Raw genomic sequence first — 72,089 nt, 5'->3', positions numbered from 1 at the left:
AAAGATACTTGCTGTCTTAGTCGGCGCGGAGCGCTTCAGCTTACCGCTGCGTGTCCGTTCTGGCATGTAATTAAGTAGTTTTTGACCCGGAAGTGAGGAGGCTAAAGGGTGGAGCTGCGTCCCTCTGCAACAATGGGCTATGAGGCCATGTCGGACCTGGGACCGGTACTGAAAAGTGCGCGTGCAGTAAGGAGCAAATCACCCAGTTAAAACTAATTTCGAAAGTTAAAAGTTTTAAAAAAAAATTAAAAAGTCACTCAATTTAGAAAGTTTTACACGTCACACAATTCCACTTATTAAAAGATACTTGGCTGTCTTAATCGGTGCAGCAATTTGCATATAAATAAAAAAATATTGACAACAAACATAGGAAAACCACAACATAAGCATAAAATGGGTATGTTATTTGCATGTTCACTATTATACACTATATTACCTTCAAAAGATATATTACCTTTAGAAATAACATAAGCTAAAAAGTATATAGGTTTATCTCAGTGCAAAAAAATAAGAAACATATTAAAATAATATTTAGCCACAAAAATCCATTAAAGTTAATTACAGTATCAAACACAGGATATTAAAAAATGTTTACATGTATAAAATAACCTAAAAAATAACTAAAACAAACAATAGAGAAACTACTTTACACTTTATTATATTAAAAGAATTTAAAAAAGCAAATACATTTTTTTTTATTGGAGAAGTGTTAGACTTGGAATGCGTCAGATATACGAATCCCATTAAAATATGAGCAAAAGCAAGACAAGTGTGAACTTTGGAGGGTTCAAATGTACTAGTCCCACTCAAACATAAGAAAAAGTAGGGAAAGTGTTAGACTTCATAGGGACTAAATGTTCCTAGTCCTACTCCAATCTAGGCAAAGGTAGGGAAATGCTGGAGGTTGCAGAAGTTATATATACTATCCCCAAACTAATATGAAACAGCAGTGGGGAACATGTTGGACTTTGAAGGGGTTCTATGTACTATTCTCACTACATTGTGGGAAAAATTAGGGAACGTGTTGGACTTTGGAGGAGTCAGATTTACTGTTCCCATTCCGATGTTAACAAAAGTAGGGAAAGTGTTGGACAGTAAAGGGTCATGTTTACTGTTCCTACTCCAAAAGTAGGGGAAGTGTTGCGAACTTTGGGACTTTAGAAGGGCAAGATTTACTATTCCCACTCCAATCCAAGCAAAAGTAAGAATAATGTTGGACTTTGTTGGGGTCAAAATTAGTCTTCACACTCTTAAATGAACAAATGTACATCTAAACCTAAATCATGTATATCATATTTAGAAGAAAACATGAATTCATAAAATATAAAACACATACAATAAAATGTAAAACAAATAAAAAATGATTCATTTAAAAAATAAAATAAAACAATACCTTCACTATTACCCTACAAAACAAAGACGACAAATAATTAACAATCATTAAAAAATAAGTATTATAAAAATGAAAAAGTATTATTTATTCAATTCTCAAATAAAACAATTAAAAATTAAACTAACAAGTATAAAATGAATTACTGCACTTTCATAATAAAAAAGATTAACCAATTATAAATTAATTCAATTTCAACAAATAATTAAAAAATGAATCAATTAATTAATTTACATGGTTAATTAGCAATCACTTAAACATTGAATTACATAGACAATTATGCATAAATGATCCACTAGGAACCCAAGAACTGCTACTATATGTTATACAATATTAAGAATTTCAATTTTTTTAAATTCCTTTAAAAAAAGTTACAAACTATACTAAAACAAATTGAACACAACTATTGTTTATAATACTGACTTATAATACTAAAATAACTAATATTTATAAAGCTATGTCAAAAACAATATTTTATTCAATTGTATTGAATAAAACAATATTATATACAACTATAATCTACAAAATATTTAAAAAAGCAATATTAAATAGCTAAAAAGTTAATGGGCCTGACTACGAGTGCGGCAGTTTTCTGACCGCCGCACTCGCAGTGGCGCAGCAGTGGCGGTCCACCACCCGCCGGATTATGACTTTCAAAGTCGTACCGGTGGTGGTCCACTGTCTATGCTAGGGAACTGTTATTCCCTGGCAGTGGCAGAGATGCACCACAATTTAACATGTGTAGCGTGACTGGCTCAGTCTTGTTTAGCGTATTACGAGTTCCTGCATTGCCAGCCATTTCATGGCGCGCATGCGCCATGAAAAACCTGGTGGTGTAGGAAAAAAGGGGGCCCTACAGGGCCCCCATTCCCTCCCGCACCATGGGGGGTATGGGTACAACATGTGCCCCCCTGTCTGTATTCCCCTTAAGTTCCAGCTCGGCATGGACATCACTGTTATTTCCATGCTGGAACATTTTTGCCATTCCCATTGTGGTGCATGGAAAACAAGCACCACCATGGGAAAGATGAAGGACCATCTGCCTTACCAGAGTTCAACTCATAATAAGGTAGATAGCCCTTGCGTGCTTTGGTCCAGCTGTGTTGGCAGAGAGTTGGCGTAACTGTGCCAAAGTCATACACACGCCAAATATTCTTAACTTTTATATTCTGCCCACAATATTTTTGATATCCCGATTTTGTGACATATTTGTGACCCACAATATGTTTCTTCAGAATACCCACAAGTCAACCCTAAAGTCTACCAGCAGGGCCTTCTTCAGATGGAGTCTTCCCAGGTCCAGGAATGCTGGGAGGAGGCATTTGAGGCGGAGTCAGGTTTATCTTGTTCACAAGACAGAGATTAGTTATATTCTACAATCCAATCCTATACATTTGCTCATATTTCTCACATCCTTTTACAGCACTTCCCTTTGCCTTACTCTAAAGTTTCCAAGTAGCCCATGCTTCAAGAGGAGGGACCTGGCTACAAGTAGGCAGGCTTGTATTCAACTTCTTTGCCATTCCCCACCTAACAGGGTCAAAAGGAGTTTTCTTCTCAATGTGAATAGTAGAATCCCTCTGTTATATCTCCAAGACAAAAGAGTCAGTGCTAAAACTTTGATATGTCAACTGAGCCTGTACACTACCACCAATGCTTAATTTGTATAATAATTAAGTGCCGAGGCACAAGGTATTGCTGACTGGAACACTGCAGCTGGCACGTCTCTTTTTAACTGCAGGTTTTAGTTCAAGTTTTTCCATTTTTTAAAGCTATTATTTTATAGTGTACTGCTCCACTAATGAACGTTGCGTAAAAATACAAGCACAACGCCACCATGTTGTGGTTTATCATAAATATGTGCCGGTGTTTACAAATAAGTGCCAGTGATGAGCCCAGGAAAACACTGGCACAAACTAATCACTGATAACCATATAAGTAATCCCTGCTACATTTTCAACAGTTAACACCTCTTGGCCTTTCCTGCGCCCAGAGGCGAGCTATTGCCCTCTCAGTCAAATTTATTAAATCTCCCAGCCAGGGATGTATACTGGAAATCTGCAGTTGTGTTAAGTGGTTGAACTGGTTTTAAGAGTGTTCTGCAAACCTAAATTACATTTTGACAAAGTTACTTTTCAAATTAAGATATTAAAAATTAGATGTTATCATAAACTGAGATTTTACAATATAAGCAGGCAATTACTTTGAAGCAATTTTCCAGTCCTCTGAAAAGCAGAGATGAAAAATAAAGATTTAGGGAAAAGTATAGCCAGACCCATCTGGTAGAAACACATATCCATAACAAGGAAGCAGAGGTAGATATTCTACAAATACACACAACAGGTCATAAAACCGCTAACTCAATGAATATTCACTAGTATATTTGATGTGGAAAAACATACTGCTGAAACAGGTGGCGGCTGAAAGATGGATCCGCTGGATGTGCAGGAGAACTGGGACAAAGACATCCAGTGCAAGTTAGAGAATGTGGAAAATGTATAAATACTGAGATGTAATATCTTATAGAGCAATGTCTGAGAGAACTAAGGGGCACATGCATCATTGCACCCGTTTGCGATTCCTAAATTGCGAAAATTAAGGAATCGCAATTTAGAAATCGCAAACGGCAATGCATGATTAATTCACAAATATTTTTGCGATTTCTTAATTTTCCTTAATTGCGATTCACATTTTGCGAATCGCAATTAAGAAAAACCTTCCAATTGATTCCTATGGGCCAAAAGGCCCATAGGAATCAATGGGAAGGCATTAACATTTTGCGATTTTCATTTTGCGAATTGCAATTTGTTAATGCATTTCAAGGGTGCTGAGGGTGCAAAAATGCGATTCCTTAAATGCAATCGCATTTTTAGAAATCAAAAAAAATTGCGATTTCTATAAAATTGTTTAATGCATCCCAAAAAGTGATTTTGAAATCGCCGAATTTTGCGATTCGCACCGTTTGCGACTCCAAAATCGCTTGATGCATGTGCCCCTAAATGATGAGACAAATGACAAATGTGGAAATTCTACACTGGAGTCTAAGAAGCCTCTTTAGATCCAATAAGTAGAGGATGGTGATGGAGGAGCTTTATTGTTTTAAGACAGAAGTCATTAATCTACTTGAAACTCAAATTGCCTACAAAGATTTTAGTAGGCAACTTGGATACAAGCTAGTAGTGTGTGTATAGTCCAACAGATATTAATTAGAGTTGTGGAAATCTTGGCTAGAAGAGAAGTAGTAGACACACTAAAAACAGAGGCTGATGCATGTGGACGGTAGGTGATTGCAAAGATTGTACACAATCATAGGCAGAACGTAGTATGTTTTGGAGTACTCAGCCATTCACCTTAAGAGGTGAAAGTAATCTATTTCTTTAGGAAAATGTAATTTTTGTTTTGTAACAATCAACATACACACTAGACCTGAAGATTAACATGCTTAAGAAGAATAGAATAGAATAGAACAGAATAGAAGTGGGGTCTGTTGCAGGGGATTCACTTCAAGTGAGTAGACAAGGGCAGAGCATGTGGTTTTATTTCCATGTGTGAATGCAGGAAAAGCAGAAGGCAGTGAGTGCATGGCTGAAAGATGCAGGCACTTCATGTGAGCCTGGGAAGGGACAAGGATATTACAATAACAACCATTCTACAGTCAGAGAAATTGGCATGCACTGTATCTAGGGTCAATGAGGGGAAGCACATGAATGTCAATTCACCTAAATGCCAGGGGTAGCGAAAGTGACATCAAATGCCCTTTGACCTTCATTTTCACTCACATATACATGTAAACACATACACACATATTCTCTCTCACAGAAACACACTCTCCCCATAAGCAAGCAGCAAACATACCTTTAAAAGCATTATTTTCTTACCTCAGCTGTCAGGTAGGGTCATAGTCCAGCTAATTGTACTCCATTCTTTATTACACTAATAGCGAATAATACAATATTTGCCATTAGTAAGATAAATAATTGACGAAAGACAAGGAAACTGGAGCACCAACAAACTTTCATAAAGATGAGCTCCTGGCATTGATTTTGTGAATCCTGTGGCCAGGAGATGCAAAGGCAGTGTTTGGGGTTTCAAGGGGTAAGCCTGGGGTTGCAGCTGCGACCCCTTAAATAACGTTCATGGGAAAGCACCGAGCCTCTGCAGTGTTTTAAATGAAAAAGAACTCAAAACTTACAACGGGCAGTACATTAATTAAAACCCACAAATAGTGGCTGCAGACTATAGTCCAATGGACTCTGAAGGACTTCTGCCTTCAACCACCAAAGGTGTAGATTAAAAGATTTAAGGTTCTGATTTAGAGTTTGGTGAATGGGTTACTCTGTCACAAATGAGAATAATATCCCTTTTGCTGTATTACAAGTGCTGTTGGATATAATGCACTTGTAATACAGCAGCAGACGGGGGCGATTGTGATGGAGAAACACCTCCGGCGAACTTCAAATAAGGCCTCAACTTATATGTTGTGGTGCGATAAAGGATTGTAGACATGGCTGTCTAGAGCAGAGATGAATCATTAACCTGTTTAGTGAAGTTGGGGGATAACAGCCTACAATAATCTTTCTTTGAATAGGCCACAAATGTATTCTGCTATTCATATGTGGACAGTAAAAAAGGTCACAGATACTTTCCATGCTTGCTATGTTAATTGCCAACAATAAACTGAGGTCCATATTTATTATTTTTTCACACTTCGCATCAAGCCACCTTGCTGTGCTGTGCTGCACTGCGCTGCGTGAAAGAGAAAAGACAGGAATGTCCCATATTTAACATTATACAAGGCTTTCCTATCCTTTCCTAGTGCTGGCATATTTTTGGCTGCCTAGCCCCAACACAGGTACCCTTGTCTCATAGTGCAAGGGTTCCTGCATTATAGACAGGATTGTTTTTGTGCAGGAAGTGACACCTTCCTGCACAAAAACTATCCTCAGAAGCATTTTCCTCTTTCTATGAGTGCTGCAGGATGCAGTAGAATGAGGAAAAAATGCATATCGTTTCGACACATTCCTGGAATGTGCCAAAATCCACTGGTGAATGCGTGGGAACACCCATGCTGCAACACTGGAATGCCTCCCTGGGGCAGAGTAACGCAAGGCAGCATTTGCTCTGCCTTGCGTTACTCCAAATTTATCAAGCTATTCATGGCCACGCAAGGTGGCCTTGCATGACTACATAACTCTCACTTAGGTTTTGCATCGCCCTTGTGCACCCTTACGCGGCACAAGGACGGCGAAAACCTTTATAAATCTGGGCCTTCCTTATAATAGTTGGGGAAGTTCCTATAGATTGTGACTGCATTGTAGTTATTATCAGTGGTGGCTCGCTGAGGGAGCGCTGCAGGGCGGTGAGGCGGGGAAGGGGCAGGGGGTGTAGTGGACTTTGACCCATGAAGGACAAGACTCAGAGTAAGGCTACTCTGATTTCTGTCCGTCGTATGTCCGAGTCCACTACCCCCCCCCCCCCCCACCCTTCCCCTTGTTCCGCCCCACCATACCGCCCGCAGCCCTCCCCCGGCGAGCCGCCACTGGGTATTATTAGTAGATCAACCTGGGTTGATTAGTGTCTTTGGCGCGTGGCCACGTTCATATTATGCCAGCTCTGAAGTTGCTCGAGTGGCACAGCCCCACTGACAGGCAAGTTAGCAAATGATTAATAAGGAGCAGGTCCTACCTTTATTGCATTTCTGGCCAGCACGCATGATTTCTTTTATGGGGCATGGATAGGGTAGGTCATAGATATTGCGCATTTACAGAGCTCGTTTGACATGCTCGAATGACGCAGATGGACGAGGAGGCTGCAGAATCATGCGGCTACATTTAGAGATGAAACGCGCTGACTTCACTTCCTGTCTGGAGGAAGCTAATTGAGGGCATTGAAAATGTAAAGGAAGTGACTGTAGAGGAAGCATGGCTTCCGAGCAGGAACTGTCCCGCCCCTCGTGTCATTCACACCCTGGCGGTAGTCATTATCCTCCAGCATTACATCATGCACCCCATGGCCACTGAGCTCTTCGGCGCCTTTCAATTTGATGCTCAATTTTTGTACCATTTATGTGCATTTCGTCTGCATTGTGCGTCTAAAAAGCACAAGCTGGAGATCTCTTGCTCTTCAATGCACTATAGAACTTGTTCTGCGTTCCACGCAATTATTTTTTGGGGGAGGGGTGTGGTAATTGCCCACCTGCTAAAAGATAACTGGGTGTTTGCTGCCTGAGCTCTTTATAACAAGTGCCGTATAATTATGATGTGTAAGAAATATTTGTCGCAATTATGATTTTTGTGATAAATATCTGCAGGTGAAATATGCTGGTGTTTATTGGGGAAACATGCATATTTACGAGCCCCTTTGCGTCGGTCTTGCACTACTCAATGTTGTGCAAGAGCGATGCACATTACAAATGAGATTTATGAAGCCACGCAAGGCCAGCTTGTGTGGCCCTGCGCGACTTCGTAAGTCTCGAGTAATGTAACGCAGCGCATATCACTGTATAGCATTACTCCGCACCCGGGAGGCGCTTCCATGGGTGGAGCGTGGATGTTCCCACACAACATCCATAGATTTTGACGCATTCCCAGATTTGCCAGAAGTGGGAGACCTGGGAATGTTCCAAAGAACTATGGGGCATATTACCAAGGGCAAGTATCGCCGCTTTTTCGGCAAATTGTGCCGAGAAAGCGGCGATACTGCTAGAGCCTTATTAACAAGGGCATTATAAAGCCTGGCCCAAGCCCACTTTGCATGTCGGCGATAAACATCGCTAATGACATGCAAAGTGGGCGTTCCAACATCCAACCACATGAAAAATGTGATTGGAGGTGGGAACACCCTATTACTAAGGCAGGCGTTGGGAGGAAAAGACCTGCGATAAACTCGTTAATCGCAAGTCTGCCAACGCCTGCTCCGACCAGGCGTTAGGCATTGATAACATGGGGGTGTGGATCATTAAGCTGAATCTACCCCCCCATATTAACAAGGCCCACATTTGCGCGTGAAAACAACGTTTGTTTTCATGCACTAATGTGCCATATCGCCGACTATCGCCGGATTTCAATTCGCCTACCTGATGCGCATTGATAATTGCGCGCTAAAACGGCGATGAAATCCGGCGATAGCCGGCGATTCGGGAATGTGCGTTTTGCGTTTTCCAACGCACTCCTTGGTAATATGCCCCTATGCCTCCCCAGGTGAGGCATAACGAGAAGAAATATTTTTATTTCTCCTTGTTTTTTCCGCTTTCTATGTGTGCTGCATTCTGCAGCACGCATGGAAAGAGAAATATGCCTCTCAGGATTGCTTTTGTAAAGGAAGGTGTCCCTTCCTGTGCAAAAACAATCCTGCATGCAATCGAGGCACCTTTGCATGGTGCAAGGGTGCCTCTGTTGGCACTAGGCTGCCAAACAGGGCACCAGCTCAGGCGAAAAGTCAGGGATGTGCCATATTGACTTAAATACAGCGCATTCCTGCCCTTTCCTGTTGCAGCTCAGCAAGGTGACTTGATGCACTGCATGAGTTGGCCATAGTATAGCCCCTGGTAGTTAGCGAACTTGACGAGTTTGATGCAGTAAGCACCAGAAACCAGGCTGTGTCCCCAAACTCATAATTGGGTGGTATTTATCACTCCAAGGGCCATATTATCAAGCAAGGGCGATACATTATCGCCACTTTTATCGGCAGGAAACTGCCGCTAAAGCGGCGATAATGGGCTTGATAATATGCCCTTGTGAATTCCCATAGAAGCCAAGGTTCTAATGTTAACCTGGGCTTCTATGGGAATTCACAAGGGCATATTATCAAGCCCATTATCCTGCTGATAAAAGCAGCGATAATGTATCGCCCTTGCTTGATAATATGGCCCCAGATTCTTTTCGACTCAGTGGATTTTTCTTTTATCATGTGTGATAAATATCACACCACTTACCAGGCCGCGCGTAATAAGAGCCTCATTTTCCACTTTTCAGACAGTGGAATGAACAATAAAGTTCTAATACTGCCTCTAGCCCAGGTCCGAGGTGCATGAAGCGGGACTTTACAACTTGTATCATGTTTTGCCTGGTGAAAGTTAGTGATGACTAACACCACACTGTGCTAATTTGTGCACAACTCAGAATCCAGAATTGGCTCAAACTCCAATTTGTGGCTACATCTGGATTCGGTTTGGAGTAGGAATGAGGGCACAGCACTATGGCAAGCACAGCACACCGACAAGCTTCAAATATGGCGATAATACATGCCTGTGATTGCTGGACGCCTTTGAGAGTTACAATTTGGCTGACACGGCTTTGTTTAATCGACCCTGTCATTGTATTATGAATGATTTCTGATATTTTCCCTGGAGTCTGTGAAGCTGAAAGTGAGGAAAACCTGCATACTCGCAGCCAGTGCACAGGAACTCTGTCTGGAGAGAAAGGTCTCAAGGGGGAATGAATGATCGCGAGAATAATTGTAAAATAGATGTGACACCTAAAATCTGAATCTAACTTAAAGTTGAATGTTGTGTTTATAGCTTGATGAAGGAACTATTCACATTAGGTTGCAGATGTAGGCTCCAACGCTAATCATCCCAGAAAATATTGTGAAAATACCAGGCCCGGTATTAACATTAATAGAAGTAATTTCCACAATATTTTAAACTTGTGTGGAGTTTAGGGAGCACTACTGGAGTAAATACTACTTTTCCCAGTCCTTACTCCCTACGCTCTAAAAACTACCCCGAACCCAGCCCACCCCGCCCTGAGCCATAAAAACGGACCCCTACTGCTGTAAACTACCCCGACCCAGCCCCCCGCCCTGAGGCCTAAAACTGCCCAGCCCTGAAAACTGTCCCATCCACCAGCCCGCTCTTGGTCCTACAAACTGACCCCACAACTTAAAATCTACCCCAACCCCAGCCTCTCCCTGCCCTAAGCCGGAAAAACTGTTCCCTATACATGTAAAGTAATCCAACCAAGCCCCCCCCATGAACCCATGCTCACTGCCCTATAAACACCCTGACCCCCTGAGGCCTAAAAACTAACTCCCAACCTGAAAAACTACCTCCATGCCCCAACTCCAGGCCCCAGCCCCAGCCCCACCTACCTCACTGTGTCCTCTCCCTGTCTTCCTGTGCCCGCCCATCCACTCTGCATCTAGACCGTGCGTTGCCTTAACCACGCATATGCATTGTTAATGCATATGCATGGAAGGCAAGCGTTGTTTGGTTGAGGGGAAACAGCACGCGTGGCTGAGCCCGCGTTGTTAAGGCTTTTACCCAGAAAATACACAAGCAATTATCCCAGTTTGGTGGTAAACTCTTGCTTCCACCTGATTTGAGAATACTGGACCAATGACATTTGGAAGTGTAATAACCAGAACCTTGGTGCAAACATGTAACTTTAACCTCAACAAGTCAACTGAGACAGGAAGGTTTTAAGTAGTTGCTTGTTTTCAGAAATGTAAGGAAGAGAGATGGGAAGTGGTTTTCTTCAACTTGGCAGCCAAGAATGAGTAAAATAAAATCTGCCACTCCACCAAGTCCATGAAAAAAAGCCTTGGCCAATCTCAGACGTGTGACTGAAGGATATTGGACTGTTTATTACTCCAAATGTGGACCACTACTAAAAATGGCCTCCTGGGTGGACTCCAAGGTGGCAGCATATGTTGAATTATTTTATTCAGGAGTAAGCATCAAGATACTGTTTAGGCGGTGTATTTGAGGACAGTTCAGGATACCTGTAGACAAACTAAAGGTAAAAAAATTAGAGATGCTCCCATTGACATAGCATCTTAGAGTCTGACCTAAAAATGTTGTCCCAAGAGGCAAACCACTACATCTGAAGTTTGTTTGGAAGGGGCATGAATGAACTAGTCATCCTCTACGAATAAGGAGGTTAGGAAAATGGATCACATGCGGGTCAACATTTAAAACTCTACTGTGTGAACAACTCTGAATATGGACGATACAAGTAGAAGATATCTATCTTTATTATGGTAAACCTTGCCCTTATCACTGACTAATATAGCTGTTGATAACTGTAAATCCTGTTGTACTGTATGACTGTTATTTGGAGATTCTGTCATTTATTTCAGTTTTTAAGTTTGATAAATCACGTCTATGATGTAGCATCAGTTGTTAACAAACCTCTTTAACTACTGTTGCTACGTCATAAAGGTGCAGCTTTGCTTGCTTGCTTTGAGTGAAATCAGAAAGAACAGCTGCAGGAGGGGGAAGGAAGGCAGGGAAGGTGTGGTCCAGGAGGGCAGGTATTTTTCTTTTACCTTTAGAAGAGGGATGCATTACTGAGGCCATGTCCTGTATGTTTTCCCATTTCTCCCCTGCTACTACCTAGCAGTTGAAAGCAGGGCCAGATGAGTTTGGGTGCCATACATGGCATACAATTATAGATGGGTAAAAAGTAAATTGTAGGCTTATTTTCCACCTCAGGGTTCTGAGTGACATCATAGACAACTCGAGCTTTGCTCTCATTGCCTATTTGATGTCACTCAGAACCCCTTGATGAAATAAACACCCTTTTAATTCTTTGTTGTCCATCTATAATAATATATGTTATGCATGACTCTCTTACAGAGCCATTAGTGTGAATGACTGGATTCTAAATTCAGTAGTGCGCTGATATGACGGAGCTACAGTGTGTAACAAAACTTGTTAACCAATTTTGCTACATCATAAAGGAAGGCTGCTTTGACTGGGCTCTCTGATAGCCCATCACATCAGCCCAGGAAACCAAGGAGCACAGCTTCTGGAGGGAAGGGAAAGGAAGACACAGCTGGTGGTGAGAGTGGGTGGCAAGAGGGCAGTTTTTTTACATTTTAAAGAAGGGGAAGTCATGTTATGTATGGTTCCCCAATTATGTGTCTGCCCCAGCCCAGCAGTAAAAAAATAGGAACAGATGATTTTGTGGGCCTGTAGTAATGGCATACGTCTTTAAGGAATAGTGTGAAAGAATAGTAACCATGTAAGTATAGGATGTTTTACATGCAAGGGATGTATTCCATTTCTACTGTTAGAGAATGTTATGATTCATTCTTCCACTTGTACTTTATTGAGCTGCATGCTATTTTCTATACTCTATTACTTTTATCATAATAATTATATTTTACCTAATGTTAATACGTGTCATCTATACACTTATTTACTACAAGTATTACTACAGGGCCATACATAACATACAATTATACATATTTAAAAAGTGAATTACGGGCATGTTTTCCATAGACAACTTGAGCTTCACTCTTGCTGCCTGTTTGCTGTCACTCAGAAGCCCTCAATGAAAAACATCCTGGTAACTCAAGAGTTACCCATCTATAACTCCACATATTGATTTCAAGGACTAAGGCCTATTTCAGTTAAACATTTTCATGGCAATCTCTCCAATTTGTGGGCATAACATCTCATTGCAAAAATGGTTTTACACATTGCCTGGAACTTGTTCGAGTTCTGAATCGGGTAACGTTGCTCAGGTTTAGTGACATATGAAGACTTTAAGAAAAAGTACCCTCAAAGTCAGTTTGACAATTGTCTCAGTTATGTGCCCCTTTTTCCTGAGCACATCACCCCACTCACCCCCTACACTGCATCATGAGATTCCACACCGTTGCTTGTGCATGCAATGAAAAAACCTAACGGGTGTCAGGGGGGACACCCATGTAAACCAAAAAAAAATCTTTGACCCAGGGGCATTGTGAACCCCTGCATTACCAGCTACAACTGGGATGATATTCTTTATGGGGTGCTTCAGCCTGCAACTTGTCAGACAAAAGCTCATAATTAAACGTATAAAGGTCAATATGAGAGCAAGCGGTAGCAAGGAAGAGCAAAAACTGGGTAAATAGAAAAGGGACATCAGGAAGGAATGTTGAATCGAAGGAATGGTGGAAGGAAGCATGGCTGGATGAGTGTGTGGATGAATGAGTGGGTGAATGGAAGAGTGAACAGATAGGAAGATGGACAGGTGAAATGAAGACAGAGTAAAGGGAAATCAGTGTGGATGGAGGGATGGATTGATAGATGGATGGATGGAGGGATGGACGGCTGAATCAAAGGATGATGAATCAAAGGATGATGAATGGATGGATGCCTGCATAGATGATGGATGTGTGAATTAATGTGTGGATGGAATTTATAATGATCTGAATAGTGAAAGACTGAATGATGTATGAATGGACGACAGCATGCAAAGGTGAATTAGTGAATATCAGCATGTGGATGGAAGTGTGAAAGGATGAATGGACAGATGCTTGGAGGGAGGAGACAAGGGAGCTCTTCTAGGCAGAGTTGGGCTCACTTGCTTCCCTTGCTTGGTGTATCAGAGCTTTGACTCAAAGTGGGGGTATTATAATCTTGTGGCCCCACCCTTGTTTTGGTCCACTGTTTTTCCATCATCTAACAGAATGGTCACCAGACAAAGGAGCTCTATCATACTACGTTAGTTCATTAAGTGTAATGCTTAGAAAACATCAATCAGGGGAATGAGGCAGGGTTGTCCCGTTTCCCCCCTGCTCTTCGCTTTGGTGATGGAGCCCTTGGCGGCCCTGGTACGCTCGAGTGGACAGGTGCAGGGTTGAGAGTGGCCCAATATGGGACCAGATAAAATCGCCCTTCATGCGGATGATGTCCTCATCTATTTGGCGGACCCTGCACGATCGGGCCCTCACTGCCTCCAGGTCCTCCATTCCTTCAAATGGGCTGCCGGCCTCCGGCTCAAGCCTGATAAGTCGTTCCTGATCCCCCTCCACGTGTCTAGAGAATGTTTCGATTGGCAGTCCAACATCTCCCTCCATCGCCAATCCTTCAAATATCTGGGGATATGGGTGACTTTACTCCCTGAACTTTGCTGGGCTCTTAATGTTACTCCCCTGGTGAAGAGGCCCAAGGCTGACCTCCAGAAGTGGCAAGCATTGCCCCTGAACCCCATGGGGAGAGTCGCTCTTTTCAAAATGATGATTCTCTCAAAGTTCCTTTACATGCTTCAAAACACCCCCCTCAACTTCCCGAGGGCCAGGTTTCGGGACCTTGATAGCATGACTCCTAGATTCCTCTGGGGAAAGGGGGGGCACGCCTTGCCTTGAATGTCTGCAGGATCCCTTCCTTCGATGGGGCTCTGGGGATGACCCATTTATATTTATATTATTTGGCCAGGCGTCTGCTATCTTTGCACAATTGGCTTAACGGAGGCTGGTCTGATCTGGCATATAAGCTGGAGCTTGGTGAGTTGGGTTTGACCAGAGTGCACTCGATGATGTATGGGGAACCGTTACATCCCGATTGCCTGAGGTGGCACGCTCGGTGCTGCTGGCCTGGCGTGCCGCACTGCGTCACACCAAGTGGACACACACATTGACCCAGTGCGCGCCCCTGTGGCAGGGCACTTGGCTCAAGGAGGTCACCAGACTGCAGGGTTTTCGGTCCTGGGATTTTATAGGGATTTCTCAGCTGGGCGATGTTTGGGTGGGTGATCATATGCACTCTTTCCAAGACCTTCAAATTAGACACTCCCTACACCCTTCACAGCTTTACAGATATCTACAGCTGTGCCATACTCTTCCAGTGCACCTTACAGCTGATCCACGGCTTCCTGATCATAGCCCTCCCGAGGCACAGATCATGCTTGGGGACCTATGGAAGGGGGGCATCTCTCGGATATTTTGGAAACTGATCAACAATATCCCAACATCTTTAAATCGGTTGCGGGCTCAATGGGAGGTCTGGGTGGGTACCCTGGAGGAAGAGGACTGGTGTGATGCCCTTATGGCCCCCAAGACAGTTACCACCTCTGCCAAGTTGCGCATGCCGTCAGGCCACGCCCCCCGCCGAAGGTATTTAAGAGGCGCTGATTACAAGCGCGAGTCAGAGGACGCCTATCTCCTGAGGCGGAAGCCGGGAGAATGCTCGTTATTACTTTTAAAATTGACTGTGATACTGTGTTTTTACTCACTTATTCTCCTCTCCCTGGGCACTCATTCCTTTGCCATCACGTACTGGGCATCCCCGCGCAGCGGATCTTAGCGCTGCCGCGGGTCACAGTCTTCTTGCCGCCATTACCCCAGAGACCTGAGGCCACGCCCACTGCTGTCAGGCCAGGCCCCCCCCACACCCCCCTCTCCTATAACTATCTGCATTTCCCGGACGCATAGCGGACGAGCGCAGCGGGCGCGCCTAAGATAAGCCTGTCTGTGCCAGGACGGGTCTAGGGACTAGGCAGAATGGCGAAAAGCTTAACTATTCTCCCATAGAACTTCGCTCCCTACAACACTCTCGCCTCCCTAGCCTGGACCCCGCCACACGATCCTGCCTTACGGCCAATAACATCTACCTCCCCCAGCCAGGCCAGGCCTTTCCTGACAAAACATCCCCTGGTTCTTACCATACCAGGAAAACTTTGCTATCTAATGACCTTACGCTCCGCTGCCTATTTTTGAACACGCGGTCTATGGTAAAACACCAACTGGATATTTTTCTACTTCTTAATTCTGACAGACCGGACATGTTACTCATCACCGAAACTTGGCTTACCCAAGACTCTCTACCGGATGTCCTAGCCACTCTCCCGGCAGACTATTACATACTATCAGTGAATAGAGTTTCGGGAAAGCAAGGGGGGGGCGTTGCCGCCATTATACACAAAGATCATAAGTTTACGACACTACCTTCCCTTGACCTACCGGGATACAGAAAACCTCTTAATTAAAACTGATACAGCCATGGGAATATGGTGTTGGCGTTAATCTATCGCCCCCCCAAGGTCATGCCCACCTTCCCGGTTTCCCTGAGCGAGCAAATGGCTGTCTTAGTTGTCAATTACGACAAGGTAATGCTGATTGGGGATTTAAACTATTGGTTCAACGACCCAGCGGCAGGCCATCGAACTCTCTGAGCTCCTCCTCCATTTGGATTTCTCTCTATCCCGACGGCAACCCCCTGTATTTGGTCTGATCACTTTTTAATCCCATTTTCCTGCACTCTACACGGCCATTCGAAGGCCTTTACCCCAGCAGGAGGGGTAGTAAGGAAATGGAGATCACTAAACAATCAAGATTTCCTGTCGTCCCTGTTAAAATCAATCATAGCGCCCACCCACGACATTAATCTCATGGAAAAAATTCTATCTGACTGGCTCCTGGAAGCCTGTAATGAGCATGTACCGCTCTCCAAATTCTCCCTTGCCCGCCGTATGGATGCTCATAGGTGGTTTACGGCAGATTTAAAGAAACAAAAATTGGAACTGCGTCAATATGAGAGGAAATGGAGACATGGGTACTCAGATGAGGACAGAGTGTCATACACGACAGCCCGCAGGAACTACAAGAACTCCATTTTAACTACTAAGGCAGCATTTTTCTCTGAGAAAATCTTGAACGCGCACAATAAATCAAGAGAAATTTTCAGGGTCGTGAACGACCTCTGCAACGATGTACGAACTTCCCCCCCCCCCAAGCTCCTACGCAAGAGCTCTGCAATCAGCTCAATAATTTCTTCATGGATAAGATAACCACCATAAAAGAAAGCATTCCGGAAAGGCTTAGTGGGGCAGCTATTGAGGACAGCTGTAGAAATCCATCTGAATTCGAGCTCTTCACTCCGATTGATCGGCCTCGGTTAGTGGAACTGATGAATCGTGTGAAGTCCGGTTCACCCAATGATTGCTGCCCCCCCTTACGTCCTAAGGGACGTTTTCTCAGCACTCCCACTAGGCATCCTCCCTCTCTTGAATGAGTCCCTAGCACAGGGAAGGGTCCCCATCTCGTTTAAAAATGCAATGTTGGTCCCGTTAATTAAAAAACTGGGTACCGATCCGGCTAATCTTTCTAATTACTGGCCCATATCCCTTCTACCTTTTGGAGCAAAGATCCTGGAAGCCCACGTAGCTAGCTGCATCTCCAATTTCATCGAAACGTCGGATTATCTGGAACCTAACCAAGCGGGCTTCCGCCAGGCACACTCAACCGAAGCCGTGATCCTCGCAGTTCTGGACACTATGAGGTCCAACGCTGACAGGGGTATACATCAGGCCTTGGTGCTTCTGGACCTGTCGGCAGCGTTCGACACGGTGGATCATACCATCTTATTACACCGTGTCGAACAGGCTGGTGAAATCATTCCTGAGCAATCGGACCCAGGCAGTTCTGTGGTGTCCCGCAAGGCTCATCTCTGTCCCCCTCCTGTTCAATCTATATCTTAAACCCCTTCTACATTCTTTAAAGAACAGGAGGGTTACGATCTACAACTATGCTGACGACCTGCAGCTAATTTTCCCACTGGACTCAATTGACTCCGCCGTGGAATTCCAGGCGACCATGCTGCACATTCAGCGGTGGATGGAGTTGAATCACCTAAAACTCAATCCAGGGAAGACCGAGTTGGTACTCCCGGGCAATAGCTCGATCAGCTGGGGTCCCCATTTCTGGCCGTCAACAATGGGATCCCCTCCCTCCCCCTCTCTCTCGGTGAAAAGCCTCGGGATAACCATAAACTCTGACCTCTCTCTGAAAGGCCAAGTGGGAGCGGTGATTTCTTCCAGCTTCCATCAACTGCGCAAAATCAGAAAAATTGCTCACCTACTCACTCACTCTGCGCTCATTCAAGTGGTACTCGCCCTGGTCCTGTCCCGATTGGACTTTTCTAATTCTATTTATTTGGGCACACCCCTGTTCTTGTCTAAACGCTTGCAAATAGTGCAAAACCAAGCGGCCAGATTGATCTTCAAGAACTGTGGTGGGCGTTCGGCGAAACCACTGCTGGCCACTCTCCACTGGTTACCCATAGCCCAACGGATAATATTTAAAGTAGGATGCTTGGTCTTTACGGCTCTTCACGCGAAAAGTCCCATGTTTATCAACAACCTTATCGTCAAGCATGAGCCTACTCGCAATCTCCGTTCTGCCCATCTCTCCCTTCTCACCCAACCCTCCTTCATACGGAAGCGTCAAGGCGGATGCCGTTTTGCTTTTCTTGTTCCAAAGGTGTGGAACTCTTTCCCCCTGTCGCTCAGGAAATGTACTAACCTCATGGAATTTCGGGGAGCCTTGAAGACCTGGCTATTCAAGCAAGCTTCGGGATAGGTCAACTGTTTTCAATCTTTCCTCACTGCCAGCGCCATGAAACCCCTGGGTGCCTGTGCGCTTAAAAAGTTCAGAATAACATAACATAACATGATACAGCTTTGCTATTTGCATGCTGCCTACGTGACCTCTGCACTCCTTGACCATGCAGGACTTCAAACGACCCCTGCCTGTAATAGATGCGGTCATGAACCTGCCGACTTTTTCCATATGGTATGGGCCTGTCCATGATTGGCGCAGTTCTGGGGGGACATTGAGGAGGAACTTACCGAAGTGTTGGTGTGGGATATCCCACATGATCCAAAACACACAATTTTAGGCATTACAGATGGTCTGGACGGTTCCAGGAATGAGAAATTGCTCTACACTACAGTAATGGTGGTGGCAAAAGGGGATATAGCGACTGCCTGGAAATGCCCTGACCCCCCAATGTTGAGCAGTGGAGGACTGGGGTCAACTGGTGCGCTATGCAGGAGAAGATCATGTATGAGGCACGTGGCTGCTCGAAGAAATACCAAAGGGTCTGGGGGAAGTGGTTGGAAGGGATGGTTTAGTCTCGCCTGCTATGGTTCACATGTGTATCAGCTTAATTTTGTCCACCTTTGTTGAATAGGTTACTCGGAACATTGCATACATTTTTATGTTATTGTGGTGTGATGATTGGCTTGTGCTTTCTGTGAGGGTCAGACTGATTTGCATATGGCCATGTCTGAACTGGGGTGGCGGAGTGAGCTAAAGAATGATGATGGATTAAACCCAGATCAGTTGATTGGGGTGAGTGCTTGCATTGTTCAACACTCCGTCCATCATCCCCTTTGGTATTGCTTTGTTTTCCCTAAGTTGGCAGGGTATGCCCAGACATGGGTCCCTTGCTCACTTTGCCACTGGATTCAAGCTAGCCTGGCTGATGATGGCTTATTAGCCAGAAACCGGTCCCAGGATGCTTGTTTCTGGTCCAGGGAAGACATGCCTTGGCAGTTCGGGCTGCACTGTTCCCATGAGGCACAGGGTCAGACTGATTTGCATATGGCCTATACTGAACTGGGTTGGTGGAGTGAGCTAAAGAATGATGATGGATTAAACCCAGATCAGTTGACTGGGGGTGAGTGCTTGCTTTGTTCAACACTCCGTCCATCACCCCCTTTGGTATTGCTTTCCATGAAATCAATAAAAATGTGTTTATCAAAAAAAAGAAAACATCAATATGGAACCTTGGCTCAATTGGAATCTGAGTATGAGTTAAACTGGTACAAAATGTCTCACATTCTGCATTTATTTCAATGGAGTCATGTATGCATTATTCTCTTTGCTAATTTCACGCAGCATTTATTATATTAAAATCTAACAAAAATTAATGGGGCAAATGTAGGTCCCTGGACATTTAATCACATTTGTATAGTGTTGTAGCGTAAGCATATTGGTCCTCATGAATTAATTTATTTAATTTAGTTTCCTCTAGTCACTGAATAACCTCAGCTACCATATGAAACCACCTAGGTCGTCCGATGAATCTTGTTCTGTGCTGAAAGGGACTGGAATATTTAGGGGATGAGCGATTATCATATTAGGACCTGGAACAGATAATCGCCAATATTCAAAACTATGAGCAATCTCCCAAGTAAAACCCACCCTTAATTAGTTGATGATCAAATCACCTTTGACTTTAGCCACAAACACATAAATGAAACAGAATTATCAGAATCTTTCATCATAATATATTTCTGTTTAAGAATCAAAGGTTAGCATACAATCCTAATCTCAAATTGGATCAGAATTAATAAGCATTTGCAAATTCAGTAAGAGCTATCCACCTCAGCAGAGGGAGAATATATTGCCTCTAGAATAATGAATTAGCAGGAAATGAGTTGAATCTTATATCAACCCTCTAGGAAAGTTCAGCAAATATTGAATGACCAGTTCCAGTTCATAGACAGAGTCATCTGGCTCTGTCTACACTGTGGCGTCAATGCCAGAGCTGTTCTGTTAAGAACTCTTTCAGCCGAAAAGATTCCACTACAATAGCATATCAGCTGGCAGCAAACGCAGTATTTCATTACAGTTCGTGTTGTTTCTGGAAGTCCCAATGTCAGTCTATGTACTGCAGGATGGATAAAGGGGAGATGCCCCTGAGTTGAAAATGTAGACAACTATACCCCATTGATTCTAGGTTTCCACCCATTGACATCACCAAATTTGTCGGAACCCTCTGTCCTATTGGTCACTCTTAATAGAATGAGATCATGTAGTAAGTAAAAAGTATACAAAACCGGAAGAATTAAGTAATCCATTGCATGCAATTTCCTTAGGACCACTGTAGTATTGTCATACGATCGGTTTTTGCATGTAGGAAGTAGGCAAGTCCATTCTCTCATCTTGTCAGTCCATTCTCAAGCATTCCTCCAGGAAGTAACACTTTTGTTGCAAGTCTAATCAACTAAGTTACAAACGTGAAAGGAGACAATTGAGTGTTAGAGCACAAGTGGAAACCTAAAAGTTCCCAGAGGCTTCAGATTATTCAATTCATAAATTCATACTAGAAAATGAAGCAAAGTCTTCTTGAAACTCACCATATACACAATGAATTTGTGCTAAAATATGAATCTCGTCTTTACATAGAACAGTGCATTAATTCTTTAATTAAGTATATTAATATCATTCTATTATAAAATGTAATTAATTCATATAAGTATAGGGTGCTCATAAAATTTTAACACTCACTATCTTTTCACACATAATTTTGTAAGTTTCTTTTGCACAATATACGTTGAAACATCATTCAGGATTTAAAAGTGCACTTGAAATAAACTTTTTACCTTGGGTAATGCCTGCTACTCTTGTCAATGTCAGTGCTCACGTTATACGTTCTAGCGCTATTATCTATTTTATAATACTAATACATAAAGCTATTTTATTCTTAATAGAAATGTCTATATTATAAGTTTATTTACCATGTTCATCTATGCATAAGAACATGTCACTAAGATGTAAATTTTCCACATCAACTTATTGATTGTTAGGCATTACCAGGAATCCATTTCTAACATTCTGCATGTTTTTACGATGCAGTATCTAAATCATTTGTGTGTTTCTTGAGGAATAATAACCTAATGCACACTTTGTCATTACCATGTAAAATAGTGTCACAATCCATATTCCATGCAAAAATGGTTGTAATAATGACTGATAACATCTATGCTCCATCAGTAGTGAGGAAGACATCGACTGGAAAGGTCAAAATCAATACACTTTCAATAGTCTGAAACACAACATTAAAAACAGTAGCATATTTCATAAAATTTCAACAAAGAAAGTGTGCCTGCACACAGGAATCCGGAGAACTGGCTGCACTAAAGCAAAATAATGAGGGAAATTCTCACAAGAGATCCATGGTCTATTCATCCACGTGTATTTCCTTAGATGTTGCCCACCTTGTGAGGCCTTAACTATTTGCGGGCCCCACTAATGTCCTCTGACGGTATTCCCTATTTAGAGAAATGCAGTGCTTAATTTGTAAAGGAGTACGTGCCATTGCACAAAATTTTTCTCAGAAGCCCACTGCTGGTGCTGCCAAATGTCAGGACTGCTGGATAACAAAGCTGTCTGGTCTTGATTACACCTCATACCTCTTTCATTCATCACCATTTACCTCATGCCTATTTCATTTACCTCCATACACTCCTTCTCTATTTACCTCAGTCTCGAGGAATCTATATCACCCGTTTCTCCATTTGTCACTGTTTTTCTACTTTCTTTTCCTCCTTCTTTCTTCTTTTCTGCCTTTCTTTCTCGCTTGCTCTGGGTCAATGTAGGGTGATGAAAAATAAGTCCCGGTACCCATAAAAGACTGATGATAGTACCCACCTGCAACAACTGCCTCATATTAGGCACTGGTGAAATATAACCATGTTTTCCTTGACCTGTCTTTCATTTGCTGATTTTATGGTTCTTATTTTTCCTTTCTGCTTAATATACTCTTGATTACGATTGAGCTATCATGCGCTGTCTGTTGGTGTGTTCCAAAGGATTTCCTTTGTCACCTCTAGCTTTCCAATTGATATCAGCAGGGTTGAATTGCATGATATGCTAATTGCCCCTGAAACGTCTATGAGGTGTTGTTAAAGGGGCAAACGTATTTATACCTTAAAATGTCTTAGCACTTTTCTTTTTTTAAGACTTAAGCTCAGTACTTGATACGTCAGTCATACTTTAGCTCTATATGTATAAATAAAAGGGGCAACCCAGTAAGCCTGGGAGCTGGGTAATCTATAAATAAAGCAAAACAGTGGTCCCCAAAGGGGGATGTGTGAGCCTCTACTTCCTCAGAGAGAGTAATTTTGATCCTCAAGAGATTAGTTCCAATTATCAATTGGACAGTTTTATTTTAATTTTTTAACAAGTGGGAAATAATCATTGCAGTTTTATATTTAAATTGATTTGTAAGTAAAAAGGTGATTCCAAACAGCAGAGCGTCGCAGTGCAAGTGAAAATAAGTGAATGGAAAGTACAAGAATCAGACATGCAGACCAGTGTGCTTTGAGTAACTCGAAATGATTAATTCTGCAGCCTAGCAATCGTTGTTGGTGAGTTTCATGCAACCCACTGCTACTTTATTCATAAAATATAGCAATCACAAGCTTTTGAATTGCTTTTCTGGATGGTCTGGAGTTTCCTCATGAGTTGGGCGATGATTCCTATGGTGTTGACCAGCTTCTTCATTGATAGCTGGCTGTCAAGGATGATGCTGAGGTTGGGTGCATGTTCGATGGGTTTGTGGGTAGGTCCCAGCTCAGGTGGCCACCATTAGTTGTTCCATAGGGTGACCTTGCCTTTCCCGAAGATGAGAACGCCTGTTTTGCCTGTGTTGAGTTTGAGACAGTTGTTGTTCACCCAGACAGCACCATCCTTCATGCATCTTTGGAACCTGTCTTTAATGGTTGTTGCGTCATTTGTCAATGAGAGGATGAGTTGGGTGTCGTCGGGATCAGAGATGATGTTGAGTCCGTGGCTCCTGATGATGATGGCCAGGGGTGTCATGTATACTTTGAAGGAAGTTCGGATGAGGGATGAGCCTTCAGCTACACCACGGGTGATGTTCTTAGGGAGTGAGTAGTAGGGAGGGAGGATGATCTTCTGGGTCCTTCCTGTGAGGTGGGAAGCAATCCACTTAAGGGCTCCTCCTTGGATTCTGATGTGGTGGAGTCTTCTGATCAGTGTGTGGTGAGATACAGTGTCAGCGGCTGCTGAGAGGTCAAGGAGGATGAGTGCTGCTGTTTCTCTGTGGTCTAACAGCATTTTGATGTCATACGTGGCTGCAATTAGAACTGTCTCTGTGCTGTGGTTTACTCTGAAGCTAGTCTGGGAGGGGTCCATAAGGTTGTGGTTCTTCAAATGTCTGGTTAGATGGATGTTGATAGCTTTCTCGATGACCTTAACTGGGAAGGGGAGCATGGAGAAGGGTCGGTAGTTCTTGGGCTCTCCTGTGTCCATGGATGGTTCCTTATGCAACAGCTTCACGATGGCATGTTTCCATTTTTGGGGAAGTGGACCATGGTGATGGAGGATTTGAGGACCTTGTTGAGTTCTTTGCTGATGTGTTAAAAGTGTGGTGGAGGCAGGGGTCTACTGGAGCTCCGGACTGGATGGATCTCGTGATGGACTCCATTTCCTTATCAGTGATGGTGTTCCACAAGGTGAGCCTGTGTGGGTGAGTGTTGGTCAGAGTGAGGAGGTTGATGTCGTCCTTGGCGGGATTGGGGTATGAAGACTTGGTAGATGGTGTTGATTTTGTTGTGGAAAAAGTCTGAGAGGGTGTTGCAAAGGGCTTGAGAGGGTGTGATGGTGTTTTTGGTTGCCGAGGGGTTGGTGAACTCCTTGACTATATTGAACACTTCTTTACTGGGGTTGGAGCTGTCATTGATGCAGATGGCTAGGGCGATCTTCTTGGTGTTTTTCACGAGGTGGCAGTAATGGTTGAGGGCGTCTTTAAATCTTTTCGGTCCTCAAGGGTCGTTACTGGTGTGCCATCTTCTTTCCTTCCATCTGCAGTCACGTTTCTGGGTTTTCAGGTCTGCTGTGAACCAGTTGAGGTGTTGTGTTCGTCTCTTAGGGCCCAATGGAACCAATCTTCTCATTTCAACTGAGAAGCAAGAAAGAATTTTCTTTAAGCTTTTCAAAAGGAAGTAATATGCCAGTGATTTTGTTGTTATGGAGACAAAAGGTAAGTTTAGGGCTGATAGTAACACCAACATGTGTTAGGTCCTAGTAGCAGCAGGTGGGGTGAGCCAACAGTTAGGAACTAACAAACAGATTTCTCAATCTAAAGATGGCTCCCTAGAACCAACACCTCAGTTTTATCTGTGTTCAACTTCAGAAGGTAGTTAGTCATCACATTTTCAGGGAACAAGATGCTCCCAAAGATTAAGGGAACACTCAGAGTTACCACCACTTTGCTGTATCAATAATTGAATATCACTGGTGTAGTAAAAAAAAGCCCAAAGATTGAATTAATGCAATGAAATGCGGTAAATAAATGTTGATGAACTGCACAAAATGCACAAAAATGTGTTATTAATTAATGTCCAGCAATAAGATAAAGTATTTTAATACACACACGAGCAAATACTAAACTTAAAATTACAAAGTACACAATAAAAATGAGACCACTCCAGCACCAACTGAAAAAGAGATCTGTGCCAGTGGGTGTTGGATGTGCCCCTCTCTGCAGGGTCACCCCGAAACCTTTTGCCTTCATCTCTCCAGTTTTCTGAACCTGTTTTGTTGGCTTTTAGGACTCTGGTCACTTTACCGCTTCTAACCAATTTGGCAGTGCTTGCGCTCACTCCTGTAAACATGGTATAACTGTCTTACACCCAGTTGGCATATTTAAGTTATTTGAATGTCCCTAGTAAATTAGCATAGCATATACCCAGTGCTAGTAAATTAAATTATATTAGTGGGCCATAAGCACTTATTATGCCACCCAGTAGGCCAGTCTCCGGACTGCCATCTCATCCTGTGTGTGCAGTTTCAAACTGTCATTTTGACCTGACAAACTAAATATTTTCTCTGGCTCAAACCTTCCTTTTTAATATGCATAGGACGCCCCTGGGTTAGACCCTAAGCCACCCATAGGGCATAGTGTGTTGTATTTAAAAAGTTGGACATACACTTTTAAGTTTTACATTTCCTGGTAGTAAAAAATGTTGTTTTTCACTTTTGCAAGGCTTAGCTCTCCTATAGAACAACATTGGGTTAGTTTATTCCATTTAATAAGTGATTACTTTTATTCGGGAGCAGGTAGAAATGTCATGTTTGGTGTCTGAGGAATTATAATTTTAAACCCTCCTTAATGCCAAAGTTGGATTTTAACTCACAATTCTGAATATCTACTTTTAGAAAGTTGGCCTTTTCTTCCCCTAACCATTTGGTGGCTGCAACCTGTTTTCTGGGTCACCTGACTAGGTGTTGTTGACAGTTGGCCTTTGTGTATTCTTCCCAGAAAGCCATACAATAGACGGTCTGGGTGTTGCAGCATGGCCCATCCTGACTTGATGGGAGGGGTGGAGTTGTCACCTGTAATGCTTCCGCTTCAAAGATACTGTTTCTGCTCACACACATGACTTCATACTAGCCTATTGTGCCTGCAGAAAGAATGGGACTAGGGCAAGGATGCAGGCAATTCCAGATACTTCAGCAAGGGGCGGACTCTAGAAGCTTCTTCCACTTCAATGTATGCACCGGGTATAAGAATGAGACCCTCAGACCCGCTTTTCAGTAAACACCTGTACCGCTGGATACTACAGAAAAAGGGCTGTACTGCTGCAAGAGGATTATCCTGCTACCTGAGGGCTGCAATGTTATCTTAGAAGTAAGACTGGAACTGCACCTTACATCCCAGACTGAAGTGATTCCAACGGTCAGTTGACTGACTTCCTGTTTGTTGCTACAGGGACATAACAAACAAGGTCCAGAGGCTTCTCTGAAACTGCCCCACTGACCTGCTGCACTAGGCCTGCAACTGGATTTGCCTGAGCCCTGCTGGCCACTGCTGGAGTAAGTTCCTTATCCCCAAGAGGTATCTCTTGGTGTGGCATCAGTTGAGCAAAAAAGTAGAAATCCTGTTGTTTTGGGCTCATGCAACCATGAATGGGCTAATTCCTGCCAAAATCTTGCCACCCTTGCCTACTTCCAATCAAAGCTGCGGTGAACCTGACTCTTCACACTACAGCGGCCCCCAGGGATGACTGGAAACGTTAGATCTGCACTTAGCGCTGCATCATTGACAGCCAGCAATGAATGACAATGAGGAGCTTCAGCAATGACCGTCCATGACACTGACAGGATCTTCGCACTATAGTGATGACTATTCATGACACACTCCCTTCTCCTTGTGGCCTCCTCTACCCTGAACTGAACACTTTGCACTGGACTTTAGAAGACAGCATTTTCAGATGGACTAACCTGGTGCCTGTATCGGGCCCACGCTCCATTGCTGTCAGCCTGAACTTGTGATTTTCACCCAGTCTCACCCAACCAGATAACTGTGAGTGGTGCTTTATGCTTTTAGGCACTCTACTTACCTTAAAACTCTGAAAATACATATCTCCAGTTCTGCTGATTACATTTTCTTGTTTTAGTGTCAAATACTATATTACATTTTATTCAGAGTTGGCCTGATCTTGTGACTTTCCCCCAGTCCGGTGTGACTAGATAACCACAGTTGTCTCTTTTTTAGCACTATTTCTATGTAAATCTTTAAAATTGCATATTTACAGTTATACTGATTGAATTTTTGTGTGTTTGATGTCAAGTTATGTTTTCAATTTTACTCTATGTTCCTAAAATGGTGCAGGATTTGTCTTGCGCTTTCACTTTATTACTGTTATAGCTCTGCACAAATACTTTACACATTGCCTCTAAGTTAGAGCTGACTGCTTTTGTGCCAAGCTACCAGAGGGTTAAGCACAGGTTAACTTAGAAATGTTTGTGGGTGAGTCACCCTGACAAGGTTTTTGTCTTTTATTTGAGTAGGGTGGCAGTGGCGCGATTAAAATCAGAACCTATGTCTGTGCAGTGCCATACAGTGATTTATGTAACACAAATATCCCATTACAAATAATTCAATTCCATTTTCTTTTTTTTAATGTTTCTTTAGTTGGCATTTTTTGCTTTTTCCAAACTCACTCTCATTTTACCTGAGTACCGGTGACCCTACCTACAAATATGGAGCTTGAGCTCAGCTTAGCAACCTGGAGAGCTACAGTGCAGCTGAGCTCAGATGATTCTGAGAGGATATTTCCAGCAAAAAGGAGCTCCAAAAAGGAGGAGCTTCAGAAGGCTCAGTTGCTAGATTCAGCATAGGGAGGATGAATTCATGGAAGAGCAAGAAGAGGATCTGGGCACAGGTCCTGGGCTGCAGCACTCTAAAGAGAAGGAAGAATTGCCCATAGTTGGGGAGCACCTCTGCCGGGGCAGGGAGCATTGTGTCTTCCAACGGTGTGTCGCTAGAGGGCTGAATGGGAGTTTAAGCTGCAGCTGTCTAAATTTAAACTTGAGACAGCCAAGAAGGAGGCTGCTGGCTAGAGGTCCCTTGAGGAGAGAAAATTGGGCCTGGAATAGTGGTGGGCCAATGAGTGCCAAGAAGGCAGCTGAGTATGCCATCAGGGCCCTTGGGGAAAAGAAGATGGCCATGGACGAAATAAGACTTGCCATAAGCTTAGTCTTAGAGAGCTAGATATCAAAGCGAAGCAGGTAGAGTCCAGCAACAATGGTGGCAGCAACACCCTAGTGTCCACTGGAGACAAGAGGGTCCACATTCCCAAGGATCTGGGGGCTAACTTTTTTATGGGAGATGACATAGAGAAGTGGTTCGAAGCCAATGAGATTGCCCTGGAGATGCATAAGGTTCCGAAAGAGGACTGAGGGGCCAGTCTGGCACCTACCTTGTTTAAAATAAACACCAGATTGTATTATACTGTACCAGAAGGCTTATTTGTAATGTTTTGTTTAGTAGAAACTGTGAGGCAGAATACTCACTAGTTATCATACATTTATGATCCTTCTTACTCTTGACAAATCTCTATAATAGATGACTTTAGGCAACTTACATTGGAGAAGTAACATATCTCTAACTAAGAACTTGTAGGACACAATACCTCTATTTCTGACATTCTTCTCACTTAAGGACCGGTCCTGCCATGGCAGTACACAACCGCTTTTAGATTGATATCCGCACATCGAGTTTATTGTGAAAACCTATCTTGACATCTGATCTGACCACATAGACATATTCATATTAGTAAAACACTGCTTTACGTTCGATACCAGCATATTGAGACAACTTTAACCTGATGTCTGATTTGATTATGTATACACATCATGTCTATATTTTCTTCATTACATGTTCAGTGTCCCTCACTCAGCAATACCCTCTTTTTATTGTTTTATTATATCAGAATATTGGTCTTGGTCATATCATATTAACCATACCAAAACCTACTTCAAGATGGCCATCCTGCTATAATGGTTCCAAAATATCCACTTCCTACTAAGTATAATCCACCTTGAAGATTGTTGTGAACTGGTTATCTTTCGACCTCCCAGTGCCAATTTCTATTTGACCAGGTTCAATAATCTAGAAGCCGGAAACGTATTTAATTTGCCCATCTCTACAGAGAAAACTCTATTACTTACCCTACCTTGCACATCAACATTTTGAGATTGGTTCTCTTTTATCGCACCACCTGTTCCAAGATGACCGGCCTACTTTCATAGCTACAATATGGCCACTTCCTGTGTAATATGGGTTTATATGACTTTTTTAAGCTTATTTGTCCCCATTCCAGAATACTTGCAAATTGTTTTAAAAAAAAGACAATATGCCTCTGAGTCTTTCTTTTAACATTTTTCAGCCCACAAACTAAATATTAAAATCTATGTAAAAAAAGACTTGCAGACATGTTATTGTTTTATCAAAACTTTATTAAACATTTCGATAACAATCACTATTATCAAACATTGCACTGTGTGAATTACTAAAACATACATTTGAATAAAAATATTGGTGATTTTTGCAGAAAGATGATACATGTGTTTTATATATATTATGCTCACCACTTAATTAAGGAAATAGACTCACTTTTTATATTTTGATGTTGTGATTTTTTGCAAAGTCAGTAAGTCGGTCTAAGTGCAGCCAGTACTTGCAATAAAACCCACACACACCACATGCCTTCAGCTATGTGCGGCTTGTTGCAATTAAACCCACGCACACCACATGCATTCAGCTATGTGCGGCTTGGGGTTGCTTGTCTGCAACATGTTGGAAGGAGCACCTGGCTGAAGGCCACACCCTGCAGAATGCCGAATGATGTGTGTAGCATGTGGTTGGCTGCTGGCGAGGAGTTGTCTGTAAGGCCGGGCAACAAGCCACGCCATGTGCCCAACCCAACACTGCGCACGGCTGAAGACCACCTGGAGGGAGGGGTTGAATAGCCACAGGCCAGGCCCTGTGGCCAACCCTACCTTTCCTACGGTGTTTGGCAATGAGTTATAATGTCAATCCCCTTCCTTTTGTATTTGTCATAGATTTCATAATGTAAAACACCATGGGCCAGATGTATCAAGGCTTTTGCGACTCGCAAAGGCTGAAAATCGCAGATTTTCGGCCTTTGCGACTCGCAAACGGCCGTTTTGCGATATTTCACATGTATGAAATAATCGCAATTTATTTAATCGCAATTATTTGCGATTCCTTCTTTTGCATAGCATTTAAGGAATCGCAAATTTTGCGATTCCTTAAATGATATGTATGACACATTTTTGGTGTGCGAATTTGTGTAAAAAAATCGCATTTTACCATCAACTTGTAGTTGGTGGTAAATTGCGATTTTTTACAAAAAAGCCCTAATTGGCATTTGTAAGGGTGGCATGTGACACTCATACATGCCCATAGGGCATGTATGTGTGCCACATGCACACACATGTAGATTTGAGGGGTGCAGCAGGGTGTCTTTGAGACACCCCTGCACCCTTGAAATAATTCTCAAATTGCGATTAGCAAATTGCGAATTCGCAATTTGAGAATTACTGCACAATCATTCCTATGGGCCTCCTGGCCCATAGAAATGATTGGGAAAATTATTCCTTAATTGCGATTAGCAATTTGCTAATCGCAATTAAGGAATTTTAAGGAATCGCTAAAAAATAGCAAAATTCTACATACATACCATTTTGCACTTCTCAAATAGCGATTCCTTAACAATCGCTATTAGAGAAGTGCAAAATGGTTTCTTGATACATCTGCCCCCATATGACCATATTTGACACATCTGGTTCAGGAGGTTCCAGGGAAGACAGATATTTCTATCCTCAACTGTGTTAAATGAGGCTTTAACCTCACGTTCCATGGAACCTCCTTACTTCAGGATTTCAAACTGGTGTTCAAGTGCCCCTTTTAAAACTTTTCTAAAGGCTACTGGGTAGAGCCGTGCAAGGGTGGCTCATATAGATGATGTGGGGTTAGAAATTCAGAACACACAACACACAACATTAACACCCAATAAATTAATCAAGTCAGCACTTTTTCATAAAAAAAAAGAAAACAATTTCATGCATACAAATAAATGCTATATTCAAAATTACAAATCATGATAAGATTTCTGGGGGAATTGTAAATTGATACACCTCCGGTAGGAACCTTGCAGATTGAAGAGAGTGAAAAAACAATTACTCTAAAGAAATATTACAGGAGACAGATACGTTTGTAAGCATAGTCTACTCCTGTTATCTTTAAAATACCAGTAAAAATCAGCTATGAACCACCTATATAGGAATTTTGGAAAATATTAGGCCTTTCAAAGTTGAAAAGCATAGGTCTCAGAGTTTTGTCAAGGTAATCCGCATGTAAAATGAGAGGCCTACTGCATTTGTCCTCCCATTTAATAATAACAAAGGGCCAGATGTATCAAGGCTTTTGCGACTCGCAAAGGCTGAAAATCGCAGATTTTCGGCCTTTGCGACTCGCAAACGGACGTTTTGCGATATTTCACATGTATGAAATAATCGCAATTTATTTAATCGCAATTATTTGCGATTCCTTCTTTTGCATAGCATTTAAGGAATCGCAAATTTTGTGATTCCTTAAATGATATGTATGACACATTTTTGGTGTGCGAATTTGTGTAAAAAAATCGCATTTTACCATCAACTTGTAGTTGGTGGTAAATTGCGATTTTTTACAAAAAAGCCCTAATTGGCATTTGTAAGGGTTGCATGTGACACTCATACATGCCCATAGGGCATGTATGTGTGCCACATGCACACACATGTAGATTTGAGGGGTGCAACAGGGTGTCTTTGAGACACCCCTGCACCCTTGAAATGATTCTCAAATTGCGATTAGCAAATTGCGAATTCGCAATTTGAGAATTACTGCACAATCATTCCTATGGGCCTCCTGGCCCATAGAAATGAATGGGAAAATTATTCCTTAATTGCGATTAGCAATTTGCTAATCGCAATTAAGGAATTTTAAGGAATCGCTAAAAAATAGCAAAATTCTACATACATACCATTTTGCACTTCTCAAATAGCGATTCCTTAACAATCGCTATTAGAGAAGTGCAAAATGGTTTCTTGATACATCTGCCCCAAAGTCTTTTGGCTTTAACTTTTGCATAAACATTACCATGTCATCTTTGCCTAGAGATCTATCAAACACTTTAAGCAGACCCAAAGTATAAATGGACATGAACATAATAACTCTCCTTCTAGATGCACAGATCATTTACTGTGGCTGGACCTAAAATGTTTAAACGCATGAAAACCCTGCCTATTGCATTTGTTCGAAAGCTGACAATGTAAAACCCCTGTGGTGTTTGCCAGGTAGTTCACAATGTAACACCCTTTCCTATTATATTTGTCAGAGAGTGCATAACATAAAATGCCATCCTATTGCATTTGCGAAGTTCACTCCTAACTATTGTATGTCTAAGAGCTTTTCACAATTTAGAGGCACTGTCTGTGTGTTTGGCCAGGATATCACAAAGCAAAATCCATTACTATTATATTTGTCAGATTGTTCACAATGTAAAACCATATTGTCTGTGGTAAGTTGTTAAATGTAAAATCCCTTCTTATATTATTTGTTGGAGAGTTCACAATGCGAAACGTGCTCCTGCTGTATTGGTTACAGGGTTACATCATGCAAAGCCCTTTCCAACCATATGTGACCTGGGGCTGGTGTTAACAAATTTCCTGTCAGTTATGAGAAATTGAATTACTTCTTAAGCAGATCAGCACAATTGTTTTTCTATCAAATGCTGATAGAGAAGAACATGTGGGCGCAGCCTCACTCTTGATACTATTCTGTACAGCTCTTTTTCTGGTGACTACATATGTCAGTGCAGCCAGCTGCACTGTGATGTCAGATCTAAAACACAATTAAATGAAAAAATAAATGTATATGTCAGAGGGGTGGGGGTTAACCCATACCCTGCTTGTTACAGTAATATGTTTAAATCCATGTTAGAACATACATGTCTATCGGGTTCAATAACAGTGTAATAACAAGCCTAACTGCTTTGACACATGTCTTTCTTAGCAAATTATTTATCCTACTGCTTTGTCATAACTTTTAATAATAATCAGATTATATCTATGGCATCTAACATAACTTTTCCCAATGAACCGATTGGGACTGCAGCCTTGATCTTTGGATTGGCACCACAACAAACTCAGACCTATCAAATTGACCATAGCCTGTGCAATACAGGCTCTCTTTTTCAGAAGAAGCCCACAACGTCTGCCCATCAAATCCAGTAGAGAGGAAAATCACCATGTGGGCGGAGCCTATACCCCCAATTTCAGTAGTTCGTTTTTTGTTAAGTACATAACATCTGGCAACAGCTCTGCTGTCAAGCCATACCTAAAATGTACATGCATCCAAGCAAAGTTTTCGGCTTCTTGTGAGATATTGTTAATCTGCAAACATTTAAAGAAACTGGAATAAAGGATGGAATAATTTACTTTTGTCTCTGTGAGTTATATAAGTTCTTCACCAGTGAGCAAATCTCTCACTTCCAGATGTCCATCCAAGAACCAGATGTTGCACTTATTAATACATTTAACAACTTAGAATACCACAATTGCAGAGCATACATGGCCTCTTGTGATATTCTACCAAAATTTAACATGTCCACAATTAAGGTTCATGGCATACCTTTTTAAAATGTTTCTGCTACTTAAATTTCAGTAGATAGTTCATACTTTCATTTTCAGGTATTATGTGGATACATGCACAACTTCTTACTCTCACAGCTGCTTGAAGAATTCTACCATGTTTTTTTTAATATATATACTTTTATTGGTTGTTAAAAGCCATACAGAAAACCAGTATCAAAATGACAGTACAATACATACAGAAGTCAATGTAAACATAGCCAGATTACATATCACAAACTTTAAAGAGTACAGTCATGTCAGTTATAAGAAGTGACAGATATTCGTAAGAGGGTCATCACCGTCTATTCACCTCAGAGCAAGAAATTGAGGAATATCATAATGGCTGGTTAATGTGCAGCAAAACTAAAAGCGATGTGCGTAAGTATAGCAGATCAAATATTGGGAGAAAGGGGAGAGAAACAGGAAATAGAAAGGGGGGGTAGGGTATTAGGACCAGTGGGACAGCGGATGCCACCGATAGAGCTAAAAAATAGTCGCAAATGAGGTGCTAGGGCAGGGTGATGCTGATTTCGAATCCAAAGCAATGTATTTGTCCAATTAGCACCAGATCACCTTAGATATTTGGGGTAGACCAGACGGGAAGATTGAGAGCTGTGTGCACTCCCGAGGAAAGACACCCATGCCCACAAAATGTGGTGTGAGAGATTATTAAATAATTTCCACTCTGAGAGGATAAGTTTCACTGCACTTGCCAGTAGAAGGTCATATAAGGCCATATCGTTGGCGTTTATGTTTAATGTATGTCTGGAGGCCCAGGGACCTGGAACTACCATGGGGAATCAAGGAAAATTGGTACCCTAAAAATTTCAGAGAGCTGCTTCTGAATTGGGTCCCAGTAAGGGACTATGAGTGAACATCGGAAGACCAGGGGTCACTGTCTCGTAGATTTAGCTTATGAAGTCTGGCAGGGGCCCAATGAAATAGGTTCATTGTATAGATTTTAGATTGCAGGAGCAATGGAGAAATTTTATTATGAAATGTGAGCTTGGTGATATTTTGGCAGGTCTCATCATCTCTGGTTAAAACGATTGACTCATTTTGAGTGTAGGATCGAAGTTTGTTTTTGCGACAGGTTGGATAGGAAGATGTAACGTTTTGAGGTGCTATGGCCTGCATGGAGCCATGTAGTTAACCAACGTGGAAGCGAGGAATGCTATGAGTGGCTAAATTTGGACAATTTTACTTGATCTTTAAGAAACTATAAAAATCTATTTTAGGACAGAGGTAGTCAGTATGGACGAGTGCAACAGGAACTTGACAAACCGATTATGCATGGCACAGCGGGAGTTGTGGGACATAGCGGAGGGTGCAGCAAGGGCCCACGCTTTATCAATCCAAAGGGGCTTCTATGAGGTAGGAGATAAGGCCACAAAGCTTATCACCTGTCTACATAAAAGAGATAGCGAGAGAGGCTGGGTGACGAAAATCCTAGACCATAAAAGGTGCGGTTAATAGCAGGGGTATTTGCAGACTTCTACGAGGAAGTATACAACTCCAAGTCTGGAAGATCTAATGCAGACTGTACAGAACTCCTCGCAACAATGAATCTAAACACCCTGACAAGGGAAGATAGGGAGACGATAGACAGCGATGTGATGACAAAGGGATTAGTGGGGGCTCAAGAAAAAGCTCAGAAGTTGACACCCTACCTCTTGAACATATTCCTAGAGGCCAGGGAGGTATCGAAGCTTACTGATGACCAAAGTACCACCACCATAGTGGTAATCCACCAAAAAGGTAAAATGCCAGCGGAGTGTGCATCATACCTCCCCATTTCCCTGCTCATCGTGGAACCCAAAATCGTGGTAAACAGACTAACAGGTGTGGTAACATTGGTGATACACCCCGACCAATGCTGCTTCAATGCCCTCCCCTAATTTCCTCCTTCTTCATGAATTCCCTCACTACCAATCGCCAACAATGCACCTCATCTCTTTATAGCCCCTTTCTTACTTACTTGCTTTCTGTGTGGACTTGTTAAGCGCTTGCAAATCATCCCCGAAGGGATCTCTCGGCGCTGTGGGGGAAAAATGGGGAGGACACGACCATCTAAAACAGCCATGTCTTTAAAAGTTTTTTAAACCTGGGTAACTCATTGCAAGCTCTGATGTTTGCTAGTAATTTATTCCAGTGTCTCAGGGCCAGATGACAGAAAGCTCTACCGCCCATTCTTGCCCTCTGTATCTTCTGCAAGCACAGAAGGTTGGCAATAGTGGATCTCAATTGTCGGGCCGGTTGATACCGCCTGAGTTTCTTGCTTAGGTAAACAGGTAATTTCCCCTGGAATGATTTAAAGACAACGAGCATCTTAAAAATGGCACGTTTCTTCACCGGGAGCCAGTGTAGCTGCTTCAACAAGGGGGCAGATTGACTCAGTTCCGGCTTGTTTAAGGCCAGACGGGCTGTGGTGTTCTGCACCACCTGTAGACGCATTAATAGGTCCTCCCTGGCCCCCACCAGCAGCGAGTTGCCATAGTCCAGCCGACTCACCACAAGTAACTGGACACGGGTTTTCCTTGCCGACAGAGGGATCCAGGGGAACATTTTTCTTAGCATCCTCATTGTGCCAAAGCACATGCCGGATATTATTTTGACCTGTTACTCTATGGATAGTTCATCATCTATCCTAACACTCAGATTACTGGCCCAGGAAGCTGGGTGTTATTTTTTTTATAGGGCTGCTCGTAGTTTACTTACACTCAGTTCTATGATCTGCATGGTACACCTTCTTTGTAGCAGGCACAATAATAATAATAATAGTCACATTTATAGAGCGCATGGTTACACGGCACCAGTGTCCCCCCGCGCTACGGGGCAACTGCTCAGATAGCCACAGCCTAACCTAACCAGTCCTAACTATCCCCGGGGAGAGAGATGCATTTACATTTTTTTCCTGAAGGTGCCCTTCCTGTCCTCTATCTAGAGACTCAAGGGGAGTCAGTTCCATTGCTGAGCAGCCAGAAAGCGGAATGAGCGCCCACCCATCCTGCTCTCTTTATCGCTGGAACAAACACCAAACCCGTCCCCCTTGATCTCAGTTGGCGCGTTGGAAGATAAGGAGTGAGTAGCTCAGACAAATAGGAAGGAGCCGTCCTCTGAATGATACGGTGGCAAACGCACAGAGCCTTAAACAAGACCCTTTCTCTTATCAGCAGCCAATGGAGGAGATCCAGCTCTGCCTTCGAAGAGGTCCTCCTCGGGCGCATGAGAACCTGACCTGCTGCTGCGTTCTGTACACCCTGTAGTCTATGCATACATTTCGTCGTTGCACCTAGATATAAAATATTGCCGCAATCCAGGCGCGATGTAACCAGGGCATGAACCATGGTCTTCCTGACTACAGTTGGCAAAATAGCAAGGGTTTTTTCGCAGACTCCTCAGGACTCTAAAACATGCGCCTGCCACCCGCCTGGTTTGATACTCAAAGGAGAGTTTTGTGTCTAACCATACCCCCAGGTTTGTGGCCTGAGCACAGGGTGTAGGGGTGGACCCCAAACTCTGGGGCCACCAGGCCGAAGACCACACCGACGGGGCTCTCCGTACCACAAGCACCTCTGTCTTATTACCATTCAATTTCAGGCAGTTGTTGGGTGACAGGAGTGCCCATGTGAGTGCACGGTGAGCGATGTGGCAGTGTGAGAGTAGGGTGAGAGGAGTGACAGCAGAGTGAGTGAGGTGACCATATAAATTTGGGTGCGGATGAAAGTGTAGAGTGGGACGAATGAATATATGTTTAGTGATGGGCTTGTTTGAGTGAGATTGCAGAGTGAGCAGTGAGGGGGACTGGTGAGTAAAGTGTCAAAAAGTGCAGGGTTAGTAGTGTGCTCATGTGACTGCAGAGTGAGGTACAGGGTGAACAGCGCAACTGCATTGTGAGTGCAGAGTGATCACCGTGAGTGCAGAGTGAGTGGTGTGCTCATGTGACCGCAGCGTAAGTGGAGGGAGAATGGTGTGAGTTCATGGCGAGTGGCAGGAGTGCAGTGTGGTCACTGTGAGCACAGGGTGAATGGTGTGAGTGCATAGTGATCAGTGTGAGTGCATTGTGATCGCTGTGATCCCTTTCAGCCCAATGGGCGTTGTGCACCTGATGTCGATGTATGACTGGACTTACAAGTCCTAAAAACCACACAGAATTCCGAATTCCATGTGCTTTAATGCAAACATTGACTATCTGCTCTGACCAGATGTTTAATAAATTCTATGGCCTCTCTTAGAGTGGAGGTTCTGTGAGGGAGAGTGGAAAGTAGGAATGGAGGTTCCCCCCAGCAGAAACAAATGGGAATGCCTTGTGTTTGTAAAAGGTTTAGTTACTACCTGGGAAATTCCTGTCCACTGTTTCAACACCCAGGAAAACCGGGTCTTGAACAGCAGCCGACTCAGAATAGGCTGAGAGGATTTCTATATGGTAATTTTGCTCTATCTGTATCATAATCAAGCCCTAAGACTCTCATTACTTTTTTTGTCTCCATTTGTGTCTCTCGTTATTGGAAATTTTAGGACAACAAGGGATAATTCTGCAGATAATGCAGCCAGAAAAAAGAATCTTCTCAAAAGGTCTATGGGACAGTAAATAAAAGAGTTTAATATCTGCTGTGAAGGTGTTCCCGTGTCAGTGTAGCCAAGCGAGACGGGTTTCCCCTGATACTGGCATTTAAGGATGTCACCTTCCTGGCTATGTGGTGTTAGTCCAGCATGTGGAGGATTCAATGAAGGGGTTCAGGAGAGTGGTTCTTCCTTCCTCCCTCCAGTATAAAAACAGTAACGGATTGAATTTCTACATTTTGTTTCTTCAAAATGCAGATGCAAAAAGGCTAGTGGTAACTATCTTTCAGGAAAATATTTTATTAGATGAATGTGTTCCACTTTATTATTGCAGTAACATTTAGAGTTATTTTTGTTGCACAGAAATATAAAGAGAAGCATATCTCACATGATCAGTTTTTGGAGACGTTTTGAGAATACATAAGAAAGCAGCCTGGTGGCCAACCCTCAGGCACGGCCCGTGCAGGGCGGTATACCGGGGCGGTGACGTCAGGCGGGGGAGGGGCAGAGTGGGGGGTTGTAAAATGCTGGATATGGACCATTACAGGTAAGTACCGGAAAAAAAAAAGAATTTTGTTTCCCGCGTTGCATCGCCAAATGTGATGCAGCACGGGCAACGAAACTCATTTTTTTTTTTTCGGTACTTATCTGTAATGGTCCATATCCCGCATTTTACAACCCCCCACCCTGATCCTCCCCCGCCTGATGTCACTGCCCCGGTATAACGCCCTGCACGGGCAGTGCCTGCCAACCCTTCCCCCTCCCACCCTCCATGCATCAGGAGCAGCCCATGCAGGTAAGAGCGGTGGGCGAGGGGTGTGGTGGGTGTTCTGGGAGTTGATAGACGACGAGGTAACGTTAAATAAATAAAAAAACACTTACCTCGCCGCATCACCGACTCATGATGCATTTTAAAAACGTATATGATTTTAATGCTTGTGATTCTTCATGCTGCCTTTAAAATGTAAAGCATTATAGAGTAAGAGACTTTGTTGTTTAATAAGGAATCCAACTGCCCAGGTTTTGCATCTGTAAAGAGGCGGATTCTTGCATAAAGGAATGCCCATTGTTTTTTCTTTTGGACTCCTTGTAGTCTAATGAAGTCTACTCTCTATAAGCTTCGGCTGAAATGGATTGCAGCTCTGAACTCCTGGGCCCACCTTTAAAATTCTTTTGCTGGTGTTGAGGTAAGAGTCTGTGCTCATGCTATGCATAAATGTATGTTTTGTGTTCAGGCTGAGCGAGGAAGACTGATGTTTGACTCATCCTTGCATCTGTGCATAGGAAGCAATGAGAAAAGTGCTCGTGGTCTTATAACTTAATTTGGACTGCAAAAATAAATGTTCTCCTCCTATTCTAAGTGCCAAATCACTAGTGTTTTAACTGTTATTGCAGTTTGGGGGAAAGCATGCATAAACCGCAGCTTTTGTTTGGCATAAAGTAGTAAACGCACTCATGTGTCTTTTCCTAACCATGTTTTGGTCCCAAACTCATACCAGAGGTAGTTTTACTCTCTGTGCTTGTTTATGCTTTTTGATATATTTCGCTGAGCCAGCCATAATTCATGCTTTGACCTAGCCTGCTAGTCCAAGTTAATAACTCTGCTTTCCAGCTGTGCGAAGTTACTCCTGAACAATACACAGACTATGAAAGATTAATCTTTTCCTGGCAGAGGAATTGGATGAGTAAAATCTCCACAACAAATGTAACTGCATCTCATTGTCAATCACTGGCAGAATGCTTCCACAGGGACAAATCAAACACCTAAAATGTGATGGGAGGAATGCATTCCAATCCATTGTTATTCTGCCCACCTTGCCACCTCAGTTTGCACCCAGCCATATGCATATCAGTCTTGACCCTGCTCTATAAGGAAGAGTCCAGCCCGAATCACTCGGATTGGTTGTGGCTGTGACTGCGTTAGAGAGGATATCCCAGATTCATGCCGGTACTCAGGGCAACCTGCAAGTGATTGAAGCCTTGTGTGCTTGAGGGGTGCTGGAAAGGACAGTGTGTGCATTGCCGATCCTAAAGTGATGCTTAAGGAACATCTTATGTCAGGAGTCTACCAAGGGCTAGACGTGAGAGCAGGTTCCGAATCTGGCAGCCAAGTGCTGCTAAAGAAAAGGAGTAGTGAAGAGAAACAGGAGTAGGACCCATAGACCAAACTGGGACTGGGTATGAAGTATATATAAAACACAATGTCCCAATAGGTAACAAATTGACAGGCAATTAAGTTGTGCATGCAAAAAGCATTACATATGAAGGAAACAAGGAGGCTCAATTAGTTAGTACATGGCTTGTAATTCACCATTTTCTGAGATATTTACACAAGGGAATACAGTTGAAAGCAGCACTGTACAAGAAAAATCATGTGCCAACCCAAGAAGCACTTGGTGACAAGGTGATATGTACAAGTGAAGGTGACGACGCAAGTGAAGGGGGTGAACAACGTGAACGGCGTAAGGTGACAAAGATATACACATTGATGGCTCAATGATTGATAAATTCAAGTTTTTTGTAGCACTTTAGATCACAGTTATGAGCCAAATGTTGTAGTGCGCCAAACAATTGCGCTGTAGTGTCGACGGCGTTTCAATCCACAATGATTTGGCATCCTCCTCAGGACAGGATTGGCGAATTGGTGAAGTGCTGGAGTTTAGATAGGCGCTGGTTCAAAGTTGTACCAAGTCGTCATGAAGCAATCAATTCCAAGGATAAAATGGAAGCATCGTGTGCGAGTCAGATACGGGATTGCGTCTGAGTCGGCGTATCTGGGTAGAAGGCGTCCGTGTCAATACATAGAGCAGCGTCTGAATAAGTCTGTACTTCTGCTGGAGTATGAATCACGAGCGAAGGTTCCGACCTGCGATGAGGGGAAACTACAGTTTCCCCTCATCGCAGGTCGGATGCTTCCATTTTATCCTTGAATTTATCAATCATTGAGCCATCACTGTATATATCTCTGTCACCTTGCGCCGTTCACGCTGTTCACCCCCTTTACTTGCGTCGTCACCTTCACTTGTACATATCACCTTGTCACCAAGTGCTTCTTGGGTTGGCACAGGATTTTTCTTGTACAGTGCTGCTTTCAACTGTATTCCCTTGTGTAAATATCTCAGAAAATTGGTGAATTACAAGCCATGTACTAACTAATTGAGCCTCCTTGTTTCCTTCATATATAATGCTTTTTGCATGCACAACTTAATTGCCTGTCAATTTGTTACCTATTGGGACATTGTGTTTTATATATGCTAAAGAAAAGGAAGCAGAAGCAATGATGGACTGAGAAAGAGCTGAAGAAAGCTTAAAGAACCCACCATCAAAGGTATGGAGAGCATGATGGCACAAGCAGCACTCCTGGTGGCTGGAGTGCACCACCAGAAGTAGAAAGAAAGACACCACCAAAAAGTTGACCCATTGGGGCTGGAGTTATTTGAAACATAAACAATTGCTCATGTGTGGCCCTGTGAAGCCCTGCAGTGCGTGTCCCAGGCCTCTGTCCCTAGTAATGTCATCCAATTACAGGCAAAATAAATAATTCACCCCTATGGAGAACATGTGTGTTGTTCCATGTGTATTACTTAACCTGAGGCAGGAAGTAGGAGCACCAATGGGCTATTTTTAACAATATCCCCATTAAAAGTGATGGCCACCAATGATCCAAGCCTGGCCCAAGGAACACATGATCCTGATAGCTGTTGGTAATGAGGAGCGCTAGGCTTTGCACACCTTCAGTGCCCTAGTGCGCTGCACACCTGCTCTCCCTGCGTGGTGAAGAGACAAGAATGGATGAAGCAGGGAAGTAGGTTGCAGCACTCTTCCATGCTCAGCATATTTTGTGGCGTGTTAGGTGGTGTAAGACCCTCAGAATTAGACATCCTGGGCAACACTGTGTCACCCCATGTCAGCCAATGCTTGACAGCCATGTGTGATCATCAAAAGTTCTGAAAAACAAATTTACAGGTGATGTCTGGATCAAAGGCGGAGCTGCAGGCCCAGAGAATTGGCCCTAGCAAGGACCTTGAACAATTTGCATGTTGTGCCTGTAATACCCCAGGAAGGGCAGAGGCATTACAAGTGTGGTGTTTACAGGTGGACCAGGACAGTAATCATCACTCTATAATGCCCCTACAGACATTTAAAAAGTTGGCACACTAATGCCCTAATTAGGATGTTGGTCGGAAAGCCTCCGTCGCAGGTCAAATGTTTTCCGACCTACATCCGTGGTTTGATTTCCGAACGCCCTATTACAATTACGGCAGTCGGAATTCAAAGCAGACGGTAATTCTGCCTGGCTTCTGATGGGCTCAAGGAGTCCGTCAGCCAGTCAGAGGCCACACATAATCCCTTTAGGACAGCGTTTATGCCGTTGGGTCCATGTCGAGCTTTTCGACAAGGAAAGCCTGTCGCAAAGCGACTTAAGGGGCCCCTAGCAGGTCCTGATCCCTCAGCGGCCTCCAGTTGGGTGCACCGTGAGTTGACTGCCATGCAGTGCAGGTTTTCACAGAAACTCTCATTTCTCTATGTGAGCTTGTGCTGTGCCCAGTCTCCGACCGCAGCACAATCTGCCATAGAGAAATGGGAGTTTGCCACCACATTATGTGCATCTCATATCATAATAGGGAGTGTGGAAACGTCAACCTATAGTCGGTCGATTCTCACACCGAGACAGTCCGCCCGACATTCTAATAGGCCCCTAAGTCTCCTTGGGTGGTTAATTAGTGACCCTGGGAGAGATTTAGGTTGATGACAAATGTTCCCAGTGCTGAGATTTAAATGTGTTCTGGGAGGGTGTGGACGCATTGATAGCCAGAATTTTCATTGGTTGGTAGGCAATATAGGTCAATAGTAAAAATATGGTACTTATTTGCAGGTTTCCTGTTTTGCTCTGTCTACTATGAAACAAAATTATAATGCATAGGTACTGCTTTTTAATAGTGAAAGTCAAGTCATATGCATACTTGTGGTTGCACTGCGCATTGTTTTCAATGTAAAGATCCCTGTTCTATTAAAATTAGTAGTTATTTTTTGTCTGCTATTTGATTAGTACTAACACTATTAATAGGTTTTGCCTTACACCATTAATATGGAATCTAATGGCCATATAATAAGAATATGGGATTCTGAAATCCAAAATTGTGATTGGCTGAACAAGATACAAATGACCTCGTAGAAAGAAATCCCTTTTGGCTAAGAAAGACTTCCAGTAGTCATGATGAAACATAGCCCATCTGAGAATCCACAAATATCCCCAGGTATATGAATGGCATTTGACATTTTCAACCGACTCCTGCCCCCCCGTGTGGGAATCTACATAACTTAAATTTAGGTATGGGGGAATGGAGACCAATGTGAACATGCACTTTCTTCTCTGCTTTTCTTCTCCATGGGGTAAACATTTGTGCCCTGGAGAAAGACAGCGTTCTACACGAGAAAGCAAATGTAGGGGTACTCTTTAGACTTTCCATACTGGTTTTGGAGTTACTCCACAACCCTTGATTGGAGTAACTTTCTGATCTTTATCCAGGGAGGGAATTGTTCAGATTTCAATTTCTGAATGTCCACAAACAACAACTTGTAACAGCTAGTTCCCACCCTGTGCATGATATTTACTACTGTACATCTCTGCACACATTCTAGAGAAATCGAGGGGCATATTATCAAGAACAGGCGATAAAATTATCGCCACTTTATCGGCAGGAAAATGCCGCTAAAGCGGCGATCATGGGCTTGATAATAGGCCCTTGTGAATTCCCATAGCAGCTCAGGTTCTGGTGTTAACCAATGTTTGTTCAGGATAGAAAATTACTTTATTATCATTAGTTTTTATTTGTTTTGTTATAAAGATTAAAAACATAAACATTGTTTCATAAACGGTTTGACATAAAAGTACATTAAAAAAATTAGCACAAGTCTGGAAAGGTAAAATCCTAATTAAGAATTTATACCGCTAAAATAATTATCTTTTTCAAACTCAATAAATGATGCAAAGTTTCTTTAAACTTCATACATTGAAAATTCAGCACTGATAAATATAATATTGCCATACACAGTGTGATCTGCAAATGCTCTATTTCTTTTTTATCGGCTCTGTTCGAGTGCACCCGTTAAAGAAACCATCTGTCCAGTAATCTGTGATTGCTGAGCTGTGGTCGGCAGCTTTGCGCCCACAACTCCTGCGGGCTCATTCTGACTCATGAACTGATCAATTTTGGGGAAAAAAAACATGGATTTGGCCAGCGGCGCAGCCGCTCTACAGAGACTGCATCTGCGGCGGAGGAGGGGCGAGCGAGCGAGCTCCGGCGCACGTAGCATGGCCTGGTCTTGGGTGGGAGGAGTGGGGGGCGAGCAGACCACAACCAGATTTTGTGTGTAAAAGGCCGGTTTATTGGAACACGTGCACATAACAATTAAACTTGTCAGCCAATGCCTTACAAAACTAAACCTCACTAAATAAAAAACACTTCTTAACCCCGTCCTCCCTTCCCCGCCCCTAACGTTTTCTCGAACCTGCCCCCACCCGAACATTACAACATTATAAAATTACAAACATTATAATTCAATGCATAAACATATAAACCTATAAATCTAAACCATCTGTTACACAAATTCCCCTGCGTGCCCCTTCACCACTTCCGGTCACCCAACTTCTGTAAGTACCCCAACAATCAACCTGCCTAAACAGTTCCTATCGATGATCCAACTTTAAACTAAACAACAAAAACACTGCCAACCCTGGCAAACTTCTAATAATCCCTGCACAGCACCTGCTTTAAGCGACAATACAAAAACCTACCCTGCGCACCAGAACCAACAATGCAACCAGATAGAAAAAGGGGAAAAAGAAAAGAAAAATCCTTACAAAGTAAAAACAACTAAAATTAAAGGGTGGGAGGGGTGGGGGGGGGGGGGTAAATTTCCCTGACTAAAGCTCGCAGCCACCAGGTCACCAAAACCAAAATGGTGGCTGGGAGCAGTAGCCCAACGCATTTAAACATTGGGCTACAATTGGGCTACAAAAAAAAAGCCCAATTACGGATTGCCGGCCGTTATCTGCAAATCCCCACCCCTCCCAAACCCCCCGGGTAGGGTGACCTCTCTGCGTTCATCCACCTCCCAAGCCCCCCTTGGGAGGGAGGTGTGGGGGGAAAGCAGACCACAACCAGCTTTTGTCTGTAAAAGGCCACTTTATTGGACACAACAATTAAACTCCACGGCCAATGCCTTACAAAACAAAACCTCACTAAATAAAAAACACTTCCTAACCCCGTCCCCCCTGCCCCCCCCTAATATTTTCTCGAACCCGCCCTCACCCAAACATTACAACATTACACTCCCTTGCCTGCCCCTTAACCACTTCCGGTCACCCAACTTCTGTAAGTACCCCAACAATCAACCTGCCTAAACATTCCCTGTCGATGAACTAACTTTAAACTAAACAACAAAAACCCTGTCAACCCTGGCAAACTTCAAATAATCCCCACAACCCAGAAACCACTGACCCTTTCTGCCCCACAAACCAAAAAAACAAAAAACAACTCATTTATGCCTCTCTTGAACGCTCCTGTACGTGAGACACCTGGATAGAACTTCTCTAAGGTCCAACAAATAAAGGTCCATCCCCAACCTGGATGGGTGGACCCCATTGATCCTAAAAAACTCCACTGACTCAAACCGAATGTCCCTATGAGACACCCAAAGCCTAAACTCCTGCAGAATCTCGAAATCTCCATGTTTACTTTCCTATTTGCCCTATCAATTGCCCTGGGATTCCGAGCACCCCTCCAAATTCTGCGCGGCACTAGCTCCGTCCACAAAACATGGCAACCCGACGACTGTTCCTGCAAAAGAGCCAAGTCCCTCTTCATTGCCCGTAACAAAACCACACCTTTTACCCCACAAAGGTCATTCTCCCACGAATGAATTAACAAAACATTCGGGCATTGGCCCGCAAACAGCCACTTATTCAAAGCAGGAACCAACTCCTTCCACAACATCCCTCCCCTCCCTTTCCAAACAATTTTAAACAAGCGTTCATTAAAACCCAACATTTTTCCAAAATAACAACGGTCAGCCTTGACTTGAGCCCATTTGACGAAAGAGTGCCCAACTATCCATATGGTCAATTCCAGGGAGCGAGGACCAGCTACTGAACCTGCAACAAGAAAAATCATATGAGATTCATGTAAAAAGAGGATGACGCAAGCGCTTCTTCCGCAGTACTCCTCACATAGCGTTGGAAACAGTTTGATGACCAGCGCCCTAGCCGCATAATATCTCCCCCAGCCAGCGTCGATTGCAGGCTTCCGTTGCTACCCAGATCCTAAAAAATCTGCGTCCCAAACTGAGCCCCAACCAGACCAATATGCCTCAATGCCTTACGAGGAATATGCCCATTAGATTGCCAATAACAAAAAGAATGGGCTTTCAGTAGCACTATTCTTTGTACTTTGCAGAGTATTTTTGGAATCTCCGTGTGTGTGCGAAGAGCGATATCAGAATAAACGAACCCCCTCACGCTGACTACACTATTATAGGTATGGATTGATTGCCTTTTTGTCTGAAAAACAGGCTGGCTTTGTTGTTCCTTGATGAAACAGTGAAATATCCCTTACTCCCTACATTAGGTCTACAGTTGCATTAAAAGACCCAGGAATTCACTAGCTTTGCTACAATAATTGGACCCGCGGGACCGCGTCGCCCACAGCTTAAGGTAACACGCTTAGTGACATCCAATTCTTAAAAGGGGAATAAGTCATTTCTACCTAGATCTAGTTACTGAATGATCTTCTTTTGCATTCTCTATTTAGATTACCCACAATGAAAGAGCCCTGATGAGAATCTGTAATTTCACTCCAGATTCGAAACGCGTCGGCAGGCATTAAAAGAAAGCGAACAAGAATTTATTGTTTATCACTTTGACTTTTTCTCCAAAGTTGATATTGACCTTTCTTAGAGTAACTTGGTTGCCTTTTTTGTTATTATTTCATTTTGTGGTAATTATAGTTGAGAATTATTTCGCAAAGAGCTATTATTTGTGACAAAAATCGTTGCTTTTGAAAAAGAAGATTGTACATAAACTGTCTATATCTGTATATATGTTTGTTGTATAATAGTTGTATATATGTATAAATGTTGTATATAAGTATCTTTCTCACTCATGAAAATATACAAAAAACTTGATAAAATTCTAAAGGGTTTAAATAAAATACCCCCACAAGCAGAAGATAATTTCTTTGTTTGTGTGTTCTTAAAATTTGAGACAAAAATTCAAGTGGGGGTCAGCAAATTCTTTATTGTTCTCAATGCCTTACGCAGCACCATGCGCAATTGATAGTCTGTAACCTGGCCCCCTTCAGCGTGTCGAAAAACCCTTTCACCACCTTCCCCCCCAGACAGAGTCCTCAACCGCCTGGCCCAATGTAATGGGCATGTCAACACAGGAGAAGCTGCTTCCAGCCATACTCCCTTCCCTAAACTTCTCTGGTCTGTTTTTGCGCTGGCCAGCGAAATATGTATCCCCTTCTCCGAGAAGAAAACCTCCTGCCAACTGACTCCTGTTTCTGCTCAGAGACGCTAAAAGCTCCAAAAAACATCCAAAGCATTAGGGTAGAAAACAAACATACTTCAAAACCATCCCTACAAACAACAGACAACGCTTCCAACAAACGCGCTAAAGTCTGCCATGATAACGGTCTACATGCAAAACGTTCCCCACTCCGCTCCCTAGCCCAACCTTCCAACATCCTCCTCCCACAGAAGTTTCCCCATGAAAGAAATACCCACCAATTTACCTGCAATGGTGACCCTCATGAGACCCTTCACAATGAGGTCCAGCATGAACTGTATCACATCCTCCGACCGCCTCCATCCCTCATCCCGTCGACAGGCACCTGATGCTATGAATTCTCTCCAGGCCAGCACTAGTCGAAGCCGACAAGGAACCTACCACCAACTGTACAACCCTACGTGTTATACAGGTGCCCATCCTGCATTTTGGCCGATTCTTCATTTTGAATCACCCCGTTTATTAGAGCCGAGCAGGTGCCCACCCCGCTGTTTATTTCGAATCACGAGGGAGCCTACCCCTCTTACTGACGAAATGAAAGAAATCACCGCCACGGCCCCGGAAGTCAGGCAAGCCTTGCCAGGGACGGGGGCTGGGCCGGGAGAGGAAGTCCCGCCCACTGGCTATGAGAGGACAGCGCAGGGCTCCCCTGAGGAGAGGGTAGCCCTGCAAGTGCTGCCCCACGCCGAGAGAAGCCGCGGGTCCCAGGAGGGGGCCCGGGTGAAGAGGAGGCGGCCGGAGCAGGCCGCAACCCAGAAATGTGACCTGCGGGACCCCCGTAGTGAAAAGGGAGTCCTGCGGGCAGCCCCAGCTCCAGGCCACCAGAGGAGGACCGGAGATGCTTCCCACCGTTTTGAGGGGTGATGACCGACAAAGCCTGTCTGCGTGGGGCTCCCGTGAGAGGAGGGAAGCCTCACAGACCTGCGCCATGACCAGGTGGAGAAGTGCTGCAGTCCGATAAAGAGGAGGAGTCCCCCGTGAGCAGCCCGGTAAGTCACAGAAAGGCTGGGAGACTCCATAGGCGTTTCTGTATGTGCCAACTGCGGCACAGGGGGGCAGATGGTGTTTGTTGGTGGTCCCAGTGCGAGGCACCCAAGTCTTGAGCGGCCCTTGTCTAGCAGCGGGCCGTTCCAATGTTTTGGGCATCGTTATTCAGAGCCAGATGGCTCCAACAGTGGGGCACATTTTGTTTAAGGGCCCCAGTGGGGGTCCCCACAGCCAGTGGTGCCCTTGCTGCCATGTGAGGGGGCATAGTTAGTTCCTGAGCCTGCGGACTCCAACGAAGGGCCATACCTGGTTGCCTGGGCCCAGAGGGGCCAATGATTATTATTTGAGAGCCAGTGCCAGGTGCAGCGTTTAGGCCCTGTTCTTGTTCTCAGCTGCCCAGCAAGTAGTGGGCAGCTGCAACATTTAGGTTTGCGCAGATGGCGCACCCGTGACTGGCGCAGCGTCGGCAGCGCGCCCTGACATTCTGGACACAGGGCATTTGAGCCATGTCTTCTTGGATGGCCAGTTGGCCAGTGGGGCTGGTATATGGATAGGGCGCAAGTCCCTAATGTGATTGTGGTGCTAGGAAATGTACTTTGTGTAGTATGTTTTGCGCACCCTGTATCTGATACCTCTAAAACTGTGGTATATGATTATGAGGTTGTTTTACCTATATAGGTTTGTGTTAGTGAGATTGTACTTCATTCTGTGCTTTACGCCCCTAAATGTGAGTTATACTTAGTAGGTAGGGTCTAAGGTGTTTAGACTAGTGAGGAGATTGCATAATGTGTTTATGTAGGTGAGGTTGGCACAGGATGTAATTTGCGCCTGATGTGACTGTACATAATGTAGTTTATGTTACAGGTTGAGGTGGAGTACAGTGATTACCAGTGGCTACTGGTTGTATGTTTATGATCTATTTTTACTTCTACCAATGTATGCTAAGTGTTGATCCTGACAGTGGCCCACGTGGCCCTGTCCTGTGTAAATAATCCCTTGTGAATATTGCCTGTGCCAGTTGGCCCAATGTATATTGTGTGTTTACTATCTGATGTGTTTTTAGAATACAAAAGTTATTTTTATATAACCTTGTGTGGAGTTCCTTTTGTAGTGTGCCTGGGATGTTGCTCCTGTGTGTGTGCGCAAATGCTTTACACATTGCCTCCGGGATAAGCCTGACTGCTCGTGCCAAGCTACCAAGGGGGTGAGCAGGGGTTATCTTTGGTGTGTAACTCCCTTGCCCTGACTAGAGTGGTGGTTTCTGCTTGGCTTTGGCGCAAGCCTTAGCCAACCAGAAATCCCAGTTCTAACATTGGTGATCAGCGGTGAGGATTAGGACTTGTGACCACAGCGACAACTGGCTACATTACAAAACTCTGCATTTTAGATAGTCACATGTTGGGGATCATTGTTTTTGATTTTGTTTTTCTTCAGGAGTGTCATTTTCAAATGGTGTTCCTGCACCCATGTTTAGTGGCAGAAGAGACCACTGGATTCAAGCAAGCCGGGCTGAAGACGAGTGGAATGCCAGAAACCGGTCCTCGGAACCTTGTTTCCGGTCCAGGGAAGGGCTGGACTGTTCCCATGAGGCACAGGGTCAGACTGATTTGCATATGGCCATGTCTGAACTGGGGTGGTGTGGAGTGCAAAAAAACGATGGATGTAGGCCCAGATCTCTGTACTGGGGTAAATGTATGACACTGTTCTGCATTCTGTCCATCTACTGTGGTTTTTGCATTTGTCACCCCGAGTGGGCTGGGTATGCTCAGACATGAGTCCCATGCACTCCACACCACTGGATTCAAGCAAGCCGGGCTGAAGACGGCTGGAATGCCAGAAAACGGTCCTCGGAAGCTTGTTTCCGGTCCAGGGAAGGCATGGCTTGGCAGTTCGGGCTGGACTGTTCCCATGAGGCACAGGGTCTGGTGTGGAGTGCAAAAAAACGATGGATTTAGGCCCAGATCTCTGTACTGGGGTGAATGTATGACATTGTTCTGCATTCTGTCCATCTACTGTGGTTTTTGCAGAAGAGAGAAAATGACAGGGCGGTATGCCAGTAGGTGGGGAGGTTCCCATAGATAGAGAGTCCCTTGCTGGGTCCAGTGCCCAATCCATGTCCCTGTCCCCGGAGGTGTGGGTAGATAGGAGAGAGGGGGTGTGGAGGAGAAATGGCTAGCTCAGGAGGGTGGTTATCGCCTAAGTGTAGTGTGTGTCTGGATTCCCCAGTATGGCAGGATCCAGTGGTGGCAGCAAAAATGTGTCCAGTGTGTGAAGTCCCATTCCCAGTTCCCAGAGTATGGTGCCTGGTGCTCAGTAAGAGGGGTACAGGTTGAGAGTCAGGGGCAGTGAGGAACTGTCTCACCAGTCTGGAGGGTGCGTGTGGATGAGTGGTGTTTTGCACTGGAGGAGTAGGTGTGGGTTCTTTGTTTGATAAGAAGCTTGCACCTGAGGTGTACCTCTGGTGGTGTGCGGTAGGCCCTGCAGAGGCCCTGGAGGAGTAGGTGTGAGTTTTTTGTTTGATAAGAAGCTTGCGTGGGAGGTGTACCTCTGGTGTGCTTGAGGTCCTGCAAAGGCACTGGACGAGTGAGTGTGAGTTCTTTGTTTGATAAGAAGCTTGCACAGAAGGTGGACCTCTGGCGGTGTGCTAGAGGTCTTACAGAGGCATTGGGGAGTGATTCCAACAGGATTGACGTGTGTACTTACAGGTCATTTGAGGAGGATCTTCCTGTGTCTAGAGGATGGGGAGTTTCTGTAACCAGAACTCCGGCGGTCTTGGTGTTGGGCAGTACCGCTCCTAAGTGGAGGGTGCAGAAGTCCTGGTTGAGGGGTGAGAGGGGGACAAAATCCTCAGTGGAAAAGCCAGTGGGTCAGGGGAGAGCCAGAAGGGCTGAGACATCCGTGAGTGACCATGGTGACGCCACTTCTGTTCTGGGAGACGGCAGACTGATCCACGGCACGTTAGTGATGTGTCACCCTCAAGGGGGGCATGCATGTTCCCTGTAAAGTCCGGGTTCACTGGGCATTCCCCGAGGAGGGGAAGGCCAGGTTCGGATTGTAGCCTGACCTGGAAGGCAGGGCATCTGTAAGCAGTGTCCTGGCCGGGTTGCCTTCTAGGGGTACCCCTGTGAACATAGGAAGGACCCATCTGAAAGGAGAGGGAACCTGTTTTCCCAGAAGGGGTGGTGCAGGCCTCGCTGGGATCATTAGAGTCCCTGGCTGACTATGGTAGTACTAACCTGAGAGCAGGTGTGGCCCATCTTAAAGGAGAGGGACCCTGCTCTACAGTGGGAAGGGGTGAACTCTAGACGTGGGTGCAGAGGGAGGGAGTCCTCGCCTCTGACCTCGGTGCATCCGGTGGTTGTAGATCCCAGGCGTAAGACCAGTGATGGAGAGAGGTCCTGAACTGGTGGGATAGTTGTGTTCTGGAGGGTGCTTCTCTGGGAGGGTGCGGAACCCCAGTAGTAGAGGTAAGGTGGGGCATTCTTGCCCGTGACCTCTGGTCAGCCGGAGGGTGCGGACCCTAGGTTGAAGGATCAGTGGTAGTTGTAGCTACACTGAGAAGGAGAGTGGGGAATGGCTATTGTGTACCAGGGGTTACTACCCCCCACTCTGTGGATTGGCCAGGACCTGTGACATCTGGATGGCCTAGGTCCTGGTCCTGGCCATGGACAACTAGAGAGTAACAGTGGGGTATCCTAGTTGGGCCAGAGAGTACTTGTTCAGAGGAAACCATGTGGGTTCAAAAGGACGTAGAACCGGAGGGTGTCCCTGCCGTGCGGGACCGTGTCCATGTTCTATCGCCCAAAGCAGGGAAGCCCATCAAGGGAGTGATTGGTCTGGCCAGCGTTTTGGCTTGAAGGGGGTTGTGTTGTGTTTGCATTTTCCTAGCCTGTTTCTGTAACCTGGTGTTGGTGATTTTAGGTCTCTGCTCACTTTTTCAATGTGGTCCAGTGTAAAGTGCGTGCGCTCTCTGTGTATGTGTGGTGAGAGTGGCCTGCTACTTCCATAGGAATGGATGGGGATATGTGTGTCCATGGTAGTTCCTGATGTGTGGGAAGTGCAGCATCGAGTTTGGTATGTGCGAACTCGTGAGATTAAATGCTGCGCGATGATGTGTGAGGATTTAATGTGTCTAGTGTGGAAGTGCCACTTCTAGAAGTTGGCATGTCTGTGCAGTGAATCTGAATTGACTGTCTGGCTTCTGATTGGCTGGAGCTGGCTTTAGTGCCTGACCCCAGGAGTCAGGATGGGTGTGCCCCGGTGGTGAATGGATAGATCTGCATGCTGATGGGAGGGAGGAGTGCACCTGGGACCTGAATAGGGCTGGGCCTTCCCTCCACAATCCTGGCTCCACCCCCTGTGGTGTGTCTGATGTCCCTGACCCATCCTGTGAATAGGCAGAGGGGCTGAGCAAAACAGAGTGCTCCAGAACCAGTTGTGTCTGGTTCGCCCCTTGCCTGCACCTTTGGAGACAAAAGATTTTGTGTATAAAAGAGGGGCTGTGACCCCATGAAAATGTTCTTGTTCTTTGACTGGAATCTGCCAGGGGCGTGCTGCTGCTGGGGCTTAGGGGAAGATTTGCCTCCCTGGGCCCTGCCCAGACCCTGGATGCCCTGCCCCGGGATGCTGGAGGACTTCTTTGGGCCCCTTTTTGCTTTAGGGGCCATCCCTTGGGACCTTGGTGGTTTCTATGCCCCCCAGCGCCTGAGGAGCGCTTTGTTTTGCTTGTAACCCTTGCCCAGCTGATGGAGAGCGCGTTGTTTACTTTGGGAGCGCTTCTGTCTTCCCCTGGCAGCGCTGAGCTGCGATCGCCACAGAGGGAATCCCGGCGTAGGGATTCCCCCATTTTGTTCAGGTGTTGCAGGTGCCCACCCTGCATTGTGGCCGATTCTTCATTTTAAATCACTAAGGGTGCCCACCCCGTTTATTAGAGCCGAGCGGGTGCCCACCCCGCTGTTTATTTTGAATCATGAGGGAGCCTACCCCTCTTACTGCCGGAATGAAAGTAATCACCGCCACGGCCTCAGAAGTCAGGCAAGCCTTGCCTGGGACGGGGGCGGGCCGGGAGAGGAAGTCCCGCCCGCCGGCGGTGAGAGGACAGCGCGGGGCTCCCGTGAGAAGAGAACAGCCCCGCAAGTGCTGCCCCACGCTGAGAGAAGTCTCCCCGAGCCTCGCAGGCTCCCCTGAGAAGCCCCAGGTCCCAGGAGGGGGCCCGGGTGAAGAGGAGGCGTCCGGAGCAGGCCGCGACCCAGAAATGTGCCCTGTGGGACCCCCGTAGTGAAAAGGGAGTCCCGTGGGCAGGCCCAGGTCCAGGCCACCAGAGGTGGCCGGAGATGCTTCCCGCCGTGCTGAGGGGCGCTGACCAGTAAAGGCTGTCTGCGCGGGGCTTCTGTGAGAGGAGGGAAGCCCCGTAGGCCTGCGCCATGACCAGGTGGAGAAGTGCTGCCGTCCGATGAAGAGGAGGAGTCCTCTGTGAGCAGCCCGGTAAGTAACAGAAGGACTCCAAGAGCGTTTCTGTTCGTGCCGACTGCGGCACAGGGGGACAGATGGTGTTTGTTGGTGTTCCCAGTGCAAGGCACCCGAGTCTTGAGCTGCCCCGTCTGGCAGCAGGCTGCTCCAACGTTTTTGGCATTGTTATTCAGAACCAGATGGCTCCAACGTTGGCGCACATTTTATCTAAGGGCCCCAGTGGGGGGTTCCCCAAGGCCAGTGGTGCCCTTGCTGCCACGTGAGGGGGCATAGTTAGTTCCTGAGCCTGCGGGCTCCAACGACGGACCATACCTGGTTACCTGGGCCCAGAGGGGCCAATGCTTATTATTTGAGGAGCCAGTGGGCAGCTGCCCTGTTTAGGCGCCATTGAAGTCAGAGTCACTGAGGGGGACAGAAGTGGCACAGATGTGCCAGGCCTTCCACAGCTGCGCAGCACTTAGTGCCAGCTGTAGCGTTTAGGCCCTGTTCTTGTTCTCAGCTGCCCAGCAAGTAGTGGGCAGCTGCAACGTTTAGGTTTGCGCAGATGGCGCATCCCTGACTGGCGCTGCGTCAGCAGCGCGCCCTGACATTCTGGACACAGGACATTTGAGCCCCTTCTTGGATGGCCAGTTGGCCAGGGGGCTGGTATATGGATAGGGCGCAAGGCCCCAATTTGATTGTGGTGCTAGGAAATGTACTGTGTATAGTATGTACCCTGTATCTGATACCTCTAAAACTGTGGTTTATGATTTTGAGGTTGTTTTACCTATGTAGGTTTGTGTTAGTGAGATTGTACTTCATTCTGTGCTTTACGCCCCTAAATGTGAGTTATACTTAGGAGGTAGGGTCTAAGGTGTTTAGACTAGTGAGGAGATTGCATAATGTGTTTATGTAGGTGAGGTTGGCGCAGGATGTAATTTGCGCCTGATGTGACTGTACATAATGTAGTTTATGTTACAGGTTGTGGTGGAGTACAGTGATTACCAGTGGCTACTGGTTGTATGTTTATGATCTATTTTTACTTGTACCAATGTATTCTAAGTGTTGATCCTGACAGTGGCCCAAATAATCCCTTGTGAATATTGCCCGTGCCAGTTGGCCCAATGTATATTGTGTGATTACTATCTGATATGTTTTTAAAACACAAAAGTTTTTTTTATATAACCTTGTGTGGAGTTCCTTTTGTAGTGTGCCTGGGATGTTGTTGCTCTGTGCGTGCGCAAATGCTTTACACATTGCCTCCGGGATAAGCCTGACTGCTCGTGCCAAACTACCAAGGGGGTGTGCAGGGGTTATCTTTGACTTGTAACTCCCTTGCCCTGACTAGAATGGTGGTTTTTGCCTGGCTTTCGCTCAAGCCTTAGCCAACCTGAAATCCCAGTACTAACAACGCCCAATCTGGCCTAACTGTATTATAAAGACTGTTAGACCTGTTATGCAGCAGGGTGACATCCTGTTTCCTTGGTATGTTACCTCCACCCCTTCTTTTTTAAAATAATAGTCTGGTGGGCTGTCTGCCTCCTGGGGGCAGATTGAGGGTACAACTGTGGCAAATTGAGGGTTGAAGTCTATACTGCCAGGGGGGAAGAAAGTCATTTATTGTTGGTATATAGTGGGGTCAAGGTTCATGCCTCTGTGGAGCATGCCCCCATTCTTTTTGGTATTCACACTGGTGTCTAATGTGCTTTCAGCCCCCTCTAGGGGCCACATTGGGAATAAAAAAACATTATACTCCCCAGGAGGGTCTGAAAGACTGTTTTGCACCTTTTGCGGTGGATACAAGGTCCAGTGCCAGGTTGGTCAGCCTTCACCTTTTCTTTTTCTAAAATGTTATCCCTGGTACTCTTTAGGGCTTTCCATGCCCCTATATCTCCTACCCAGGTAAGCAGAGATACTGTTCATCTTTTAGTGCTGAGCCTTTGCCCTTGTCCTTGGAGGCTGTTCTACCCTACAAAGGTATCCCTGATGTCGACTGGGTCAATCTCGTCTTCAGAATCGCAGTTGAAAGGTGATCCCCAAGCAGGGGCCCACTTTGGGGGGGGGGGGTTACTGTGGGAAATGAGGCACTAGCCCTTTCACAGAACTTAGTAATGTTTAGTTAATACTTACATTTTCAGAAGTGAGACATTTTCAATGTAATTTATTCACAACAAAATCCTAATTGTTACCTATTCACTTGATACTTCTAACAAACATAATTTGTTTTAAGCATACGACTTTTGTCATGTTATGTGACTGGATGCAATAACAAAAAAACTAAGAAGCACACAAATACAGGTCAGAAGGCCCACTGTATAAAGCCATGGGTTTTAATTTACATGGTTTAGGCAACATCCGCAATCAGATATGCAACGCCACTTAGAACTGAGTACTCGTTAAGCTACAGTTGCTTCCCCATCCTTTAAAGGGAAGAAACCAACAGTACAGGCCCCTGGATATCAGGGGGTTGGCTGCAGCTTTGGAGAAGTAAGAAAGGTAAGACACCACTTGACTAGCAGTGGGCAAGAGAGAGCAAAGAGCAACTGTGACTCACCACAGAAGAGTATTTCATTTCCTTTTGAGTGTTCTTTCACAGCTAGAAGAAAGGCTGCACCCTTCGAATAGCATTTAATTTCTGATGTCAGGTCTAGCACCGTCAACCACCTACCAGGGGCGGCTCTAGGCTCATGGCGGCCCTGGGCAGGGAGCGTAGGTAGGAGACCCCGGAAGAGGGGGTCCGGGCAGGGTCCAAGACGAGGGGGGGGTCAGGGTGTTTGGAAGTGGAACAGAGCCAGAGGCCGCAAAATCCTTGCCAGGGGCCGCCAGGCAAATATGTATCCATCCTCAGAGGATTATTATATTAAGGATATATATTGGCGTGGTGGCCCCTGGTGTTTGGTGGCCCTGTGCAGGTGCACAGCTTGCACATTCCTAAGGCCGCCCCTGCACCTACTTCTGGCTGTTTAACCAAGAGCACATTGCATTCCTGGGCTATTAGTTTAACTTTCAATATTGGCAGTCTATTATTAATAATCCAAGAATGCAAAGCACTATCAACAGTTAAAGTCAGGATTAGCTGAAGGTATCGCACGTAACATAGAAACAATTGAGATGTCTCAGTGAACTAATTTGTCCACCACAAAAATCTCAGTTTGACCTCAAGGCCACTGGTTTGAAACCAGGGGGTGAACTCAGTATTTCACCCTTCTGAGGACAATAAAATGGGGACTATATCATTTTTCAAAAAAAAAAAAAAAAAAAAAAAAAAAAATGGCCGCCTGGTAGGAGCTCCTCGAAGGAGCTCCCCGTGCTTGGGATCCCTTAATCGGGTATATCCCTGTTAGCAGCAGCCATCGACCTCCCCAGGAACAGGAGGCTTGTTCTGGACACCGCCGTGACCCGCCAGCATCACAACGGAGAAGTCCGTGAAGGAACGTGCTGTGATAGCGGAACAACAACAGCAGAGGAATCCAAGGGTCTGCGCTAGGCGGAGTGAGGCTCGGGTCGGTTGTAAGAGACACCTGATTTCCTCCACAGCCGGGGACAGAACAGAACGCACACCGGAGTGTCCCCTCCCACCTCCGAACAGAAGGCAGACGCGGAGATCGGGAGCCAGGGAGACACCTCAGCGGACACCCCAGGACCGAAGGGGGCTGAGGCAACAACAACAACATTGGAACATCCGCCTGTTTGCTGCTGAGGACGCCGTTCGCTGCACCGGCACCGGCATCGACAGGAGATCACCGAGAGCAGCGAGGAGCAAGACGACAACGGAGCCCCCCCACCCCCTTTGCACCACCGCCGCAGCAGAGGAATCAGAGCGGGGCAGAGGGCACCAGGAACAAAGCGGAACATCGGACCCCTCTGCACAACCGGGAGCAGAACAGAACGCACACCGGAGTGTCCCCTCCCACCCCCGAACAGAAGGCAGACGCGGAGATCGGGAGCCAGGGAGACACCTCAGCGGACACCCCAGGACCGAAGGGGGCTGAGGCAACAACAGAACAGAAGGCAGACGCGGAGATCGGGAGCCAGGGAGACACCTCAGCGGACACCCCAGGACCGAAGGGGGCTGAGGCAACAACAACAACATCGGAACAGGACGACAACGGAGCCCCCCCACCCCTTTGCACCACCGCCGCAGCGGTCAGGAACAAAGCGGAGCATCTGACCCCTCTGCACCTACAGCCGCAGCAGAGGAATGAGAGCGGGGCAGCGGACACCAGGGCGAAAGCGGGAGAAGCACCGGACACTGGTCGGGGGTCGGTCCCGACGGCAGCAAAGGCAGCACCGGGTCACGGCGACCCCCCCCCCCCCCCCCGCACACCGCAGCAGAGGAGCGCGAGCGGTCTGGAGAGCCGGGAGGGACGTTGGTCACAGGTGCTGGCTCACACGGCGGGGGTCACAAGATCTCGAAGCGGAGCCGTGAGAGCTAACACAGCTCACAATCAAAAAGAGCAAGTTAGGATCGGTTGGGGCGGCGGAACACCGAAGTCTGCCCCCCGTGACATCGGTATACTGCTGGGATGCATTTTTATAACCAGTCACATACACCCACGAAGGGGAAGGAAGCCAACCATGGATTTTTGTAATGCTTCTGTATAACTCTGCTGGTAAGATTGACTGAATCACAAAACTCAGGTATTTACTTTTCCCACCCACCGGCTCTCTTTTTGAAAAGCCTAACTCACTGAAAAACTCTATTCCTTTGTACAAAATGGCTGGGGCCATAAAACTGTAACGATAAATCCCCCCATACCTTCTGTCTTCCACGTGCCCCTTCAGCTCAACTCCCCCACATAGAGATAAGATTCCCAGCTAGACTTGAGCTCTGGTTGCTTGAACAGAAAGTGGAATCTCTTCCCCAGTGCTCAGAGCAATAGCAGCAAAAAGAGGACTACTCTCTCTTTCTCCCAGCCTGCTTAGCAACAAACAAAGGACTACTTGCCTGATCTGAACTATTTGGCGGCCATTTTAGTCTAGTCTCTAGTTTCTATGGGATTATAGTATTTTAGACTAGTAGAACAGAATGCCGGCCTATGCCTATATTATTATACTCTCACTATAGTTTTATTATTTGTTTAGACCTGATTACTACCTCATATATGAAAGATTGCCTACCTATTACTATATTTGTGCAATATTGCTCTCTTAGCCTTTTCTGAATGTATGTACTACACAGACTGCTACCTCATATAGGAAAGAGTGTTTGCCATCACTGCATTAGTACGCTCTAGCTCTACTCTAAACATTTGTATTGCTCAGATTACTACCTTAAATAGGCCAGAGTGTTTACACATCATTGTAGTACTACACCTATATCGGTATTTTGAACTCCTGTATGCACAGACTATTACCTTGTATATTAGGAGTCCTCACTAGTGCCACTTTCACTTGTATTCTGAACATTTGTAAATGCACAGATTGCTACCTCACACTATTTGAACTGACAATCAGTGTCACCCTCGATTTTTGAATTTTGAGTCTTGTAAATTGTGTATCTGGATCCTTCCTCCATATTCTATCAATATTATCGACTATAGTATAGTGCACTCACCCATTGTACCCTACCCTTACATATTATCAGTATTATGCCTATTCTTACACCTTGTACCTTACTATTTACCGTATGTATTTGCCCTACTGCTCACTCTCATATCCTGGATAGGCTGGCTGATTACTAGTGTCACTTGGTTTTATAACATCTTGCTTGCTGTAACTTATCACTGTGTTTCCTACTGTATGCACCCGTTTTTCTGCAAACATGTCTTTCTGCACATTGGTACCACTATAGTCCACTACTGCATCCTCCCATACCCACCTAATCCTGCAACGCAACATGGACCCCATCGGCAAACATACATACAAAATCATATACCCACCATCACTCACCAAAAAAGCCGCCAAACGCTTTAAACACAACTTCCTTAGGTCACACTCGGAAAAGCCCTTCGCTGACACCTACTTCTCACCGGTTAATGGATCCCTGAACACCGATATCATCTTCCACACCACACGCAGAGCTCAATGGAGAAAAGCGTTCTTCACCCTACTCACCGTCTCCTCGACTAGAAAATCCGCACACAGCCAAACTCTCTCCATCTCCCCATCCCTGGCCTTTCCAGGCAGAGCCACCATCACTATTTACAATACCGGGATTGTCCTATTACAATCCACAGACAAGAACCTGGAACTGCTAGACAACATGTTCCCCACCTTCAAAGAACACCTCTCCAAGTCACGGACAAACACGCATATCTCCCCCAATCCCACCTACCATGACCTCTCAGCTGCATACTTTTCAATCAGGGACACACCTACCACCCCTGACCTCCCATCCCCTACCCACAACCTCACTATCCCAACTCAGCACCCCATCACAGACATAGATCGCTCCCCCTTATACGCCGCCCTTTCCCCCGCCCCCTCCACCAACGTGCGGACCTCCACACATACCCTCAACACACCTATCACACCTACAGCGGGCATTAACACCCCGCTCGGCGCTGACAGCACAATCCCCACACTTAACACTCCCAACTTAGTCCAGCACCAGAATAACACGCATTCTGACAATTCCCCCCTTTTATCCCCCCCCATTCTCAGTCCTCACTACCCTCCAATCAACTGCGCAGAACGTACTCCCTCTCCTAATTTTACGCCCCCTCCCCTCAACAGGATCATCTCCACTCCCACTCCCCCTCCTACTCTCAGCCCCTACTATCCTCCTTCCAACACAGCTACCAGTCTCCCAGCCTACACGTTGTCCCCCACGCCTTCCGCCAATGCCCCCACCCATAACATCAATTTCCTCCCTACCCCATCCACTCCCCAACAGTCCAGAACCTCTCACCTCCCTAACCCCATCCCACGCTCCAACACAACGCAGACCTGCCCGAACACCAGCCCCCCCCCCCCGCATGCACACGAATTCCCTGGCCAGCCAATCGCCCCTGACTGCCACTCCCACCCCCACCACCTACCCTACGATGGAATACATCATGGCCACCCTCACTCAGATCAAAGAAGACATTCAGGTCATCAAAGAACTACTCTCCACACGCCCTATACACCGCCCACCCACCTCCACCCCCCCTCCCAACCTGCCTCCTACCCCGCCGGCGGTCCCCCACCCTCACCACGCCCCACACCAGGCTTCAAACCCTGCTCATAGGCGCAGCAATCCCCGTAGTCCCCAGCATCGCCCCTGCAACGCCTCACACATCCACACCTCCCCGCCAAATGTGTCCCCCACCTCTCAGACTAACTCTCGCACTCAGCTATGCCCCAAGCTGACATCAATCCCAGCTCTTAATCGCAACAACCGCCCTCGCCGCACCCACAACTCTTCTTCTGACCTCGACACACTCACCCTTCTCCGCTCCTATGAACCACCCCCCCAAACTCACACAAGCACCCCACACCGCAACATTCCCACGATACACCCAAATCCCCTTAGACCACCCACATTAAACAGCAGAGCCTCCATCCCCAATAACCTTAGAAAAGTCCCTCTCTCGCTAGAACAATCTAACACCCTCTACACACCCCGTCTCAAATGCGCGCTTCTCAACTGCAGATCGGCGACGAAACACTCAGCAGCCATTGCTGAACTCCTCTTATCGCAGGGCCTTGACCTAATCATCTTGACTGAAACGTGGCTAACTGATTCCTCGACACCCATAATGGACATTCTGGTTCCTCCCAACTTCCACATTATCAGGCTCGATAGAACAGGCCAAATAGGTGGCGGAATCGCATGCATATACAAGAACAACCTCTCTGTTCAGAAAGTCAATTCCACATCCCTGCCATCCCCAACATCCTGTGAATACATCTGCCTCGACATTATTAGTGAGGGCAAACCGATATGCTCTCTGCACAGCATATACCACCCACCCAGGGACAACCTCACCTTCTCCCAACAAATCATGGATATGATCTCAACCAATTCCGGTCGCCAGCTCACCCAAATATACCTTGGTGACTTCAACCTCCGCTGGAATGATAGCAACGACGCGGTGGTAAACAGTCTTAAAAATTTCCTCGATGCCCTGAACCTCACCCAAATATGCAACAGTCCGACCCATGAGAAAGGCTCTACCATCGACCTGATCATCTCCAAGGAGCATTCTATCCAACTCGAATCCATCCAACCCTGTGACTGGTCAGATCATCACATTATCACATTCTTTATCAACGAAAAAGTCAAAGTCAACCCTGTGCAACTCTCCAAGCCCAAGGTCTGGAAAAGAGACTCGAAAAAGCTCAACCCTGGCTCTCTGCCCCCTAACAGCTGCAATCTCCTACTCCATCCTGCAGGCGCCTCGGACGTCCAAACTCTGACTGACCACTATCTCAACACTATGACTTCGATAATCAATGAGGCTGCACCTATGCAACTAAAAAGAGTCGCCACTAAAATCTCCAAACCATGGTACGACGGGAGTCTCAACGAAGATAGAAGAGACATGCGAATGGCAGAACGGACCTGGAGATCAGCCCCCTCTGCAATGCACCTAAAAGAATTGAAGAAGAAGAGAAACGCCTACTTCAGGAAAATAAAACGCTCAAAATCGGACTTCTTCCGCCTCCAACTTAACCAAGCAAAGAACCGCCCGAGAAAACTGTTTGAGCTAATCAAATCGCAATCCAAAGAGCAACCACAACCACTCAACACTGGGCGTGTGGCACCCTCATGTGAAGACTTCGCTGCTTTCTTTATCCAAAAAACCGACAAAATAAAAAGCGATCTCCTCACTGACGCAAGCCTCTACTCCAAACCCAAATGCCCAGCACCCGTTGAACTAAAAAACAATGCGACATGGTCAACCTTTGACACATATTCGGAAGAAGAAATTGGCAAATTACTCAGCACCCTGAAACCATCCAATCACCTCACGGACCCCCTCCCTGCCTTCGCAGTAAAAGACTTTACCCCACTGATTCTCCCTCTCTGGACTAAAATCATCAACAGCTCTCTCCAACAAGGAAGCATACCTGACTCCCTCAAAGTTGGTCAGGTCACACCGCTACTAAAGAAACCAACAGCCGACCCCGCGGATCTCAACAACTACCGTCCCATCACCAATATCCCCACTCTCGCCAAACTGCTGGAAAAATGCGCACAACTACAATTGACTAAACACATTGAGCAATTCGATCTCCTCAACCCTCACCAGTCAGGTTTCCGAGCAGGACACAGCACAGAAACGGCTATGACTCACATAATTGACGACGCACTTCAAATGCTAGACCAAAATGACACCTGCCTCCTCATCCTTCTTGATCTCTCCTCCGCATTCGACACCGTTAAACATGAGAATCTACTAGAACTACTAAACAAAAGAATGGGCTTATCTGGAACTGTCCTCAAATGGTTCACTTCCTTTCTCCGCAACAGGACGCAGAAATTCAAGAGCAACAACCTGATGTCCATGCCAGTACCTGTAACGCTAGGCGTCCCCCAAGGATCTTCTCTATCCCCAACTCTGTTCAACCTAGTCATGGAACCTCTCACCACTTTGCTACAAGAATCCAATGTACACTTTCACATGTATGCCGATGACACCCAACTTTACCTCAAACTGCAATCACCCAATGACATCCTGCTCCTGAACTCAACGATCAGATGCACCCAATCCTGGCTTGCCGACAATCACCTCAAACTCAATGCCCTGAAAACAGAGTTCCTTCTGATCGCACCTCCAGCGAAGATATCCACCACTCAACATTGGCTTAAACTCCTAACCGCACTCAATGTCCAACCCACCATCGTGGAATCAGCAAAATCTTTAGGTATAACACTCGACACCAATCTCAACATGCAACAACATGTCAGCAAAGCAACAAAGGGAGCGAACTTCCAGATCAATACCCTGAGGAAACTTAAACCCTACCTCCCAGCCAAAGACTTCCAAACAGCGGTGCAAGCACTAGTCATCCCACGAATTGAATACGGCATCACCGCCCTCTGCGGACTCCCACTAACTACAACCGCACCACTAAAAGCATCTCTAAATGCTGCAGCGAGACTCATCACGGGGTCAAAAAAGCACTCCCACATCACCCCTGACTTGAAATCCCTGAATTGGTTGCCGTTTGAAGCCAGAATACATCTGAAAATAGCCTGCATGACACACAAGGCGGTACACCTAAACTCACCCGGCTACCTTGCTCAGAAATTGACAATCTCTGGGGGAATCAGAAACACGAGAGGCGCAAACAATCTTCTACTGAAACCTCGAAGATTCCGGAAGGAGAAAACATACAAGCGCTCTTTCTCAGGAATGGCGCCTAGGATTTGGAACTCACTCCCTCCCGAAACCAGGCTTATCTCTTCCACTACACTCTTCAAAAAAGAAGTAAAAGCTATCCTCATGGCTAAATTCACCTGTACTACTATCTCGAACCCTATCAACACCCTGCGATGATCTGTATTACTTGCTTGACCCCTTATCTATTTGTACGAGCTGTCTTATCACCCACTTGATTGCTTTGCAGCCACCCAATTGTATTATTTGTATTGTATGATCTACTGATTTACTTATTTGACTGTATTCCCTCATGTTCCCTTCTGTACTGTGTGAACTATCGACCTACCTATTTGACTTTGTTCCCTCATGTACCCGTCTATGTAAAGCGCTCTGATATCTGCAAAGATCTTGTTCGCGCTATATAAAACTCTGAAAATAAATAAAATAAATATTAATTGCCAAGATCTCTGAAGGAGTGAATGTGTGCTAGAAATACATGTGTTATGTCTCCCTATGGAATGGTCTCACACTGCCAGCAGAGAGGCTTCTCATTACCCATAGAACAGCAACTCAATCATGATAGAGGAGTCTCCCAATCCACATAGAGAGTGATTGTCAGCCGAGCTGTATTTTAATCGAAGATACCACTCTGCCTGATTTCAAGTGGGATGCTGTTTCCAGCCCATACCTTTCTAGATCGGCAAAAAGAGGACCCTTTAATGTCCATCAGAAACATTGTACCTAGTTTTATTGGGTGAGAATACACTTCTGGTGAAACTTGCCTATCTGCTTACAGTGCACAGAGGCACAGCCTAGCTCCAGCCTACCCAGCCCAACCCAGCCCTTCAGGAAGACGTGAGCAGACTAAGCTTAACCTAGATTCACTAGGCAATGTCCCAGGTCTCCAGAGTCCCACTGCACAGCAATGATAGAGTTCTGGTTCAGAGGCTGAAGAAAAGGCTAAGAGATGCCCTTTGACTCCAAGCAACACTGGCGCTCCCCTCAACTTGCAGGGGAATGTCAGGACCTGACTGGTCCCCCAAATCATTCCCATATAATACCCTGGGCTAAGGGAAGAGGTCTGGTGCACACAACATACAAGCCCAGATCCACATCACCTCTGACTATCATACCATAACCCCCATCCTGCTGGAGCTCCGTTAGCACTCTTTGTAGACCTGCTCCATATTCAAAATCAGCTGACAGCTTTCACAATCAGCACCCTGTTTATCTTGCCGGCAAGCTCATCGTCTCTGATGGTTTTTGGTACAACAACAGCCAGGACACCATCAGACTGCAGAATAAAAAGTGTATCAAAGAAAAAAACAAGGCATACATCAGAGTGTTCCCAAGGCTACTCCAATTTAGGACAGAGTTGAGACTCACCTTTTTATATAACAGCTAAATTACAACGGATTAACTGCCCACAACTCAGCATTCTCTCCTAATACGTTCTGATGTTAAGCTTGCCTTAAACCATATGCATTACTTGCAGGAGCCTTAGGGAACTTAGGGTCAGCCTGAGCCTCCAGGAAAATGAAAGGGACCAGGAGCCTCTGGGAGCCAAGAGTGAGCAGGATCCTTCAGAAATGAGGATGAGCAAGAGCCTCAAGGAACTTCGGGGCATATTATCAAGGGGGTTTATCTCCGCTTTTTTGGCTTTAAAAGCCAAGAAAGCGGAGATAAAATTGTCTCCCTATTACCTAGCTGTCGCTAACACCAGTTAGCGACAGCTAGTAGGAGATAGCGACCATCTTGGGCCCCGCTTTGCATGTCAGTGATATTTATCACTAATGACATGCAAAGTGGGCGTGCCAAGATGTTAGGGACTGGAAACAGTTGCTAACATCGCTATCTCCTATTACCAACTTTTGGAGATATTCGCTCTAAGCGCGAATATCTCCAGAAGCTAACACCTGCCCCTGAGCAGTTCTTAGCCATGTTATCCAATGGTAGGTGGATAACATGGCTGAGAGCATTAGCTCGGTAATGCATGAATATCGCTGACTTTTCAGCGATATTCATGCATTTCGGCCGATTTTTATCGCTTAGGAGATATACCTTGATAATAGCGAGGTTCCTAAGCGATAAAAATCGCCGCAGCTCGGCGATAAAAATATCGCAGCTAAACCAACATAACGATAATTATCGCTAGTTGTTGGTAATATGCCCCTGAGTGTGAAAAGGAATTTTGGGAGATTGAGGGTGAATATGGGCCTCCAAATCATCTTAGGATAGCAGTAGCAGGTTTGCTCCCTCTTCCAGAGAAAAATACCAACTATGTGTTCAAGTTTTAAATTCTTCAAGAACCAGGCCCTGATTGTTTAGTAGAACTTTATATGAGCAAGACCCATGAAGATCTGAAGGTGAGTTAGACCACCGCAGACATAAAGTGAGCAGGGCCCTTGAAAATTAGAGGGAACATGAGCCTCTGGGACTTGAGCATGAGTGGAAGCCTCAGAAACTTAGTATGATAGTATGAGGATATTCCTTGGGTCCTTGGTGGAGAACAGACTTATCTAGGAGGTTGTGCATGATCCTCAATGTTTTTTGGTCAGTTGGAAGTGAGAATCACTGACAAAGAGCAAGATAGTTTGTGTCTGAAGGTGGGTAGAGCTTTCAGAGATCTAACTGTATTGATGGCCTAAGGGACCTTAAAGATGAGTAGTGGATTCAGGGACCTACGAATGAAAAGGATGTTGATAGACCTGAAGATGAACATTGGGGGACTGCAGATGGGCTGCAGTTCTATACGTACGGCTTGTAGTCCTGCCAAGTTTGCAAGCCACAAAATTAACCTGCTAAATATTATTTCACAAAAGGCCATGATCTATGCGTATGGGCCACTTTTATTTGGGTGTCGGGCCTAGATTTGGTTAAATGTAATGTAATGTAATGTAAATTGATACTTGTATAGCGCACTACTCACCCGCAAGGGTCTCAAGGCGCTTGTACGAATACCGCTGTGGAACCCATCCTGGCTTTCCCTGTGAGGCGTCCACTCCTGGGCACCCCTAAGGTGGAAGCCAGGCATCCTTAGCGTTGTGGGGACCGTTGTGGAGATCAACCGCCCGATTCATGAACCTAAATTGCGCTCGCAAGGGACCGGATTCTTTGCGAGAGCGATTTTTGCATTTGGGATTCAGCATCCCAAATGCAAAAATCGCTAATTGCGATGTCGCAAATGTGCGAGGAATTACATTTAAGGAATCTCTATTAGAGATTCCTTAAATGCAATTCAACATCCAATTTAAATTTGCGAATTCGCAATTTCTTGCCGCAATTTACCGCGAGGTCAGACCTCGCGGTAAATTGCGAAAACTCAGAAAAATGCATTTAAATGTTGCATGTGAAACTTGCATGTTACACACACACATGTCCTTTGGACATGTGTGTGTGCAACACCTGTGTGAAATTTCATTTGAGGGGTGCCACAGGGTGTCCTGGCACCCTTCAAATCGCAATCTTATTTGCGATTAGCTAATTGCTAATCGCAAATAAGGAATACTCCCCATTCATTCCTATGGGCCTTTTGGCCCATAGGAATGAATGGCGAGTTATTCCTTATTTGCGATTAGCAATTTGCTAATCGCAAATAAGGAATCAGTAGGAATCGCATTTTATTATGCGATTCCTACATGATTACCGTTTTGCGAGTCCTTAATAGCGAATCGCTATGATTCGCTATTAGGGGCTCGCAAAACAGCCCGTTGATGAATCAGGCTGCAAGCAAGCTACTGCCCAGAGTTGCAGAGTGGGACTCCATGATTGGAATAGGCACCAAGGCGAGAATTATCAGGTCCGTGGAATTTTGAGCCCAAGACCCGCCGAGGCGGGGAATTGAACGCTGGTCCCGGGGTAGAGCTCTGCATCAGGGTCTGCCGCTCTAACCATTGAGCCACACTTCTAATCCGATCTGACAGCAGTGTGCATGCTAAAGGACAGAGCACTCCACTTTACAATATAATAGATTTATATGCTTGTAATTGAAGAAATGCTTGGAAACTCTTTAAAGATCTAATGGTAAAACCAACAGAAACATGTGTATAGATATTCCTTCATATGTTATTATAACCTAAAGTGCAAATTCCGCAAAAGTTGAAATCCTTAGATAATTGAACGTAACGTTGTGCTCTTAGGTGAATGGCATACCATAAAATAGAAACTCAGCTTGATAAAAACCAATTCCCCCAAATAAAATGGGTTGATATTAATTTCGAGGGATAAAAGAGTTAAATAACTGTGACTCATCTTAATAATATACGACTTGAGCACTACCTTCTGAGTGTTGAAAAATCAAAACAAGTATACATCTGTTAGAAATCAGAATTTTAAAATCTGGTAATGCTATCATTTTCCACTGCATGATTTATTGCGTATATCAGTGTTGCTTTTCTCTTCGTCTTTGGCAAGTTGATTATAATATTTCCTCCAAAGTACAAAGTAACCTTTACGAAGAATTCATCTCATCTGTGCTTTTTTCTAGGAACTCGTCCATGGCGTTCGATATGCCTCTTTTCATTTCTTCATGATAATCTCCATTTATGTTTTTCATCTCTTAACGAGTGTCTATGCAGTTGCTATGACAAACAAGACTTTTTGTGACAAGACAATTCTAGCACACAGTAACAGCCTTTTAACCAATTAGGGTTTAATGCCAGTTTTGATTATATGTAATATGTATTTGTTGAAATTAATTATTTAAATTGTTTATGTAGAGCGATGTTAACTCGGCTCTCCCTTTTAAAACAAACACAGCTGAAATTGTATATTCATCCTAGAAAAATCCATATACATTGCCATGAGGCCGTGGGTGGAGCTGTCGGGTATGCATTTTTTTAATAACATTTCAATTTCCCAACACATAAGATCTTAGTCTGTCATCTTCTGTGCAGGTAATTAATTTACTATTATTGAGGTGACAACTTTGATTCTTTCTGTGCAGAATCAGAAGGTGCATGGTGTAAGAGGGCTCTTGCGGGTACCGTAATTTAAAGATTTATCTGAAAGAGACATAACTTTATAACTATCACTATTTCATTCGCCTTAGTTTTAAAAATAATGACGGAAATTGTGTCCAGGGATTCCCTGAGTTAGGTAGCTGATTTCTGTGGTATAAAGTAATAGCTGTTTTACTGGTGAAAGAGAAATAGAATAAAAAAAAAAAAACAATCAATAAATAAATATTTATATAAATAAATAGAGCAGATAGAGTGAGGAGAGGGGTAAATGAAAACCCTCTCATTACCAGAAGGCAGGGATTAAATAGAAATAAAGACTTTCTGTCAACCCAACACAACTCTCCACAACAAAGAATAAGTGAATACTGTCAGCAACTGAAAAATACTGTACAGAGTGTTTCCTAATTTATGTTCCTTGCAGAAAACATTTATTTAATACCCCATTACATCTTGCTCTTCCTCCAGCTGCACTGGAATATACTACTCACACTTTTCTCAATACACCTAGTCACAATATTGCACTAACTTTGTATGTACCTATTTATTTTGATCTATACTGTTATTGCTACCGTTAACACTATCTCTTACATAATTTGCATTCCAAGGTGATGAACTGAAGTCTTATTATGGAATGTTTTTTTATTTTGATTCAGACATTTCTGTAAATTCACAGTTGTAATCAAGTTCCTAGAACACATTAATAGTTTCTATTTTTCTTAGGTGGGTATCCAAACTCCCACCGGGATTTAAAAACTAGGGGCCTCATTTATGAAAAGTGACGCATCGCTGAGTGAAAACAGCGATGCATCACTTTTCATTGCGCCCTCCTTGCGACATGCTGGATGCGTCATATTTATAATATGACGCATCATGTTGCAAGGAGTTACAGATACGTCAGTATTTCTGACGTTTCTGTGTGGCGCAAAAGTGACGCATTGCTGGAGTGTGTCACAAAAGTGACGCAACTCCAGCAATGTGTCCTTTCACATGGGGCAAGCCCCATGTGAAAGGGCCTGCGTCAGTCTTACGCCTGCTGTGAGGCAGGTGTAAGAAATTGACCCATTTGTGTCCTAGAAGTGGCGCAGTGAAATCTCATAGATTTCACTTGTCATTTCTACAACCCTTTCTTGCGCCAATACGCCCCACTTGCATACATTATACCTGGCGCAGGTATAATGTGGCACAGGGGGTTACAAATTGACGCATCTACTTAGATGCGTCACTTTGTAAATATGGCGCAACAAGGCACATTTTATACGCCACTGGCGGCGTAAAGGTGACGCACAGCCTCATAAATGAGGCCCTATAACTTTAGAAATCGTAACAAAAAGTATTTTAAAAGTCTTACAGAAAGACTTAGCTTTTCAGAAAGGGGTCAATTACAAATCTATTTTCTCTTTTAATTTAACATAAGTGAGCAAAATCATGACGTTATGCACTGACATTCTGAATTATGGTTTACAGAATCACATGATTGGTGGAAATATTGAAGAACAAAATGCATTTGTGAGTCCATGAATCCAATAAGCATAGCTGTAAGGGCCAGCTTGTGTGTGATGAAAACCTACTAACATCAACAATTTAGAAGTGATTCACCATCCTCGACATGTTTGTGTATTTCTGCATGTGAACAGCAAGGTAGGGGTATTTCCTCATGAGAATACGAGCGAGCACACCCAAGGTATACGAGAGAGGTTGTGGAAATTATCCCCCAGATTCATCATTGTCATGTTTTGCGAGTCCTTAATAGTGACTATTAAGAAATCGCTATTAAAGACTCGCAAAACGGTATTCATGTAGAAATCGCAATATTTATTGCGATTCCTACAGCTTCCTTATTTGCGATTCGCTAATTGCAAATCGCAAATAAGAAATTCCTATGGGCCTTTAGGCCCATAGGAATGAATGGGGAGTCATTCCTTATTTGCATTTAGAAAATAGCGAATCGCAAATAAGGAAGCGATTTCAAGGGTGCCAGGATGTCCAAAGGACACCCTGTAGCACCCCTGAAATGGTAATGTACACTGGTGTTGCGCACACACATGTCCAAAGGACATGTGTGGGTGTAACATACAACTTGGAAAAATTTACTAAAGTGCATTTTTCTAAGTTTTTGTTATTTACCACGTAGTTAGACTTTGTGGTAAATAGCGGCCCCAGATTGCGAATTCACAATTTTTAAATGGTTCATGAATTGCATTTAAGGAATCCCAAATTGAGATTCCTTAAATGCAATTCATTGCAATTTAGCGATTTCTATAATTGCGGTTTTTGCATTTGGGATGATGAATCCCAAATGCAAAAATAGCGCTCGCAAAGGGCCAGATTCTCAGAATCTGGCCCTTTGCGAGCCGAATTTCCTTTGATGAATCTGGCTGTAACTTTCTCCATTAATTCCCTGTGTGCTAAATTCTCCAACTGGTTTAAATAATGTATTCATTAATGTTATGTGTATGAGTACACATGGAAACCTGCAATTGCCATCTTTTGCCAGAAGTATTTCTTTAACAGGCCGATTCATCATCGGCATGTTTTGCGAGTCTGTAATAGCGAATAATAAGGAATCGCTATTACAGACTCGCAAAACAGGATTCATGTAGGAATCGCAAAATAAATTGCGA

Source organism: Lissotriton vulgaris, chromosome 8, assembly GCF_964263255.1.
Source record: "Lissotriton vulgaris chromosome 8, aLisVul1.2, whole genome shotgun sequence".
In the NCBI taxonomy this organism is placed as follows: domain Eukaryota; kingdom Metazoa; phylum Chordata; class Amphibia; order Caudata; family Salamandridae; genus Lissotriton; species Lissotriton vulgaris.
Note: the sequence above shows the minus strand (reverse complement) of the source record.